This window comes from Castor canadensis, chromosome 14 (genome assembly GCF_047511655.1).
Source record: "Castor canadensis chromosome 14, mCasCan1.hap1v2, whole genome shotgun sequence".
In the NCBI taxonomy this organism is placed as follows: domain Eukaryota; kingdom Metazoa; phylum Chordata; class Mammalia; order Rodentia; family Castoridae; genus Castor; species Castor canadensis.
The window spans coordinates 31,228,629-31,300,717 of NC_133399.1; the positions used below are offsets into that span (position 1 = coordinate 31,228,629).

General features: G+C 35.9%; 1 protein-coding gene and 2 pseudogenes across 1 annotated transcript; 1 reads left to right on the forward strand and 2 right to left on the reverse strand.

Annotated features, from left to right (window-relative positions):
* Window positions 1-4,050: 4,050 nt before the first annotated feature.
* Window positions 4,051-4,766, forward strand: LOC109678405 (carnosine N-methyltransferase pseudogene; annotated as a pseudogene).
* A 25,809-nt stretch (window positions 4,767-30,575) lies between these two features.
* LOC109678403 (olfactory receptor 7E24-like) lies at window positions 30,576-31,506 on the reverse strand (annotated as a pseudogene).
* Window positions 31,507-69,346: 37,840 nt separating this feature from the next.
* On the reverse strand, window positions 69,347-70,273 carry LOC109678406 (olfactory receptor 7D4-like). Its single transcript, XM_020153970.1, has one exon. The coding sequence runs from the start codon at window positions 70,271-70,273 to the stop codon at window positions 69,347-69,349; it is 927 nt and encodes a 308-aa protein (XP_020009559.1).
* Window positions 70,274-72,089: the final 1,816 nt, after the last annotated feature.

Genomic DNA, 72,089 nt, shown 5'->3' on the forward strand with positions numbered 1-72,089 from the left:
GAAAAATGGAAGCTAAGTTTTTCTTTGATGACTCATACAAAAGATTTGAAGGCATTCATCTCTTTTCTTTGGTGTTCTTCATATTTCTTTATCCTAGAGTTCTCTGATAACCATTATACATTTTATAGAAGCAAAACATATTCTGTGATGTGACATTTTACTGTGATGTATAGTTGTCCTGCAACACATTGTTCTTTCTTCCAAACAATACTGTGATTTCTAACCTTTTTTGTGAGGTTTAAAATGCCTTTGTAATGTGTAGGTGACTTAGTAAGTAATAGCTGTCTTTATTTTTTTTTGGCTGTACTGGAGTTTGAATTCAGTGTCTCACACGTACTGGCCTGGTACTCTACAACTTTAGCCATACCTCCTCTCTTTTTGCTTTAGCTACTTTTTAAACAGATTCTCACTTCCATACAAGCTTTCCTGGACTGTGATCTGCATAGTTGTGCTTCCCACATAGCTGCCATGATAGGTGCATTACACCATGCCCAGTTTTGTCACTACTTGAGATGGAGTCTCACAATCTTTGTACAAAAGCTGGCCTTGAACTGCTATCCTACCAATCTCTACCTCTTGAGTTACCTAGGATTTCAGCCTTGAGCCACTAAACCCAGCCATTATTATTCTTAATATTATTTAGAAACTTCTTCTTTTTGATATTTGGATGTTTAACTCTGTCCACAGATATTATAGGCTGTGATTTTTAAACTGAAGTTCTTGAGTCAAACTTCCTGGAGTAGAGTTTGACCCTAGCATAATATGATCCTCGTGATCTTGAGAAAGTTAGTTAAATCCTCTGAGCTGCAGAGGATTTACCTCACCTCTGTAGTAAGGATAGTAAGTCTGAATACTTATTGAAAAGCAAAACCAGGTCACAGAGTGCAATGTTTCTACTGTAGTTTCTGTGACATATAGTGGGCTTTTCAAAATCATGTAGTTCTGTTCTTAACATCTCAATAAATGTGTCTTACATGGATATCATTTAGCAATATTAATTTGAAAGTAGAATGTCCATCATGATTGTAATTCTAATCATTATAAATATAATACTTGGGTTACAGCTTTTGACTGCTACACAGCTGTTTTCCTTAATGAATATCCTTATTGTCCTATTTTTTTTACAGAATATCTTCTTCCTAGAAGAAGAAAAAGCATGTGGACTATATGAATAAAAGGAAGGAAAAACACACAACCAATAAACTCACCTAGGCAAGTGTTCCTATATGTGCTCATGTGCCTGTGCCTCATACTGAAATTGTATTAAAATAAGCAAACTAAATGGATAGATCCTATTAAAAGGAGGAGAAGTATGTTCAATACTGGTCAGTACAATGATTGCTTATGGAATAGACAACAATTCAGGATACAAAAACAGGAATTACTATGAAGTACTTAGTCTATGAACCTGAGTAGAAGAGTCTACTCTGAAACAGAAATGTTTGAGTTCAGAAGGATAGGATGGATTATTGTTAATCAGTAAAGAAAGAAGAAACATTCTGATGAAGAAAACAGAATGGGTGGCAACCCTATCAGATGCTAAGCTGGTATAAGTGGAAAGTTGAGATGCTAGTGTGATGGATAGCAGAGGAAGAGGAGTAGTAGGGATTAAGTGTGTAAATAAATAATAAATAGAAATTCTCATAATCTGCATTTTTGTCACTTAAACACTGATAAATTTGTATTTGCTTTCTGTTCTGAAGTTGTGACAGTTTTGTATCATCATTTGTCTTTTCAGAAAATTAGGTGGAACCAGTTACATTGTCAGTACTGAAAAAACTACAAATGGTGGAAATACAATAAATACCAAGACTAAAATGTCTACAAGAGAAATATTTCAACTTTTACGACTGAGAATAGACACAGAAATGAACAGTCAAAACACTAAAATACATTGTGTCTATGTATGAAGGTGGCACAAGGCATCTTGCTGAAAGCTGTTAAAAAATTGGTGGGACACAGGAGGGAAAAAAGGGAGAATAACAGAGGGGATCCATCTGAGCAATGTCCAATATATGCATGTGTGAAAAGCCATGGTGTAACCTTTTATACAATTAATACACACTAATAAAATGCATATTTTCTAAAAGAACTGAACATTTCAATTAAATAAAATGTATTCACATCTCATTTTGAAGAACAATATTTGGTGAGTAACTAATGCCAACTATAGGAATAGAAGACCTTTTAAGGTGCAAGGCCCAAACAGTAGAGCACCTGCCTAGCAAGCAGGAAAACCTGCATTCAAACACCAGTACCACCAAAAAGAGAAGAGAGTTTAAGATAAAATTTTTTTTAAACACAATTCACCATAAACCTAACTCAATAAAGTAAAATCATGATAAAAAACCAATATGTAAAATGTGTTTGAGAAAAATTTGACAGCCATTTCTGAGGTTAGTTCCCAAGTCTGACATTGTCAGTAAATGAAGAAACTGAGGGAAATTTTTAATCCAATTAAAAATGGTTGTTTTAGGACCACATCCAATAGGATGTACTACATTAAAACCCTGCATTTATTGCCTAAAATTCACAAACATGCGAATACAGCCTTTTCTGATTTCAATCATTTAATGTTTCCCTAAACATTTAAAGGTATTGGCAACAATAGAATAAATAATTGTATTAATAGCACATATATTTTGGATCTTAAGACATTATGATGACTACAAAAATGTGCCAATGACTGAGAGCTATCAACAAATTGAAATGCCAGTAAAATAGCATATATAAATAACCCAATAGAATCTGGAAAAATATACTGTACCTCATGAATAATAGATATTTGATGAGTGGTCCCAAGTAGATAATCATATGCAGGGATTCTGAAACTAGTCTACATTTTATCAGAGAGAGAGAGAGAGAGGGAAGACAAAGTGAAACTTCTTCAGAAAATAATTCCTGAATATATTCCAGATTCTGAGGAGTGAAAGAAAACAAAATAGCTGGAAGAGACAAGTGCCAATGGGGCAAAAAATGCCCTTGAAATTACAGAACTCCACTTTTGTAGACTAAAGGTATATAGGATTTTCTTATTATCATCACTCTTGAGGTGAATCCCACACCCACATTTTGTCCTCTTTTCCTTCTTATTCTACCTGCCCTCACTGGGACAGAACAAATTTTTTCAATGGTTGTCAGGAAATGTTGACTTCTCTATGATCTGTTCCTGAAGAATCCTATATGGGTTTCATGAAGTCTGAGATAAGAGATGTATAGGAGATGTGCCTTATTAAGGATTCTACAGAATCTCTGAATTCTCAGAGCTCCTCATTAAACAAATTGGTCTATTTTCTTCCTACTTTCCAAATAATTTAGGTCCCATGGGGCACAAAGAAGACACTGTAGTGAAATTATTAAGTCAATTTTATACCTATGTTATAAGTGACAATGGGAGATATGTTCACTTCCCTTAAAAACATTATATTCCCTCATTTTACTTGGTTTGACTTAAAAGTCATAAGTTTCCACAAAGGAAAAGAGTAACATCTACAAGGATCCAATTCTAGCAACTCTTATAAACAGTCTTTGAATATTTTTAGGAATAATTTTGAATCAAAATTTTATAGAAGAAAAGAAGCCCATTATTTTTAATTTTCTTTAGCAATTTTATTTTTAAAATTCAGTTATTTGTGTGTTTATTTATTTGTCCAAATTGAGAAACAAAGTTGTACTTAAGTATTGCATGCAATGTGATGTTCAGAAGTATTTCACACATTGCAATGCTTAAATCTTTAAAAAAATTAATTAATTCAATGTATCACTGGTTATCACTTTATGGTAAAAATATTTTACATTTTCAGCTCAAAATTTTTTGGAACACAGGCAGGCAGGCATATCTAAGGCCTGGTAGAGCTGGGTGCTGATGGAGGCCCTAGGGCGGAGGGGGAAGCAGCCATGGCTGTGGCAGGAACATGAAGGTGTAAATGCAGTTCTCTGCAGGGTTTTTGGCTTGGTCAATGTGGTTTAGGTGGCAACATGTGTGGCATGGAGGAGGAGGAAAAGAGGCTGGAGCAGGAGCACTTCTCGAAGATCATTAATGCCTTCCACTAGTATGGCACCAGTATGCAAGCGTGAGTGAACTGAACACAAAGACAGTTGTAATAACTTCCAGATAATCAACAGAAACTACTTCCTCAGTTTCCTCTTCACTTGTACAAGATCTGGAAATGCATTGATCATAAAAAAGAAATACTATGGACTGTTGTAAATGATTGCATACATATGTTTGAAAATAATGAATATGGAAAAAATGGGAATGCAAAATTGTGCCAGCTTGTACATTTGACAGGGATAAGTTAAAATCCATATTGAAACAATTTGTGAGAGACTGGAGTGAAACTAGGAAAACAGAGAGGGATGCCTTCTACCAGAAAATTATTAAAGAATTTTTTTTAATTCAAAAGAGAGATGGGATCCTTCTAAAGTAAATATTCTGGTACCTGGTCCTAGACTAGTAAGATTGGCCTGGGGAATAGCTATGCTATGTTATGCTTGTCAAGGAAGTAAATGGAGATTTTGTGCTCTTCTCTTTCAACTTTGTACTCAACAGATGTTCTGAAATTGATTAATGTAAACTTTATCCTTGGATCCATCAGTTTACCGACAACTGGAGATCAGCTGATCAGATTTGACACATCTTTATCCCTGATGTTGATCCCCACAGACTCCCTCCTGGCTCTAACTTTTCTACCTTATATCCTAAAGACCCCAGAACTCCTAAACACCCTGAACAGCTACAGCAAGGTGGCAGTATACAAAATTAACTTACAAAAATCATCAGCTCTTATATACACTAACAAGAAACACATTGAGAAAGACTATATGAAAACAATTCCATTTACAATAGCCTCAAAAAATCAAATACATAAGAGTAAACTTAACAAAGAAGGTGAATGAGCTCTACAAGGAGAAGTACAAACCTCTGAAGAAAGAGACCAGGGAAGACTACAGAAGGTGGAAAGATCTTCTGAACTCAGGACTGGTAGAATCAACATAGTGAAAAGGGCTATACTACCAAAAGCAAGCTACATGTTCAGTGCAATTCCCACCAAAATCCCAATGATATTCACCACAGAGATTGAAAAATCTACCTTAAAGTTCATTTGGAAACACAAGAGACCACAAAGAGCCAAGGCAATACTCAGCAAAAAAAAAAAAAAAAAAAAAGGGCAATGCTGGAGGTATCACAATACCCAACTTCAAATTATATTACAAAGTAACAGCAATAAAGACAGCATGGCACTGGCACAAAAACATGTATGAAAACCAATGGAACAGAATAGAACACCCAGGTATTATTCCAAACAGCTATGCCTGCCTAATTTTTCACAAAGTCACCAAAGACATTAGATGGAGAAAAGACAGCCTCTTCAACAAATGTTGCTGGGAAAAGTGGTTATCTGACTGCATAAAACTGAAACTAGATCCATGTTTATCAACCTGTGCCAGTACCAACTCAAAGTCAATCAAACACCTTAATATGTGACCCAAAATTCTGAAGCTAGTAAGGAAAAGAGCAGGGAATACTCTGGAAGCAATAGATATAGGCCAGGACTGCCTCAATAGAACCCCAACAGCTCAGTAACTAAGAGAAAGAATATACAAATGAGACTACAAAAAATTAAAAATCTTCTGCACAACAAAAGATATGGCCTATAAATTAAAGAGATCACCCACAGAGTGGTAGAAAATATTTGCTGTTATACATCAGACAAAGCACTGATAACCAGAATATACAGGGAGCTCAAAAAACTAAACTCCCCCCAAATCAATGAACAAATAAAGAAATGGGCAACTGAACTAAACAGAATTTTTTCAAAAGAACAAATTTTAAATGGCCAAAAAAACACATGAAAAAATGCTGACAATCTCTGACCATAAAGGAAATGCAAATCAAAACCACACTATGATACCACTTTACCCCTGGTAGAATAGCTATCATCAAAAACACTACCAACAAAATGTTAGTGAGGATGTGGGGAAAAAGGAGACCTCATACAATTCTGGTAAGAATGCAAGCTAGTACAACCACTCTAGAAAACAATATGGAGGTTTCTTCAAAAACTAAACATAGATCTGCCATATGATCCAGTAATCCCACTCCTAGGGATATATCCAAATGAATATAACTCAGGATACTCCAGAGGCACCTACACAACCATATTTATTGCAGCACTATTCACAATAACCAAGTTATGGAAACAGCCAAGGTGCCCCACCACTGATGAATGAATTAAATAAATGTGGTATCTATACATAATGGAATTTTACTCACCCATGAAGAAGTATGAAATCTAATCATTTGCAGGTAAATAGATGGAACTGGAGATCACAATCTTTAGAAATGTTAGTGAGGCTGAGAAAGTCAAAAATCATATGTTCTCCCTCATATGTGGACTTCAGACCTAAGAGAAATGCAATAATATTATTAGACATAAGTCACACATTAAGGGGAGGACACATACAGGAGGAACAGGGAAAGGTAGGAAACCAAAAACTTGAAAGTGTTTTATGTGCCCACAGCAAAAGAGCTAATAAAGGTACAATAAAATGGCAGAGGTCACTATGAGAAGGTGACCAGGAAGTAGTGAAGAGGTCCGGTAGAAATGAATCAATTTGGGTTGTAATACACATATGCATGGAAGAAATGCTAGGGCATTGTTTGTATAGCTGTCCTTATCTCAACCTAGCAAAAACACTATGTCTTTCTTATTATTGCTTATGTTTTCACTTCAACAAAATTGAAGAGGGCAGAACAGGTTCTGCCTGGAGGCAAGTGGGGGGGGGAGGGAGGGGGTAGGAGGTATGGGGAGAAATGGCCCAAACAATGTTTACACATATGAATAAATGAATTAAGAAAAAAAAGAACAATGTACTTTCTCTTAAATGTTTTAGACTAGTAATGTCAGATTATGTCTACTGTTACTTTATTGCACTGATGAAAAGATTTTAGTGCATGTAATTTTAAAGGTAAAAGGATATACATTAAAATATCCAATAATAAAGGATAACCAGAAATGCAGTCAATAACCAGTAAAATTCACAACAGAGACATCCACATCAAAATCCATATTAAAGGCTATTGAATCTATTTGGTAAGAATATGGCTCAACGTCAAAGTTCTGAGTTTGAATCCTACTTTTTCTATTTGGTCCCAGTGTAACTTTCGAAACATGTTCTGTTTTGTGATGTGTGTGTGTTTGTGTGTTTGTGTGTGTCTGTATGTGTGCACATATGGTTCTCATTAGCGTCTCGATTTCCTCACCTCTGATGATAATAATTGTCACTAGGAAGATATATAATAACATAACACAATATAACATAATATAATGTAATATATAATATAACATGGAATATTAGCATCTAACAAATACATAACACACACTAAAATGTGAACGATGTTTTAATATGCATTTTAAGCATACTTTATCCATTCTTACAAATCCAATAATGGTATACAAACACATATATAAAGAACACAAATCCATATGCTGCCATAAGGGTAGTCTCTGGGAAATGCTAATAAGAGAATTCTCAGGTTCTTACATTACACATATAAAGAATCCAAGCATGACACAGAAATGTAGTAAAGTTTTTTAAAAGTGAATTCAAGTTATCATAGAGAAAGCAGTGATGTCCCTGACCAGGTGGGTTAGAAATGTGTGTCTTTGTTTATAAGGCCTTTTATAAATTCAAAGGACAAATCGCTGGAAGAAACTGGGCTGTCCATGTGGTACAGGATAGGGTGATTGACAGGTTTGATTCACTCTGTGCATGCACTTCAGCTAGCTCTTAGGTATTTAATTACATGCATGAGGTGCAATCAATATTCATGACTTAAGTAGAAGGCTTTTAGGTTACTGTGGGCAGGTAGGTATTGATTCAAGGCTTTTTTGGGAAAGCCAGGTCAAATGGTGCTGGGCAGGTCAAAGTCCCAAACGACTATTGTTAGCCTGCCTTACTTTAAGGGCACTCCACACACAACACAAATTCCTCCAACAAGGCACCATGTTCTAAAGTCTCCACCTCTTGCTAACAGTGTCACAAGACGTAGACCAAGTCTTCAACACTTGAGTTTTTTGGAGATATGTATAATGCAAACTATTCAATGAAAATTAATGATAAAGTGGGGGAAAGGAGGCAAGAAAGAGCAATAGGTGGTAATTTAATCACATATCTTATATGTGTGTATTGAAATACAACACTGATACCCCTTTGTACAATTAATATATACTTACAATGAATGAATGACTGAATGAATGATTCTCACAATGTACAAATATATCATTCTTGAATTCACCCCCTCCACTGCTCTTTCATCCTCCCTCTCCTGATTACTAGAACAGTTTCAACAGGTAACCTTTTTGCATTTACATACATTTCTATAAATTATTTGCATGATGTTTATCCTCCTATCATCTCCTACCTACCATCAGTGCCAATACCCCATCTCCAGGCAGAACCTATTCAGCCCTCATGTTCTCCAACTTTGTAGAAGAAAAAAAACATAAAATAAGAGAAATATGGCAGTTTTGCTAGTTTGAGAAAAAGATAGTTACACAGCGATATTACTCGTGTTGTTTCTATGCATATATCTATTACAGCCCCATTTTGTTCATCTCAACCATTCCTCTTCATTCCTCCCTAGTCCCCATCCCATTGTGGCCCTGGCCAGTTTAAGATTTCTAAATTTATCCCTGTACAGTGAGCACATCAACCACATCCAAGTGTTTTGTTTCCATACCTTGCCCTATTCTTCACATCATGGCTCCCATCAGTGTGACCCATATCCCATAATATTGCTGCATTTGTTTTAAGTCTATAATCTGCATATGAGGGAGACCATGAGACTTTTGGCCGTCTGAGCCTGACTAACTTCACTTAAGATGATGGTCTCTAGTTCCATATATTTACCTGTGAATGACTAAATTTCATTCCTTGTGACTGACAACAATGCCAATGTGTAAAAATACCACATTTTCTTGATCTGTTCATCAGCAATAGGGCACCTTGGCAGTATCCATAGCTTAGCTCTTGTGAATAGTGCTGCAATAAACATGTATGTGCAGGTACGTTTGTTGTTACCTGATTCATATTCCTTTGGATATATCCCTAGGAGTAGTGGTGCTGGATTGTATGACAGATCTAGTTTTAGTTTTTTAAAGATCATCCATATTAGTTTCTTTAGTAGTTGTACTAGCTTACATTCCCATCAGCAGTGCATCAGGATTCCTTTCTCCCCACATCCTCACCAACATTTATTGTTGGTGGTGCACTTCAGGTAGCTATTCTAAGTGCAGTGAGGTGGAATCTTAGTGTGGTTTTGATTTGCATTTCCTTTATGGCCATGGATGGTGAGCATTATTTCATGCATTTTATAGTCCATTTTTTAATGGGTCATTGAATTTTGGAGAGTTTAATGTTTTGAGCTCCCTGTATATTCTGGTTACCTGTCTCTTGTCTGAAGAATAAGTAGCAAAGATTTTGTCCCATTCTGTGGGTGGTCTCTTCAATTTAGAAACCATTTCTTTTGTTGTACAGAAGCTTTTTCATTTCATGTAGTCCCTTTTGTCAGTCCTGTCTATGGACTGCTTGAGTTCTACTGAAGAGATCCTTTTCTATGCCAACTGCTTCCAGTGTATTCCATGATCTTTTCTGTACTAGCATCAAGTCTTCAGGTCTTACATTAAGGTCCTTAATCTACTTGAATTGATACATGTAACAGAGCAACAGGCATGGATCTAGTTTCAGTTTTCTGAAGGCATATATCCAGTTTTCCAAGCAACATTTATTGAAGAGGCTGTTTTTTTCCATCATACATTTTTGGAAAATTTGTCAATATTAGGACACTCTATCTGGATACTATTCTGTTCCACTGGTTTTCATATCAGTACTTTGCAGATATCATGCTGTTTTTATTGCTATGGCTCTGGGGTATAGTTTGAAGTCTGATATTGTGAAACCTTCAGCATTACTCTTTTTGCTCAGTCCTGCCTTGGCTATTCCTGGTCTTTTGTGTTTCTGAATGAACTTTAGGGTTGATTTTTCAATCTTTGCAATGAATGTAATTGGGCTATGAGGGAAATTGCATTGAACATGTAGATTGTTTTTGGTAGAATAGCAATTTTTACTATGTTGATTCTTCCCATCCATGAATATGGGAGATCTTTCCATCTTCTGTTATATTCTTTGATTTCTTTCTTCAGTGCTTTGTAGTTTTCCTCATTGAGGTCATTTACCTCCTTTGCTAAGTTTATTCCTACACATTCAATTTTTTTTTAGGTTTTGTAAATGGAATTGTTGTCCTAAATCCATTTTAATATGCGACTGATTTCTGTAAGTTTATTTTGAATCCTGCTGTTGTGCTGAAATTTTTCATATTCTGTAGACGTTTTTTGGTGGAGCATTTCAGGTCTGTTAGGTATGAGATGATGTCATCTATGAATAGGGATACTTTAACTACTTCTTTACCTATTTGTATTCCTTTATTAGTTCTTGCCTTACTGCTCTGGCTAGAAATAGGAGTGGGGAGAGTGGGCACCATTGTCTCATTCCTGACATGAGGGAAAATGGTTTCAGGTTTTCATGGGTAAGTATGATCTTAGCTATAGGTTAGCCTTTATTATGTTGAAGTATATTCCTTCTATTCTAGTTTCATCAGAGCTTTTATCATGAAATGATGTTGAATATTATTGAAGGCTTTTTCTGCTTCTGTTGAAATGATCAAGTGGTTTTCCTCTTTGCTTCTGTTAATGTACTGTATTATATTTAATGATTTCTGTATTTCGACCATCCTAGCATCCCTGTGAAAAAGCCAACTTGGTGATGGTGTATAATATTTCCAATATGTTTTTAGATTAGATTTGCCATTATTTTATTGTTTTTTGTTTTTTGTTTTTATTGTTTTATTATTCATATGTGCATACAAACTTGGGTCACTACTCCCCCTGTCCCCATACCCCCTCCCTTACAACCCACTCTGCCCCCTTCTTCTCCCCCCTACCTCCTCAATACCCAGCAGAAACTACTTTGCCCTTATTTCTAATTTTGTTGTAGAGAGAGTATAAGCCATAATAGGAAGGAATGAGGGTTTTTGCTGGTTGAGATAAGGATAGCTGTACAGGGAATTGATCACATTAATTTCCTGTGCTTGTGTGTAACCTTCTAAGTTAATTCTTTTTGATCTAACCTTTTCCCTAGTTCCTGGTCCCCTTTTCCTATTGGTCTCAGTTGCTTTTAAGGTATCTGCTTTAGCTTTTCTGTGTTAAGGGCAACAAATGCTAGCTATTTTTTTAGGTGTCTTACCGATCCTCACTCCTCCTTCTGTGCTCTCGCTTTTATCATGTGCTCAAATTGCAATCCCCTTGTTGTGTTTGCCCTTGATCTAATGTCCACATATGAGGGAGAACATGATTTTTGGTCCTTTGGGGCAGGCTAACCTCACTCAGAATGATGTTCTCCAATTCATCCAATTACCAGTGAATGATAACATTTTGTTCTCCTTCATGGCTGCATAAAATTTCATTGTGTATAGATACCACATTTTCTTAATCCGTTCGTTGGTGGTGGGGCATCTTGGCTGTTTCCATAACTTGGCTATTGTGAATAGTGTCACAATAAACATGGGTGTGCAGATGCTTCTGGAGTAACCTGTGTCACAGTCTTTTGGGTATATCCCCAAGAGTGGTATTGCTGGATCAAATGATAGATCAATTTCTAGCTTTTTAAGTAGCCTCCAAATTTTTTTCCAGAGTGGTTGTACTAGTTTACATTCCCACCAACAGTGTAAGAGGGTTCCTTTTTCCCCGCATCCTCACCAACACCTGTTGTTGGTGGTGTTGCTAATGATGGCTATTCTAACAGTGAAGAGGTAGAATCTTAGTGTGGTTTTAATTTGCATTTCCTTTATTGCTAGAGATGGTGAGCATTTTTTCATGTGTTTTTTGGCCATTTGAATTTCTGCGTTTGAGAAAGTTCTGTTTAGTTCACTTCTCCATTTCTTTATTGCTTCATTAGTTTTGGGAGAGAATTTAGTTTTTTAAGTTCCCTATATATTCTGGTTATCAGTCTTTTGTCTGATGTGTAGCTGGCAAATATTTTCTCCCACTCTCTGGGTGTTCTCTTTAGTTTAGAGATCATTTGTTTTGATGAACAGAAGCTTTTTAGCTTTATGAGGTCCCATTTATCTATGCTGTCTCTTAATTGCTGTGCTGCTGGTGTTTCGTTGAGAAAGTTCTTACCTATACCTACTAAGTCCAGAATATTTCCTACTCTTTCCTGTATCAACGTTAGAGTTTGTGGTCTGATATTAAGATCCTTGATCAATGTTGAGTTAATCTTGGTATAGGGTGATATACATGGATCTAGTTTCAGTTTTTTGCAGACTGCTAACCAGTTTTCCCAGCAGCTTTTGTTAAAGAGGCTGCTATTTCTCCATCGTATATTTTTAGCTCCTTTGTCAAATACAAGTTGATTATAGTTTTTTGGCTTCATATCTGGATCTTCTATTCTGTTCCACTGGTCTTCATGTCTGTTTTTGTGCCAGTACCATGCTGTTTTTATTGTTATTGCTTTGTAATATAGTTTGAAGTCAGGTATTGCGATACCTCCAGCAATGTTCTTTTGACTGGGTATTGCCTTTGCTATTCGTGGCCTCTTGTGCTTCCATATAAATTTCATGGTAGATTTTTTGATTTCTTTAATGAACGTCATTGGAATTTTGATGGGAATTGCATTAAACATGTAGATTACTTTTGGGAGTATCAACATTTTTACTATGTTGATTCTACCAATCCAGAGCATGGGAGATCTCTCCACTCTCTATAGTCTTCCTCAATCTCTTTCTTCAGAAGTGTATAGTTTTCCTTGTAGAGGTCTTTCACATCTTTTGTTAGGTTTACACCTAGGTATTTGATTTTTTTTTGAGGGTATTGTAAATGGAATTGTTTTCATACATTCTTTTTCAGTTTGCTCATTGTTAAGTGTATAGAAATTCTAATGAGTTTTTTATGTTGATTTTATATCCTGCTACCGTGGTATAGCTAGTGATGATGTCTAGAAGCTTCTGAGTAGAGTTTTTTGGGTCTTTCAGGTATAGGATCATGTCGTCTGCAAATAGGGATATTTTGACAGTTTCTTTACCTATGTGTATTCCTTTTATTCCTTCTTCTTGCCCAGTTGCTCTGGCTAGGAATTCCAGTACTATGTTGAATAGGAGTGGAGATAGTGGGCATCCTTGTCTGGTTCCTGATTTTAGAGGGAATGGTTTCAGTTTTTCTCTGTTAAGTATAATGCTGGCTGTAGGTTTGTCATATATATCTTTAATAATGTTGAGGAACTTTCCTTCTATTCCTAGTTTTCTTAGAGCTTTTATCATGAAATGATGTTGGATCTTATCAAAGGCTTTTTCTGCATCAATTGAGATGATCAAGTGGTTTTTGTCATGCTTCTGTTAATGTGGTTTATTATGTTTATTGATTTTCATATGTTGAACCACCCCTGCATCCCTGGGATGAAGCCTACTTGGTCGTGGTGAATAATCTTTTTGATGTGTTGCTGAATTCAGTTTGCCATTATTTTGTTGAGGATTTTTGCATCAATGTTCATTAAAGAGATTGGCCTATAGTTCTCCTTTTTGGAGGTGTCTTTGCCTGGTTTTGGGATAAGTGTAATAATGGCTCATAAAATGTGTTTGGCAGTTTTCCTTCCCTTTCTATTTAGTGGAACAGTTTAAGGAGGGTTGGTATCAGTTCTTCTTTAAAGGTCTGATAGAATTCAGCAGAGAATCCATCAGGTCCTGGACTTTTCTTTTTGGGGAGACTCTTGATTGCTGCTTCAATTTCATTTTGTGTTATAGGTCTATTCAGGTGATTAATTTCCTCTTGGTTCAGTTTTGGATGATCATATGTATCTAGAAATCTGTCCATTTCTTTCAGATTTTCAAATTCATTTGAATATAGGTCTTGAAGTAGTCTCTGATGATTTCCTGGACTTCCATGGTGTTTGTTGTTATCTCCCCTTCTGCATTCCTGATTCTACTAATTTGAGTTTTTTCTCTCTTCATTTTAGTCAGGTTTGCCAAGGGTCTTTATTTTTTCAAAGACCCAATTTTTTGTTTCATTAATTCTTTGTAATTTTTTTTGGATTCTATTTCATTGATTTCAGCTCTCATTTTTATTATTTCTCACCTTCTATTTGTTTTGGGATTTGCTGGTTCTTGTTTTTCTGGGAGTTTGAGATATATCATTAGGTCATTGATTTGGGATCTTTCAGTCTTTTAAATATATGCACTCATGGCTATAAACTTTCCTGTCAGGACTGCCTTTGCTGTGTCACATATGTTCCGGTAGGGTGTGTTTTCATTTTCATTGACTTCCAGGAACTTTTTAATTTCCTCTTTTATTTCATCAATGATCCATTGTTAATTAAGTAATGAGTTATTTAGTTTCCAGCTGTTTGCTTGTTTTCTGTCTTTACTTTTGTTGTTGAGTTCTACTTTTACTGCATTGTGATCAGATAGTATGCACAGTATAATTTCTATTTTCTTATATTTGCTGAGACTTGCTTTTTGCCCTAGGATATGATCTAATTTGGAGAAGGTTCCATGGGCTGCTGAGACAAATGTATATTTTGTAGAAGTTGTATGAAATGTTCTGTAGACATCAACTAGGTCCATTTGATCTATTGTATATTTTAGATCTAGGATTTCTTTACTGATTTTTTGTTTGGATGATCTATCTATTGATGATAATGGGGTGCTAAGTCTCCCACAACCACTGTGTTGGCATTAATATATGCTTTTAGGTCTTTTTGGGTATGTTTGATGAAATTGGGTACATTGACAATGGGTGCATACATGTTGATGATTATTATTTCCTTTTGGTCTATTTCCCCTTTTATTGGTATGGAATGTCCTTCTATATCTCATTTGATCAATGTAGGTTTGAAGTCTACTTTGTCAGTGTAAGTATTGCTACTCCTGCCTGTTTTCTGGGGCCATTGTCTTGGTAAATCTTCTTCTAGCCTTTCATCCTATGCCTATGCTTATTTCTGTCAGTGAGATGGGTCTCCTGTAAGCAAGAAATTGTTGGATCTTCCCTTTTAATCCATTTCCTCAAACGGTGCCTTTTGATGGGTGAATTAATTCCATTAATATTAAGTGTTAGTACTGATAAGCATGTGGTGATTCCTGTCATTTAGTTGTCTTAGTTGTTTGAAGGTTTGATTGTGTGTACCTAAATTGAAGTTACTCTCTACTGTCTTGCTTTTTCTTATCCTGTGGTTTGGTGCTGCCTGTTTTTTCATGGTTAAGTTGGGTTTCACTTTCTGTGTGCAGAATCCCTTGAAGAATCTTTGGTAGTGGTGGCTTTGTGGTCACATATTGTTTTAGTTTCTGCTTATAATGGAAGGCTTTTATTGCTCCATCTATTTTGAATGATAGTTTTGCTGGGTAGAGTATCCTGGGGTTGAAGTTATTTTCATTCAGTGCCCAGAAGATCTCACCCCATGCTCTTCTTGCTTTTAATGTTTCTGTTGAGAAGTCTGCTGTGATTTTGATGGGTTTACCTTTGTATGTTACTTGTTTTTTCTCTCTTACAGCCTTCAATATTCTTTCCCTAGTTTCTGAACTTGTTGTTTTAATGATGATATGTCATGGGGTAGTTCTATTTTGATCTGGTCTGTTTGGTGTCCTGGAGGCCTCTTGCATCTGTATGGGAAAATCTTACTCTAGATTTGGGAAATTTTCCATTATTATTTTGTTGAATATATTATGCATTCCTATCACTTGCACCTCTTCTCCTTCTTCAATGCCCATGATTCTCAAGTTTGGTTTTTTGATGGAGTCAGTGAGTTCTTGCATTTTCTTTTCACAGGTCTTGAGTTGTTTAATTAATAGTTCTTTAATTACCATTTCATCTTCAAGTTCTGAGATTCTGTCTTCTGTTTGTTCTATTCTGCTGGATTGGCCTTCCGTTTTGTTTTGCAGGTCTGTTTCATTCTTTTTTGTGGTGTTTTCCATATCCTGTGTGGATTTTTCTTTTATGTTGTGTATTTTTATCCTGAGTTCATTTATCTGTTTATTCATCGTGTTCTCTGTTTTACTTCGTTGTTTATACAGTGCTTCTATGCTTTCCTTTATTTCTTCTGTTGCTTTTTCAAGTTCTCTATTTTTTTGTCTTGGAATTTCTTGAGTGTCTCCTATACATTTTGGTTGACCCTATCCAATATTATCTCTATAAAATTCTCATTGAGTACCTGCAGTATGACTTCTGTTAAATTATTCTTGTGGGCTTCATTGGGTCCTTTGGCATAGTTTATATTCATTTTGTTGGAGTCTGGATCTGAGTATCTGTTTTCTTCTTTCCCCTCTGGTTCCTGTACCAATTTTTCGTTGGGGGGGAACTGGTTTCCCTGTTTTTTTCTGTATTCCCAGCATTGTCCTTTGTGTTGTTACTGTCCCTGTACTGTGTGCGATTAAGTATTTTCTATCTTGTAATAATAACAATGGTGATATTTAGAATGGAAGGGTGAGCAGAGATGGAAAGCAAGAAGATAAAGAAAAGGGAAAAACAAATAAACAGACAAGTAGGAGAAAACAGAACAAGATATCAGACAAGAAAGTTTCAAAGGTATAAACAGGGAGCATTAGTGTACTAATCGACAGTAAGCTGAACAGGCATTAGAGAGACAGAGAGAAGATTGAAAATAAAAAATAAAAAAAGGATAAGAATAAAATTAAAAATAAGTAAATGAAAGAAATATATATATATATATATAAAATAGAAAATTAAAAAAAAAACCAAGAAACCAAAAAACAAAAAAACCTCCAAGTTCAAATGCAATGAAGTTTCAGTCTTAATAATTTGGGTGTCCATCACAGTCTCCAGTCCTGGAGATGGTGCCTCAGATGTTGTTCTGTAGTTGTCTCATCAAAGGGACACATAACATAGAACAAAACTACACACACACACACACACACACACACACACAAACCCCACCAAACTCCCACGTTCAAATGCAGTACATTTTCAGTACGTTGTTCAGTATGCAGGTGCAATTCGGTTGTTCTCTCATCAAAGGTAGGGATAAAAAGAGAAAAAAGAATAAAAGAGTCTGGAGACAGTTCTGAGAATGGTATCTGTGGCTGTCTGCTGCTGTCATCCTGCTGTTGCTGGAGGCATTATTTATGCAGATCTCTGGGGTGAACTTAGCACTCACCTGGCCCTGCAGGCTTTGTTTACTCAGAGTTCTCCTGTGAGTGAGCCTCTGCTACAAGCTTTCCCCTTTCTAAGCACACTGGGGAAGGTGACTCTACACCTGCATTCTCAGGCCTGTGTGTTTGTTTACAGTTCGTGTGGGAAGTGGGTCTTTCCCCTTCTCCTGTGGAGTTTTCCTCCCACCACCACTTTTACAAGCTTTCCTGCTCCTGATTACTGGGAGGTGCTACTGCTCCTGCCAGCTACCATGTTGTTTACAGTTCATGTGGGAAGTGGGTCTTTCCTCCTCTCTTGTGGAGTTTTCCTCCCTCTGCCACTCTCACAAGCTTTCCCATTCCCAGTTGCTGGGCACACTCCCCCCTCCCTCCAGAGCCTCTCCAGCCCACCTGGCTTGTTTATTTACAGTCCCGGGAAGGATTCCTTTCCCCCAATCTTTGGTGCTCAGTATGCCACACCCTCTTTTCCATGTGTCTTTATTGTTCTTATTGCTTATTACTCAGTTTTTCTTTTTTCCCACAGGTGGAGGTTGGTCTGTCCAAGGGGCTATGCTGCTCTGGCCCAGGCTTGTCGGTGGGAGTACCATGGTACCGTGAAACTCACATTGTCCACGTCTTCCCAAGCCATCTGGGTGTGGGCGACTGGCGGCCTGTGGACCCTCCTTGTTTCTCTGTTTAATGTAAAGTGGAGATTCTCTGTGCTGGCTGGAGGTGTGGAGGGGTCAACGTTTTGCCTCTTCTCAGTGATTTTGCCTGCAAAGTGTGTCTCCAGCATCTCTCCAAGATTTCACTATAGGAGGCTCACTTTCTGCTTCTGCCCTCTAGCCACCATCTTGGAATCCTCCTATTTTATTGATTTTTGAATCAATGCTCATAAAGGAGATCGGCCTGTAGTTTTCCTTTTGTATGTGACCTTCACCAGTTTTGTGGTGAGTATATTCCTCACTTTTTAAAATGAATTAGTCAGTGTTCCTTCTCTTTCTGTCTTTACTTCATATGTCTAAACTATAGCAGTGCCAAATAGAAAAATGCTTAGACATGATACATGAAAAGGAATAAAATCTATTAGAACTAAAAAATTAATGGGACCAAAGAGGCATGATTTACAATTCTACATCATTGATTTCACAGTAGATTATATTAAAGAGACAAAAACATGTGGCCTAGCTCCTGATGTTGGCCTGTATTGGAGAGGACCTTCCAAAGTACATTCTTGTTCTCCCCATTCCTCAAACTGTAGACAAAGGGGTTCAGCATGGGTGAACCCATGTTGTACATCACTGAGGCTACCATAACATTCCTATTAGCATGTGAGACAAGTGAACTGAAGTATGCTCCCAAGGCTGTTCCATAAAATACACATACAACTGACAAGTGAAAACCACAGTAGAGAAAGCTTTGTATTTCCCACATGATAATGGGACCTCAGAATAAAGGAAATTATTAGTATATAAGAATAAAGAATCCTGAGACTGGAACACCACCAAAGATTGCACCATAAGATAGATTAATATGTTATTAGTAGAGATATAGTCACAGGCAATTTTAAGGAGTTGAGGTGGGTCACAGTAGAAATTAGAGATTTCAGTAACTGGGCAGAAAGTACCTTGTGATACTATTAAGCAGTGCAGCTGGGAGTCCAAAGGACTGATGGAAAACAAAACCAGGACCAATAAGCCACACAGGCAGGGGTTCATGGTGACTGGGTATTGTAAAGGGTAACAAATGGCCACCAAGCAATCATAGGACATTTCAGAGAACAGTAGACTGTCCAAACATTGAAAAAGGAAAAAAACTCAGAGCAACTGAGTTAGGCAGCCTGCATAAGTGATGCATTTGTTATGTTTCTGGATGTTCGCCAGCCCATTGGGGATTGTACAACTGCTGAATCCAATGTCAGTCAAGGACAGGTTGTAGCAAAAGCAGTACATGGGGTTGTGCAGGTGTGAGTCAGAGCTGATAGCCAAGATGATGAGCAGATTGCTGATCACTGAGACCAAATACATAACCACAAATAGCACAAAGAAGAGGTGCTGCTGTTCTGTATCATCAGAGAATCTCAAGTATTGCAATTCCAAGATTCTGTTAAATTTTTGGGTTCCATGTACCAAAACACCTTTAGAAAAAAGAAGAGAAAGTTAAAATAAATGAAGCAGCCTAGAGGCAACCATCTCTGTACCTTTATTTTGGATTCAAGCACCTCAAATGAGTTATCATACTTGAGCATTTCAATGGTTTGAACAGGGTTTAAATATGTCCTGAAAAGGTTTTTGTGTTGGGGGCTTTATCTTCTTTCTGATGGTGTAAATTGTTTACAAAATGGAGTCTATGTCTGAGGTATAACTCAGTGGAAGGTAACTTGTCTAACATGCCTGAGGCCCTGGATTCTGTCCACAGGACTTTAAGCAGGAAGGAAGGGAAGGAGAAAGAGAGGAAGGAAGACTGTGGTTGGTTGTCTCTCTAGATGGATCCCTCTGTGCTTCAGATAGCATCTTGTAGAACATCAATGAAGGCAAACTCCTTTATAAATGAGATGGTAGGGATACTATCAGCAGTCTGTGTGTGAGCCCCAACCACTACTGCCTCCATGCTGCCACAGGCCCTAGCAACACGATCTGGGACTTGGAGGGTGAGTTCACTGTAGATGAACTGAAGCAAGAAGTCAGCACTACCAGCAAGGCAGGGCCACCCCAAATGCACCTCTGTGGCTTGATCTGGTGATGATCAAACTCATAGCTATGCAGGCAACCTGGTGAGAATGTGGCAGATTATGATTGGCACTATTGATCCACTTGGTTCATCCTCCTGAGTTGCTGATGTGAGAGGCATGGGTTACTTCACTTGGCATGAATCACGATTGAAGTTACAAGTTTATTGATGAACTTCAATCACAAGAATGGCTTAATGTACTTTTTTTTTACTATGACTCTCTTTTGCTTTCCCTCCTAGCTCAAGTTCCATAGAAAAGTTCCACTTTTACAAAAACATTCAATATATAAATGTATATATGATTCTATTTGTTTTTGTATACATTTACCTTTGGGAGAAATCTCTTGCAATTGATTTAAGTGGGGCAGGGAATGGTTAAGATGGCAAGGTAATAGGGGTAATGTAAGGAATATACGTTCTAATTCTATTTAGAATTGTCAGAATGAACATCCCTGTACAATGAATGAAAATGAAAAAATGGAATGTTTAATGATCATTCATTCTATTACACCACAGAAAAAAAAGAAAAACAATCATACCACAGGGATCTTCTTCCTGGAGTGACTGAAAATCATATACTATATGTGTGACCATGTACCCCCACCCAGAACAAAACTGAAAAGTAAATAAATAAATAAAATGTGGTGAGATCCTGCAACAAGATTTATTTCCATTTCTCATTTTGTCACTCTTTTAAACTTTTATGGCTATCATCATGATTTTTATTCTTGAATGTTATAAATTCTATTAAGTGGAAAATGACAGGTCCCATGGAACATCTGTGCTGTATATAGGAAGTAGTTCTAGGAACACAGCTGAAAGGAATAAAAACAGCTCATAAAGGCCCTCAAACGTCACTAGCATATTGCATACACTCTGTTTCTTCAAACCAAGGAAAATCCTACTCAATATTTTGCTTAACTTTTTTGTTTCTTTCTTTCTTTTTTTGTTAAATTCATAATTAGTAACCATGTGCTGGCCTGAAACTCATTATATAGCTCAAGCTGCTCTCAGCTTGCCATCCACCTTCTCAGCTACCAAATTAATACAATAACAGGCATAACCCAGCACACTCAGTTACCTCATACATGGTGTGCCTTATAGCTTCCAGTGATCCAAGCAAGGTACAAGATCTGGGAATCAAAAATTAAATAAACAAATTATTTACCTGCAGGCATTGAGAAAATACATCTAAGCTGAGTGTGGAAGTGCAGGCCACAATTCCAGCACTTGGAAAGGTGTTTCAGGAGGATCAGGTGTTCAAAGACAGCCAAGGTTACATAACAGAACTGAAAATTAAAAACAAAGAGTTCTTTTTATCAGGTGTTGGGGTACATGGCTAGAATTCCAGTACTAAAGAAGATGAGGAAAGATGATTGTGAGTTCAAGGCCAATCTGGGTTACATAATGAGACTGTCTCAAAACACAAAGTGAAGAAAAAATTAGCAACAAAAGAATCTAATTCAGTAAGGACAAAAATAATGTTGTCTGAGATGGGAATGCAGCTAGAGGTAGAGGTCTTGACTAGATACAGATGTAAGTTTGTTCTCCATCACTTCAAATAATAACAATCTTGATAATCATCACAATAAAATTAAATGGACTTTCAGTAACCTGGGGAAATGTAAAGCTTCAGATGATAGGATATTTTAGTTGAAGGATATGGTACCTAGTCATTTTAATATTATAAGGACAATAATGCCTAAAATTTACCTTCTCCCCCTGTAGATATCTATCACCTGTTCAGTCATATATTCCACTTCATGATTTTCAGTTTATCTGTGATAGAGTTTTATCAACTGGAGACAATTCAGGTGGCAACACAAGGCTCCATCATACTAAGAACTTTCCCAGTGTCACACAGGTAAATAAGAACACATAAGAATCAGAATTAAAATTTCAGTCTCTAAGGTCCAGGCAGGAACATGTTTACTGCTTTTCCTCATTTCATAAGATTGAAGTGGAATAGTAAATATTTATTTCAAATATGCTAAGGCATTTCCTTGACAATTTTTCTGTTCACAGGATAGCAATAGAACTCAGCACCATGCATTTATGTCCTCCTTAGATGTAGAGAAGGGATAAATTACAAGGATGGAGGTTCAGTAGGCAGCAGAGGCAAAATCTTGCAACATGGGCCAGAGTCACATGTGCCTGGAATTATCATGTGTCAACACCTTCTATTACAACTCCCATAATTTCAATTTTTTTTGCTGTAGCTGATGCAGTAAGACCACCTACTGCTCTGTACTGTGATCTGTTAGAAACATAAAGAGAAGAGCACACTGGTCAGGAGCCACTATCTGGGGTAAAATGAAAGAGAAATGTGAAGTTCAGTTGGCAGGAGAGAAAACAGGTGCCCTGTGTATAGAGTCTCACTGTCGAGATTCAAACCTCTATTTATCCCATTATATGTCAGGATATAGGAAAAATTACATTGAAATTCTCACATCATTATCATCATCACCATAACATTCATGAATACTTAGGAGACAGGTTAAAAGCAACAATTTCCTGCTAGTGTGGAAGAGATGCCTACAAAACCTTGAGGCAGTCTGCGAAGAAAACTAATAGTACATCAACCTAACAAAAAACATCAGTGTCATACACCTCTGAGCTAAAACTTTGCATTCTTGCTTCCTCCTATATGACTTCCCAACTGTCCTGTTCTTCATCATGATGCAGTTGCTTCCTCAAGTCCCTCCTGCATCCTGTGTCCCTCTTAGCCTTACTGGATGCAGTGTATCATTGCTGGGACATGACCAATGGTGAGTGAGCTGCTTTCCTTCTCCTGCTTCATAGACGATGATGGCCCCACATTCTGTCCCCAGAACTGGCAGGAACAAAGAATCAGAAATGAGCCTCCTCATGCAATTAATTCATCTTGGAAACAGAGATACAGATAAATTCCACCTGGCTGGATCTGGCAAACTGTTGCAGGAATGGTACAGAAAGCATGACTGACCAGCGAGAATAAGACTCAAACCTAGGTGGCTGGAGGAAAGGAAGGCTTATTATGCAAGTGGGCAGCATCTGGATATCTCCAAAACGGTTTAGGTTTTTATACTGAAAAAAGCAGCAGCAAGCAAACAGGGAGTGCAAAAGCAGACTTAGCAGTTAGCTGTTCAAGGTTACAATATATCATGTCAGCACAGCTGTGGATGAAGGCCATCAGCAGTTTCTAATGAGATAGCTGGATGCAGGGGCCCCAGCTAAGGGGAAGGGCTTTACTCATCTTTGATATTTTTTTCCCAGCTTTGATCTTTCTCTGGGTTTCCTTATCATTCTCTCCTCTTCTCCATCATAATCCCTATGACCGTTTTGGGTAAGTCATTTAGGGGAAGTCTTTAGTACTGTCTCACTAGCTGTAATTATTATCATTATTATTAATTTATTCACATGTGCATACATTGTTTGAGTCACTTCTCCCCCCACCCCCCTCTCCAATCCTCCTCCCATCAATTCCAGGCAGAACCTGCTCTACCCTTATCTCTAATTTTGTTGAAGAGAAGACATAAGCATAATAAGGAAGACAAAATGTTTTTGCTAGTTGAGTTAAGGATAGCTATACAGAGAGATTCCTAGTATTTCTTTCACTAATTGTAATTTAACAACATTTATTCAGTTGTGAATGAACCTGGCAAGGAGGTTTATCATATAAGGCCCTAGGAGCAGTGGTAAAAGTTACACAGTGAGTGGGCTTGTTAAGGGGGTTAGCAATGGGGCCCAGTTTTATCCTGTGAAAGACTGTCTAGAATCTCCTCAAAGGAGTAGAGGGGTTCCCCCTCCTCTTCTAGCAAATACGTATCACCAGGTTACTTTGGGAAAGTTGGCATGAGGCATTGCCATTTGAAAAGGGAACTCAGGATAGAAACAACCAAAAACAATATCACATCCTGTTAGTAGGAGAGAAAGATTGTCAGAAAGAGCCTCTTGATTTAGGCTCTGTCCTGCAGGGGCAGTTACTGTTATTGTTACTGACAAAAACAAGGTTATAATACCAAAAGAGAAATAAGTAAGGGATGGCAGAACTTAAACATCACCATAGAAAATTGTCCATGAGAAACAACCATCTATTAACTGTATGTCCAGTTGACTCCTCAAGCTTTTGTTGTATGTAAACTAGTCAGCTTCCGGCTTGTGACTATGGCAAGGTTGAAGGTCTCCTCCTCAAGGTCAGTTTGAGTAGATGCTGGAATCCTGGTTTGGGGCAGAGTCCCTATTTGAGGTTGTGTTGGGTGCAGCACTGGCAAGCCTTGTTGGCCAACTGAGTTAGAGTCATCAATTGAGGAATGATCATATATGTTTGTAACAGTTCATGTAGATTGGTTTTTTGCAAATGTGTGATGTTCTGTCATCACTCTGGTTTTCTATGGAGGTCATTGGACGCAGTTTTAAAGGACTCTCTCTCCAGCCCCTCCTTCTTGGATTTTTCTGTCATGGTGACCAGGGCCAAGAACTCTTGGGGACTATTTCCTTTACCCAGGTTCTCCTGGGTGGACAACTTCTTAATGAGCTCTTGGTAGCAGCCTGAAGTGCAGCATACAGAGGCCTCTGGTCTTCGTCCATTGTCAGGTCCTCTGCATGGATCTCTTCTATCATGGTACCCAAGCCATTATCTGAAGAGTCTCCAGACTCATACATCATAGGCTGTACTCCCTGGCTCCTCTTTTTGTATTTTGGGGTCACCCTATGGCCTCTGGCTCTGTGGTTGTCTCCCTTCCTGGCTTTTTGTCCTGGCCCCTGGACCTGGCTTTTTGTGTTTTCACAGGATTGGCTGAACATTTTATTTAGCAGCAGTTTCCTCAGCTGCTTTAGGAACTGTGTGTCCTGTGTTCCGGTCTTACACAGAATCCTCCATATTCCATCCTTGCTGAAGATCTCCCTGGGGATGTCTGCTAAATCCACGTCCTACACAAACTCTACTACAGTGGCCTTGGCCTTCTTTTGCTCATGACACTCACCACCAGAATCCTGAATTAACCCAGTGGCAGCAAGGTTGGCTGTAGGATGACTTCAATGTCCACTGGTTTTAGTTCCTGCAGGATCCCATTGCCCAGCTCACTGAGCAGGGGCAATGAACCAGGCTGGAAGAGCTCCACAGAGAAAGCATCCAGGCAGTTGCCAGTGAGGCTGAGGCTCTGTAGGCTCAGACCCGATCCTAATATGTTGTACCACAGCTTGAGGTTGTGCAGCTACAGCAGAAAGCAATATGTCTCTGGAGTCATGACTCAAGAGGTAGAGTGATTGCCTAGAAAGAGAAAGGCTTGAGTTCAAGCCCCAGCTCCCTGAAAAAGGAAGGCAATATCTGAACTGGATATCAATAACTACAATGTATTTTTCATGTAATTTGTAGAGAACTGGTTCTTCTATTCAAAGAATCTGATACAATTTCCTCTTTCTCAGTTATGATGTATGTCTCTAGGGAGAACTTCCAACTCTTCCTGCTTTAGCCCTGTGTTGGGGTTAGGGTTTATGTTCTAGAGATGTATGACTTTCATTATTTTGAATGATGTTGCAGGTATTCATTTTCTGTCATATTGATGTGTGTTGCTTCTTTAAGCAACTACTTTGTCTTTATCTGAAAGGTTGACAGTGTGCTTTAATAATTAAGTTAATCTCACAGATTTCTGACTCATAAATGCATATCAGGTGGGCTTGGGATGTAACTCAGTGATAGAATGTCTTCCTAACATGTGAAAGACACTAAGTTAGGTTCTAAGAATGGAAAGAAGAGAAAGAAAAAGGAATCTCATCTGACAAAATGTAGACAAAGATTTCAATAGTTATCTCAAGGCTTTCATATATGGGAATCTGATTCCAAACTATCTCACAATGCTATTGGATGGATTCAGTCCCTTGAGGTAATAAAATTCCTTTGCTGAGTATTTCACCCTGTGAATCTTAGAGGAATATTCTAATAGCTTTTAGAATTATGCTCACTGGAAGGGAGTGACTAGGTTCAGTACACACTCAGTGATATCAGAATATTCCCAAACATGGAGACAGTAGGCAAGAATCATAGGAGGATCCTTAAAGTAGTTTATCACACAGTCTGAGCTCTCTCAAAGTCCACAAGGACTTTTGGCTCTAAGAACAAATTCTAAGAAATGTCCTATTCAGCACTTTAATCACTTCACAGCACTATCTGATTACCAAACCTCCCTGGAGAGGAATTAGCACATGAAATAATTGGCCCTGTTTTTAGATCTTCTTAGACTCCAACTTTCTGTTCTTGACCTTCTCACCAGAAATCCCACTTGTTTCTCTTCTACCAACACATTTCCTCCATCAGTGTCAGGGCAAGTCAAAATCATTGTATGCCAGGACTCAAGTAAGTGTCCTCCTCAGACAGAAGAGTCCATTTCTCTTCAAGTGTACTTTTCTTAGATTCTTTTTTATTAGCATATAATATTGATACAGGTGATGCATTGTGATATCTATGTATGTGTTTACAACATATCTTAATTAGATTCACCCCTCCATCATTCTCCCCCTTTTCCTCTTCTTTGAACAATTTCAAGTTTTTATTACTCTATTTTTGTATATAAATACAAAATATATCTAGCATGTTCACCCTCATTCACACTTTCTACTACTACTCATTCCAGTAAAAGACCTATTTTACTTTGCTGTCCTTTATTTTTTTTTCAGTTTTTATGGTAATCCAAGGGAGTTTTGCCTGGGCATTTTAGACAAGTATATATTGTGCTTTAATCAGATTAACTGTCCCCATCACTTACTCATTCTCAAACACCCTGCTTCCCCACATTCTTTAGAATGTTAATGTTCAAACTCAAGATTTTATAGTACATGTCTTCAGCTAATGGAGTGAAATAAAGTGGTTTCTATATGAATTCTGTATTATTTCATCTGTGTATCTTACTTTAAATCCCTTCTCATTGAAGTTATCTTAGGAGTACAGAGATAGAGCTCTCATTCACTGCCATGAAGGAAACTTGGATACCAATTGACTTAGACAAGGATGATGAATGATAATATTTGTGTGCAACATGGCAGAGATTTTTTGGCATATGAAACAACAAAAAGACAGGAGTATAGATAAAGATTACAAAAGTAAAGCCAATTTTTCTAACATTTCAGAATGCTGAGGCAGTAGGGAAAATGTCATACTGGAAAGAAGCCATTTGGGTGGGGAAGAGGAATGAGATAGTAGGTCACTGGCAAACTGAGTTTAGAAAACCTGGCATAGCAAAATCTAAGATAGATATACTTGTGAGTGAGTTGTTTTGTGCTTTCTGCAGTTTCTCCACCCTTTGTGATCATCCTCTTTTTGTTGGAATTTGGGGTCACAGCACTGGGGTTTGGATCTAAGGACAAACATTTGCAAAGCAGGTTCTCTACCTCTTGAGCCATGTCTCCATCTTTTTCACTATGGATATTTTAGACACAGGGTCTTGCTTTTTGCCCAGTTCAGCCTGGACCATAACAGATGCAGAACACCATGCTCAGCTTTTGCTGTTCATACAGGTTCTCAACAACCATTTTATCCAAATTCACTTCAAACTGCTATTCTCCAGATCTTGATATCTCAAATAGCTAGGATTATAGGTGTAAGCTACAGATGCCCAGCTCTGTAGTGAGTATACTTGAAGAAATCAGAAAGATCAACATCATCTCCTATTTGCTTAATTGATAGTCAAATGTAAAATTTCTTATACCCTTGATATTTGTAAGTTGTTTAAGCACACCCATTTCCTGCAACCTGTAATTTTGCACAAAATGTTCAGCAGACATGAGTCTATACAATTTAACATTCATGTTAATGGAAATAAACTACACAGTTTTTCTATTAGGAGTTTTTTAGGACATTCTATGGAAGGGCTAGTAGACAAAAAACATAGGTATGTAGATTATTTTTTATATTTCTGCTATAGCTGTGAATAATTTATTAAATATCATGCAAAAGTGAAGAAGATTCAGGGGTCTGCCATTCATATTGCTTATAAGAGTTAATGTTTCAATATGTAATTATTCATCTTGATGACATTGCAGTGGCAATCTGTATTCATCACACACTTTTCAATTTTGAGTTTTGTTATTTTTCCCAAACTAGCAATATGTTCTACAAGATTCTCTTTAGTAACTGAGCACTGACAGTGAGGAGCAGCTTCCAGTCATCCATTTGAATACAGAGTAAAATATCAATATTCTTTAGTTTACTAGTGAACTGTGTTGGCAACCCATGATGTTCAGTAGATTAGACACATTAAATATATTTTTGAGTAACAATATTCCCTCAGGTTGAGTTCACCATGATATAAGGCTATTGTAAGTCAAAGATCATCTGTTAGACAAAGATGTTAAGTTTGTGCTCTGAACTTGTTCAAGGTCTGATTTACTAAGGTTAATTTTCAATGTCTTCTCTCAGACATGTAGTTTAATGCCAATGCTGAGTATTAAAGTTCATTGTCAAAGAAATTGGTCAGTGGTTTAGCTTAAGTCATTCAAGACTGAGTAAATCAAAGTAGTTATTGGCCATCTTTTCAAAGAGCCAAGATTACTGCCGTAGAACCTATATGCACAGGATTTGTGCTTGGTTGCAAGATAGAGATCAGAGAAAGACTGATTTTGAAAGCATAAAGGAAGTGTGGTTACACAGTGAAATCCTAATGAGACTTTTATTCCATAAAAGGAAGAGGTACCCTTACTGGAGGTTATGGCCCTTAGCAGTCCTTGCAAAATTAAAAAGAAGATAATGCAAAAATTGTAAATAATAAATTTGGAAACTTTATCTGTAGGGAAGTTATAGCCACACAGTAACTAGAAATAGAATATCACTAACATAAACCTCATGATACCTCAACCAATAAGTACCAGTACAACCCTCTTTGTTATATGAGAATACTTAGAAATCTTCCTGTTGCAGAATCTAATGAAAAAAAAACCATATTTCTCATGTTACCATTCAGCACACTATGAATCATGAGAAAAAAAATACAGGTAAACATAAAATGATATTTTAGCATAAGTAATTGGATAAATAGCTTTCAAAAGATGAAAGGCATAATCAAAAAAATACAGTAGTGTAAAATCATAACTGCAAGAAGTAGCATCACCACCATTGATTTAGTGGCATATGTAAAATTGAACTTATTAGAGGATAGTTAGCTTCACTGTCCATGATTGGAAGAACTGAAAAAAAAGTCTAATGGAAAAGATTACCCTCCACTGACTCAAAAGCACCAATCACTGTATGTAAGGATATTTGGAGAAGAACAAGAATTAATTAAGCACCATAAATGACCAGGTATAAAATGAGAAGGGAGAAGATGAATGGAGAACTACAACTAGGAATATAAAGAAAAGTCACATTGCCATATGCTAGAACCTATTGCTAGCTCTTTCACAAAATCTGCTGCTTTATGAGCTCTGAACACACTAAGATCTTCAGCACTTGATTATGAACCAAAATAACTTGAGATGTAGTAGACTTCTTTGAATGAAAAATGTAACAAGAATCAACATTTTTCTTGTGATGCTCTGAGTTCAATCCTGAGTATGATTTTTAAAAATCAAACTTCACAATGACCTCATGGCAGACCCACCTAAAGTACTTTTAATACATTCATGCTCCTGAAAAATCCCTGATGAACTAACACTGAATCTCTGGTATGGGGATCTGGCATGGGGATTCTTAAAACTCCCTGGATGATTCAAACATGAGGCCACTTTTGGAGAACAGTGACATTCAATGTTTCACATTACCTGCATTGATACATTTGATTATTGCACAAATTTTATGGATAGAACATATGGACTGTGAGAATTCAATGCATATTTCAAGGAGATGTGTGAATGTTTCCAGGATGACTTGGTCATCAATGACAGACACAGAAGAGATGGTAGGCATCACAGGATTTAATCATGGCATGGTTTTGATAGATGTGGAATCCCAGAATTTCTCCATATTTCTTTAAAGATTTTCCTCATTAGAATTCCACAAATGTGAAAAAATGTCTGAGATAATCAAATTAAAATGTGAAAAAGTTTTATTTCCATCAGTGGTGTTAGAAGTTTAAATCCATAGACACTTTGCCTAGTTATTTGGGTCCTGTAATGGCAGTGCACATCAATAACAGGGAATGTATGGAGCAGAAAGCCTGTGCACCTCATGATGGCTAAAAATCAAAGAGGGAGATACCTAGTTCTAGCAATTCCCTTTCACGGAACTCCAACAATAACCTAAATCCTCCAACAGGGCCCCAATTTCTAAGGGATAAACTACTTCCTAATAGTGCCACTGAACATAGACCAAGCCTTAAACATATGGGTGTTGTGGATATTGACTGTCCAAATTATATAAAGACACATGTCAAAATTGTTTTAAAACAAAGGAGATGGATAAGAAACAGTAACCGAGGAAGTGAACTTCATCAAAATACATTGGGTTCTTGCATGGAAATACCACAATAACACATTTGTGTAAAATTAATATATGCAACTAAAATGGTCTAAACTATACCATATCTAAATACAGCAATATTCATATATACAATATAAAATGGAATAAAATATATGAGAGCTAATTAATTACATGGACAAGTGGGAAATATTTCAAATTCTAGATCTTTGGTTTTCCAATTTTACTGCAAACACCAAAAAAAAAAATACAGCCAAGTTAATGATGTTAGGCTGCTCTGCTGAAAACACTCCAAAGGGCCTTCTTGATGTCCCTGTTCCTCAAACTGTAGACAAAGGGGTTCAGCACGGGTGTGACCATGGTGTACATCACTGAAGCCACCATAACTTTCCCAGGGGCATGTGAGACAACCGAGCTGAAGTATGCTCCAAGGGCTGTGCCATAAAATACACACACAAGTGACAGGTGAGAGCCACAGGTAGAGAAGGCTTTGTATTTCCAACTGATTGACGGTACGCTCAGAACAGAGGATATAATTCTTATATAAGAGTAAAGAATCCCTGACACTGGAACACCTCCAAAGATAGCACCAATAAGATAGATCACTATGTTATTTGTTGAGATATAATCACATGAAATCTTAAGGAATTGAGGACGATCACAGAAGAAATTAGGGATTTCTACATCGGTACAGAAGGTAAGTTGTGATACCATTAAGCAGTGTACCAGGGAGTCCAAAACACTAATAGAAAATGATATTAGTATTAACAGGCCACACTTACAGGGGCTCATGATGATGGGGTAGTGTCAAGGCTGAAAAATGGCCACCAGTTGGTCATAGGACATTACAGACAAGAGTAGACAGTCCAAACATCCAAAAAGGAAAAAAAAAGGACACCTGAGTTAAGCAGCCTATATAGGTGATGGATTTTCTGTGTGTCTGGAGGTTCATCAGCATTTTGGGAATTGTAGTACTACTGAAGCGAATATCAGCCAAAGACAGGTTAAAGAGAAAGAAGTACATGGGGGTATGGAGGTGTGAATCTGAGCTGATTGGCAGGATGATGAGCAGGTTCCCAAGCACTGTGATCACATACACTGCCAAGAATAGCCCAAAAAAGAGGGGCTGCAGTTCTGAATCATCAGAGAATCCCAGAAGTTGAAATTCCAAGATGCCTGTTAAATTCTGTGGCTTCATGTAGCTAGGACAACTTTTGTTGGAATAAATGCAACAACATAGAAGCAAACAGCTAAGTGTTTCAATTTTGGACTCAAGCACCTCAAATAAAGTATCAGACTTGAATATTGCAATGGTTTGGATGACATTTAACTATGTCCTCCAAAGAGTCATTCGGGTGTTCTACAGTCAGTTCAAAAGAATGGATAGTTTTAGTAATCGAATCCTGGCTGAGGTGCAGCTCAGTGGAAAATCAGTAGATAAACAATTCCCTCTGTTCTGTCCTCAGTATTTCAAGCAAGAAAATAAACACAGAGACAGGGATTGGAAGGAAGGAAAAAGGAAAGGAAGGGAGGGAAGGAGGGGGGGAGAAAGGAAGAAAATTGTCTAGTGGCAAGTCAATAAGTCAGTGAAGGTGGGCCTTTTGAAAAGATTGTGGAACCACTACCTCTATGTCTTCCTCTTCCAAGATGTCATTTCTTTCCTACTGCCATCTATCATGTGACCCTCATTGGAGCCAGTGATATACTGTTTCAAGTTGAGGACTTCAAAGTTGAGAGCTAAGTAAACTTCTTTTCTAAATAGAATTTGTCTGAATCTGGTATTTCATTATAGTAACAATGAACAGAATTTTGTGAGGATCATGTGCTTTTCAACATATCTCAGTTGTGTCAAACTGTTCTCATTCTTTCTTCATGGGATTCAATGCCATTTACTTGTTTCTGCATCGATCCATTCTAAAACGTCTAAGTCAAGGAATAGTAGAGGAACAAAGATGGTTTGAGATAGTAAATTCATAAACACAGTAAAATATATGCTCTCTACTATTGAAGGAAACATGAAATTATATTTCTTTTTCATCTCTTCTGAAGAAAAAAAATCATTCTTATTTAAGAACAAGAATCAAGAAATTTCCTGGACTTGCACTATGAATTCCTACCTTAAAAGAGCTGCAGTAGTTGGATTCTGAATTTGTGGCAAATATTGATAATCAAATATAATTCTTATATTCTAAATATTTCACAAATTTTCACCATGTTTTGTATGGCAGACCATCTTTATGAAGAGTAGTTCTTACTAAAATGTGTGGGAAATCCAGTAAATGTCTTTTCATAAGCAACAGAAACATATATTTAATAATCATGGGTTCCAAACTTGGATAAATATGTACATTTTAGTTAAATGCCAAAAAATCATAGAATACCACTCATCCTGAAGTTAGTACTAACTTACAAGGCACCAATGTTTAAGTAACAATTAGCTTTTAATGGTTCACTCCACTTATTTTTCTTTTTTACACTTTTTTCTTTTTTTTTTTTTTTTTTTTTTGCTTTTTGGTCATGCTGGAGATGGAACCCTGGGACTTGGGAGTGTTAGGCAAGCACTCAATCACTCAGCTCTGTCCCCAACCCTGCAGTGATATTTTCGATAGATGCTACAGAATCTCAAGGAAACATTGGAGGGTGAGTTCATGTTTTGCTTTTCTACTGTTGTTGTTTGCAGTGAATGGTAAAAACTACCTAAATGCATCATTTATCCCAAACATTTGTGGAGGGTTGGTTTTACATCAAGTGCAACCCTCTTGTGTACACTTGAATAATGCAGATTTAGTGTCTCCAAAGCCAGTGCCAGTTCTGCAATCTTCATTTGACCTTTCCTATGAGAGCTTCAGATCTTTTAAAACAATCCTTTCTTATTGGAGAATTACATTACCAGGAAGTCAGTTACTTAGGCATTTCAAAATCACCATTTTTCTTGTAAAGGAAAATATAATGTCATATTTTTATTTTCATAATACATATTTTCATTAATATGTAATAGTAATCATTATAATTTTTAAAGTTCACTTGAGTTAGAGAAGAATGCAAAAGAAAGAAACAGAATAACGCTGCAAACACATGAGTAGTTTTCTCATTTTTAAAATGGGTATGTTGATTGAAGTTACTGAAGAGTAACAGAATATGTCACCCAAAAATATGTCCCTTGACATAAAGAATAATTATATTAAACACAGTTAAGAAGAAACAGATTTAAAAACATTTCTATGATCCCACTATTTGTCTTAATGCAGACACAAACTTTTAAAGGTTTGGTTCTCATATTTCTATCTGGATTACTGGAAGACTAAATGCCTGTAAATAAATCTGGACATTTTTCTTTCAAATGATTCATCAGGGAGATCTATACTGTGAACCATGTTTTGACCAGTCTTTAAGGACTCAGTCCTCAGTCTCCACATAGATTATTCTTCCCTGCATTTGCCACCACTGCTAAAAGCCTAAAGATGTTTGCTATAGTCACTTTTAATTTTTTCATTTTTTATTAAAACGTTTTCTTTTTCTCCTGGTATTTTTGAGAGAGGGTCTCACAGTGGAGCTGACCTAAAATTCATAATCTTCCTACCAAGTGATGGCATTACAAGTGTGAACCACCAAGCTGGTTGCAATCCTAAATTTCAATTTGACTTAATTGTTACTGAGTGTTTCTGTGAAAATGTGTGAAGAAAAAACCCTATTTTTTGCAGTATTAGTGTATGAACTCAGAGTCTCACATTTGTCAAGTCCCTCAGAACCAAAATTAAATGATCTTCTACTACTTTTGTATATGGATTTTATTTTTGTGAATCTAATTTTCATAGTCCCATCTGAAAACCCTATATGGATTAGAGGAAAATTTTTCCATTGGTACCTAATCATATAGGGGTGCTATAACAGATTAAATGAAATAATAACAACAAAGAGATTACACAGTGGTTGTCAACATTAGCTTATCATTATAGCCACCTGCTAATCTTTTTGAACTTGCTGATGTACTGCACACATCCTACAACCAATTAAGTTAGAACTGTTACATGTAACTTGTAAAGACATACTAACATAGAGTCAGGGTAGAGAAACACATTCAAGAATTTTGAATTGAATGCTCTATGATTGTATTAACATTAATATCCACTAATACATGAAATGTATGATTAGGTAATAATACGTCCTCTACAACTTTTTTGAGGCAGAGTCTTAAAATGAATCCCAAGCTGGCCTCAAAATTGTGATACTCCTGACTTAGCCACCTGAGTGTTCAGATTACAGATATGTGCTGGCATGCCAATGTCAGAATCCCTACTTAATGTGTATAAATATTTTGCATCATTTTGTTGTCACTACATGATCCCTTTCCCCTGAAACTTAGCTTCTCAAAGACAAACACTCTAAAGAATTTAGTGGGAGGGGGAGTTTTGGTAATCTTTTCAACCATTAGAATTAATTAATATCCATGAAGAATTTTTATACAAAAATTACCAAATATTTCATCTGAAAATATTATTGCCTGAGAAGCCTTATTTGCACATATTGTATTCTACACCTTTCTGTGAATTATATATGACTCTTGTAAACACTTTGAATGATGCACAGTATTACCTAAAGAATAACTTTTATTCTATTTTTTCAATTTATGACAATGCTTCTAAGAAAATTTTTCTTCCACTCTAGTATTCACAAGTAAGAATCTCTATAAGGTATATTCATGAGACACGGTTTTCAGATTTTAAAAGTGATACATTGCATTCTATTATTAATTATATACATCTATTTCCCCAAAGAAAACACTTACATAATCAAAATTTGAAGATATTTTCAAAGTATACAATCAATAATATCCCTGAGTTCTGCCAAACAATGGGCTTTCCATAAGGTCTTTGTGAAATTTCCCATGTATAGAGAATGGGAAATTCCCAGCATAGAGAATACAGCAATATTCTCAGAGACAACCATAGAATTGACAATACTCATGGAAAGAATACGTATGGGACATAGTCGAGGTTTCACACTTACCACATATTTTCACAGATGTTTTCAGATTGTGTTTTTCTATGTAGCACAGGTTAGCCATGAATTTGGAAACCTGTCACATCAGCTTCCCAAGTACAGTGATCACAGGCATGGACTACTAACACAACTTGCATTTGCCATGTTTTGAAAAGCTGAATCACTATTGTGATGAGGTCTTGCTATGTTGTCAAGTCTGGTCTTACTTCTTGGGCCCAGTTGGTCATCCATCTTCAGTGTCTCCTGAGTAGCTAACAACAGAGAAATGTGTCAACTCACCCCCCCATCACAGTAGAATTTACAGGTGTGTTGATGAAATACAATAAAAATATATGAAAATCTTTCATTCCATTACATCACAGAGAAATAGAAAATCATCATGTTGCAGACCTACTTTATATCGAGTAAAAATTCTAAAATGTCTGAAAGACCATGCAATATGATGTATTCCCTTTTACTTTCTGCCTCTCTTTTAAAAAATTTTGAATATTACCACAATTTTTATACATGAAAATTGTAGGTTGGACTTGCATCACAAGAAAAAGGGAGAGCACATACAGGAGATACAGGAATAGGTAGAAAACACAAAATATGAAAGTGTTTGATGTCCTCACTCCAGAAGAGCTAATAAAGAAACCTTAAAATGACAGGTTGTCATGAGCAGGGGATCAGGGACCAACGTAAAGATCAGTTAGAGTTGAATCAACATGGGTCATAATACATGGATACATGAAAGCAATAGTAGGAATCTTTCTGTGTAGCTATCCTTAACACAACTATCAAAAATGCTTTGTCTTTTGGGTATATCCCCAAGAGTGGTATTACTGGATCAAATGGTAGATCTATGTCTAGCTTTTTAAGTAGCCTCCATATTTTTTTCCAGAGTGGTTGTACTAGTCTACATTCCCACCAACAGTTGGAACAACACCTGTTGTTGGTGGTGTTGCTGATGATGGCTATTCTAACAGTGGTGAGGTGGAATCTTAGCGTGGTTTTAATTTGCATTTCCTTTATTGCTAGAGATGGTGAGCATTTTTTCATGTCTTTTCTGGCCATTTGAATTTCTTCTTTTGAGAAAGTTCTGTTTAGTTCACTTGCCCATTTCTTTATTGGTTCATTAGTTTTGGGAGAATTTAGTTTTTTAAGTTCCCTATATATTCTGGTTATCAGTCCTTTGTCTGATGTATAGTTGGCAAATATTTTCTCCCACTCTGTGGGTGTTCTCTTCAGTTTAGAGACCATTTCTTTTGATGAACAGAAGCTTTTTAGCTTTATGAGGTCCCATTTATCTATGCTATCTCTTAGTTGCTGTGCTGCTGGGGTTTCATTGAGAAAGATCTTACCTATACCTACTAACTCCAGAGTATTTCCTACTCTTTCCTGTATCAACTTAAGAGTTTGGGGTCTGATATTAAGATCCTTCATACATTTTGAGTTAATCTTGGTATAGGGTGATATACATGGATCTAGTTTCAGTTTTTTGCAAACTGCTAACCAGTTTTCCCAGCAGTTTTTGTTGAAGAGGCTGCTATTTCTCCATACCCAAAAGACTGTGACACAGGTTACTCCAGAGGCACCTGTACACCCATGTTTATTGCGGCACTATTCACAATAGCCAAGTTATGGAAACAGCCAAGATGCCCCACCACTGACGAATGGATTAAGAAAATGTGGTATCTATACACAGTGGAATTTTCTGCAGCCATGAAGAGGAACGAAATGTTATCATTCTCTGGTAAATGGATGGAATTGGAGAGCATCATTCTGAGTGAGGTTAGCCTGGCACAAAAGACCAAAAATCATATGTTTTCCCTCATATGTGGACATTAGATCAAGGGTAAACACAACAAGGGGATTGGACTATGAGCACATGGTAAAAGCGAGAGCACACAAGGAAGGGGTGAGGATAGGTAAGACAACTAAAAAACTAGCTAGCATTTGTTGCCCTTAATGCAGAGAAACTACAGCAGATACCTTAAAAGCAACTGAGGCCAATAGGAAAAGGGGAACAGGTACTAGAGAAAAGGTTAGATCAAAAAGAATTAACCTAGAAGGTAACACCCACGCACAGGAAATCAATGTGAGTCTATGCCCTGTATAGCTATCCTTATCTCAACCAGCAAAAACCCTTGTCCCTTCCTGTTATTGCTTATACTCTCTCTACAACAAAATTAGAAATAAGGGCAAAATAGTTTCTACTGGGTATTGGGGGGGGAGCGGGAGGGGGTGGAGTGGGTGGTAAGGGAGGGGGTGGGGGCAGGGGTGGAGAAATGAACCAAGCCTTGTATACACATATGAATAATAAAAGAAAAAGGAAAAAAAATGCTTTGTCTTCCTTATTATGCATATGTCTTTTCTTCAACAAAATCAGTGATAAGGGCAGAACAGGACCTGCCTGAATCTGAGGTGGGGGTAAATGGAGGAGCGAGCTGGGTGGAGAAATGATCCAAACAATGTATGCACATGTGAATAAATGAACAAAAAATAAATAAACATAGAAAGGACAATGGTGAGTTCCATGAGAAATCTGTGCTATAGGTACTAGTTGGTTTGAGCTACAGAGGTAGAAAGAGTGAAAGCATAGTTGAGAAAATCTCAGTATATGAATGCCATATTTCATACAATCTCTTTCTTTGAATCAAGAAAGTCTCTAGTCAATATTTTGGTTGGTGTTTGTTCTTTTTTCCTTTTTTTCTGAGATAATCCCAATCTGTAACCCCAATCCGTAGGCTGCCCTTAACTCATTATGTACCCATCCTGGACTCAAACGTGTCATCTTTCTACCTTAGCTACTGAGCGCTGGGGTAATGATATATGCCACCACACTGGGCTCTTCCTAAATATCTCATAAATGTTCATGTTCTTTAGCCTCCATTAAACCAAGCAAGGTATAGGATCTTGGACATCAGAAATAAGTGAAAGCCAATTATTGACCTCCAGGTATTAAGAAAACATCTATGCTTTGTGCTGATGGCTCACAGCTGTAATCCTCGCTACTCAGGAGGCAGAGATCAGGAGGACTGAAGTTCTTAGCCAGCCTGGGTGAAAGACCCATCACAAAAAGTATTAGCAGAGTAGCTCAAGGTGAAGGCCCTGAGTTCATGCTCCAGTACCACAAGAAAAGAAAATAAATATAGACTTGGTGTAGTGTGTTATGCCTACAATCCCAGTTTTTCAAATGCCAAATAAGGAGGTTTACATTTTCAAGACCAGCCTGCACTACATAGCAAGACATAGTGTCAAAAAAAGGAAAAGGAAAAAACCTCTACTTCTGCCTGGGTGTGGTGGTGTATGAGTATAATCCTAGCATTTGGAGGCTCAGGAAATGGGTTGGGAGTTCCAGGTAGCCCACACTGCACAATTAGGCCCTGCCACAAAAAAAAGCAACAACAAAATAATCTATTTCTATAAAAACAAAAATAATACAATCTGGGCTAGGGGTGTAGCTCAGTGGTACACCTCTTGCCTAGCATGGAAGCAAATGAAGGCTTGATGACCAACAATTCAAATATTAATAAAAGTCATAATAATCAAAATAATAAAATTAAATGGACTTTGTGCAATCTGGGCAAACTTAATGCTTCTGATGCAGAATATTTTAGTTGAAGGATATGGTTCATAGTCTTGTTAACATACTGACAGTAATTCCTAAAATTTACTTTCTAATCCAAAATAAATCTACCACATGTTAAATCATATGTTCAATACAACAATATTTAATTCTTCCTCAAGGCAACTGTGTCAACCAGAGACAATCCAGATTCAGACTCTAACAGGTTAAAAGTGCTTGTAGGATCACACAAGTATCATAGAACACACACATTCAAAATTAAACTATTGCTCTCAGGTCCAAGCAAAGAAACACACTGTTTTCCTATACTTAGGAGGGTTTAATCAAAGCACTATGTGTGGATTAGAAATTTCTGAAGCTGCTTCTTTGACTGTTTTGTTCCCAGACTAAGAACAGAATCCAACACCATAAGTTTTTGTCCATCTGAGTTACAGATAAGGTATAAAGTAAATGAGTGAAAGAGTCAGTGGTCAGCAGAGGCAAATTCAAGGATTTTGATTCCCCATTATAATTTCAACTACTTTTCCTGTAGCTGACACAATAGGAGCATGTATTGTTCTCTGCTGTGATCTAGCAGAAATGTAAAGAGAACAGAACAGTAATCAGGAAACACTGTGTACAGGAAAAAGTGCAATTGGGTTAGTAGGAAAGAACACAGGTAGGTTCAGTAAGGATGGGATCTCACTGCATAGATTCAAACCTAAATTCATTCCACTACAAGCCAACACATAGGAAAAATTACATTAAATGCTCTGCTTTTATCCACATATGTAATACAATGGTAATGCATGCTATTGCCTTTTTCTTTTTGACAGAGGAGAGAGTTTAGTTGTACAGACAAAAGATAACACATTGCATTAAAATAACTAAGGTTAGAGACTGGCACTTGGAGGCCAAATTAAAAGCTCTAATTCCTGGTTCTATATTGTTACTGTCATCAAAACCTTCATGATCCTTTTAATGCTTAGGGGAAATGTTAAGACACCTATTTCCTGCTCTGGTAGGAGAGATGTCTACGTAACTCAAAAGCCTTATGTGAAGAAAATTAGCTAATTTTCTCCTGCTTATTCCAGGAGAATTCTCATACCTTCACCATAGTTAAGATCATAAACATTCATAGGCCTCTGAGCTAAAACACTGCATACCAGCACTCTCATTTCTAGCTTCCTCTAATATCCTGCTACTCCAGTTGATAAAGAAGAAATGTTCCACAGTCTTTCCTGAATCCAGCCTCTTCATTTGCACTTACTGGGCTGCACTGCTTCTTTGCTGGGACATAACCAAAGGGAACTTATCTGTTGTTCTCCCCCACTTCATGTGTGATGGTGGTACAGTTTCTACACCAGTACTGGCAGGAAGACAAAGACAGACACGAGCCAATTCATGCAGTTGATGAACATTGGAAGAAGGGATACAGATAGAGGGTCCACTATGCTGGAGCTGGTGAACTATATAGTAGGGAGACAGAGTATTTATCATTCTGACCTTGCATCTCAATACACAGAACTAATAATTAGTCAAATTTGTTAGTGTTATCCAAATCTCTATGGGATTCTTAGTCATAATTAAGAAAGAAAATGAGCAAAGTCAATATTTCAGGGAGGGCCTGATCCTTCCTCTCCCAGGAGGAGGTTCTATTGTACTCTTCTGACTTCCAAGATGTAGAGATCTTATGAAATCAGAGAACTTTTTTCAATTAAAGCGAACAACATGCAATGTACTTACATGTGAGTCCTCTGAATAGTTCATGAAATTTATAGAGAATTGGGTCTTCTATATGAACACTCTGATTCAATTTCCAAGAGCACCTGCCTTGCAATGATGAGGCCCTGAGTTCAAAGCTAAGAACTGCCAAAAAACAATTTTGACTGGCAAAATATAGGCCATGTCTGCAGTGGTCTTCAGGCCTGAGTCGTAGGTGATCGAATTACAAGCTAACTTATAGGAATATTGGTAGGAACCAGTTCCATAGGAGCATAAGATTCTGTCACTATGCTTGATAAAAGGCTTCTCCATCAGGTGACTGACAATATGACAGATGGCTTCCATCATAGCAATAAGGTAGGGAACAGGAGAGGGCTGAAAATAAGAAATCTGAGTATTCTACCATGTCAATGTTGGAAAAGACATTCCAATAGAATGTCTAGAATTTTCCTAAATTCTACTCATTTGAAGGAAGTCACCAGATTCAACACACACAGCAAGATTGTGATATACCAGACATGAACACAGGAGGTAATAATCACAGGATGATCTTTTAAGCTGTTCAAAATTCTGCTCAGTTCTCAATCTCCATCCCAACATTTTCATCTAAGATAAACAAGATTTAAGAGTTGTCCCTCTTCTTAGAATAGCAAAGTAAGAGAAAGAAAGAAAAGGGATAAAAAAGAAAGGAATTCAAACTATTGCTGTTTGCAAATGGTACCATGGTATAATTAAAAAATGCTAAAGAACCAACTAAAGGATTCTCAGATCTGATGTACACTTTCAACAAAGAATAAAAATACAAAATCAACATATGAAATTCAATACATTTTCTATATAACAATGAATTAATTGAAAAAGAAGTCAGGAACAGGCACCAGTGACTCATACACGTAATTCTGGTTACTTGGGAGACTGAGGTCAGGAGGGTCAGGAAAATAGTTCGTGAGACTTCTATCTCCAAAATAATCATAGCAAAGCATGGTTCCATTGGTAGAGTGTATGTTTTTCAAGTGCTAAGACCTGAGTTCAAACCCCATCCAAACAAAAACAAAGTTCAAGAAAGCAATCCATTTATAATACCCTCAAAAATAGCTTGGTATAAATCTAATCAAAGATGTTAAAGTTCTTTACAGTGAAAACTATAAAACACTGGAGAAAAAGAGATTGTACAAGACATTAGAAGATGGGAAGACCTCCCATTGTCACTGATTGGTGGAATAACTTTATTTAAATGGCCATATTATCAAAATTCATTTAAAAATTCAATGCAATCTCCTCCAAAACTTCAGTGACCATCTTCACAAATACAGAAATATCAGTCCTAAAATACATATGGGATCAAAATAGCTCTGGAATAGCCTAAGAAATCTTGAGCAAAAGGAGTGAAGGATTCACAAAACATTAACTCAAGCCATATTACAGAGCTATAGTAAAAAAACGGTATTGCTACAAAAAATGTACACCAGTGGAATAGAAGACCCATAAATAAACCCAGAAAACTACAGTAAAAAGATTGCCAAATCCATACAATGGAGAAAAGACAGCATCTAAAAAATTATTCTGAGAAAAGTGGACAGCCATATGTAAATGACTAAAGATAGATGACTGTCTCTCACTTTGTACAAACATCACTTGGAAATTGATTGACGACTTTATGTAAGTTATGCAAACTTTGAAAATGCTGTTTGAAGAATAGGGGAAATGATTTAAAATGCAAATTTGATAATGTATTCTGAATAGGACTCAACTTGCTTATAGAATAAGTTAATGAATTCACAAATGGGACTGTATCAAATTTTTAAATTTCCAAACACCAAAAGAAAAAATCAGAATGCAGAAATAGCGAACAGAATGTGAGAGAATCATTGTAGGATATTCACCTGGCACAAGATTAATACATACAGTATAAATAACTCAAAAAAATAAACACAAAGCAAGTAATTTAATCCATAAATGGGCAATAGAACTGAAAATTTTTCAAATGAAAAGTACAAATCACCAATACACATATTAAAATTGTTCTATAAGCCCAGCCAGCAATTAAATGAAAGTCAAAATTATAATGAGATTCCACCTTATCACAGTAAGAATGGCTATTATAAGGAAAACAAATAAAAGGAGATTCCACGATAGAATATTGAAGAAAGAAAACAGAAATCCTGAGCTCCACAATTTCAGAAACATTCTAGAAAGGGTAACTATATTTGTGTAATTCTGATTCTTTTAGCTAACTAAATTATTGCCAACACATAGGGTTCAACCACTGAACATTAAATATACTTTAAATTGCACATTAACAGCTGGGGAAGATCCAGCTCATCACCAGCACCATTGCTGGACAAACTACCTCTAAAAAAGTCACTGGCTGTTTTTACCTCTTTTAAAAAAAATTTCAGAAGACGAAGAGGAATGTGGATCAAACTGAATTGAACTCTGAGACATACCAGACCTATTTCACACAAACACAACCCAGTTACACCCTGCTGGCAGGGACCAAACTGTAGTGGGATAAATCTGCAACCCCAACCACCACACACCACTTGCCCTCCAGGGAACATAATCCAGCACAGCTGGTGGGCTGATTGCACAATCCCCCTGAACAAAATTGAACACCATAGAAATAGAACATAATTCACCACTCCCTGAAGGGAGAAGGGCAGAACAAGGCACTGACCACTCAGAATGGGGCATGAAGTATGAGTGAGGAGACAAACACCCAAAGTGGGAACAGGGCAAGGTGCCAACCTCCAAGAGTGAAAGTGTATTGGATCTATTAGCTTATAACCTGTAACTGTGGGTGGGGCACAACACTGAGTTGCCCTATCTTGGAGGAGGAGCTGGCTAGCCAGAACCAAAGCTGTTGTGGAGCAACTCAACTGCTGCCTGGTGTAAACAGAAATATATCTGACCACCTTGGTGAAGCTGGTAGTGAGCAACTACAGAGCTCAATAGCAACCTGCCCTGTGGGCAGAAGGCACCAATGACTGCCCACAACCCAACATGCTGCTGAGACAACTTCAGAGATGCTGCATGCACCAGACAGCTGATGAGACCAAGGAAACAGAGAGCTCAAAACCCTGAGTCAACTCCCCCTTAAACTGTTCGACATAGTGCAGCAGCAGCCTTTGACTCACACCAACCTTGGGAAAGCACCAAGAAAAAGTGCCAATAACTGGACTTGATGCCAAAGGAATAAGTCCAGAGCTTTCAACAAACTGATTATTTTCTCTTTTCTTTTTTCCCCTTTTTAAATTTAGTATTTTAAATTTCATTACTGCTACTTTCCTATCTCTATTCTTATTCTCTTCACTTTATTTCCTTTCCTTCGGCTACAATCTACTATTATTTAGCTCCCACTTCTTTTCTGTCCAAATATCAACCTGCTTAGCCCTCTCATGCCCTACTTTCTCTTCTCTCCCCAAGCGATTATTTCTGCCCTTTCTTTCCTCTCTCTCCTGTCTTCACCCTCCCCTCCTCTCATCCCACTACCTGTCACCCACTGGACCTACCTCCTCCACATTCACCACTTGCTGACTAGTCAACAGTACCAACCCAACATATTACTCCTATATGTCCATCACTCTGCAATACCTGACATAAGCACTCTACACCCTAATAACTGTACTACACCCTAAAACACACAAGGGCCTAATATTCTGTAGCCACCACACCTCACACCACTGTTCCCCTTACCCCATTTCCCTATTTATGATGCCCCCAGCATTATTTACCTAAGTATCTAAATCTACCCAAACAAACGTTACTCCCTAGTTCAACTGCTTATAGGTGATATCAACAAGGGGCTCTCCATATATTATGTAAATAATTTGGTATTAAATCTGTGAATTTGATATTGTAAATTAAACCTCCAGATCAGGGAACCGAAAAAGCACATCAACCTAGCTAGCAACTATGCCAGTCACAGCACAGTAACTAATTCAAGGGAAAGATAACAGATTATTATAACTTTTCAACTATCAAACATAGGAGCACAGCACAGGATAGAATAGTGTGAAGAAGGCAGAAAAATACAACTCCTCACAGGACTAACAGTTCAATAGAGGATTTAGCAGAAAAAGAAGGAAGTGAATACCTAGTAGCTGACCTTACTAGAATGATGATAAGTACATCTAATTATCTCAATGATACCCATAAAGTAATGCTCAAAAAGGAGCTCACAGAGATTCTCATGGTGGAACTCTGAGAGAAGCTGACAGAGAATATACAAAACCAACTCAAAGAATATTAAGACAGCACAAATTTAAAAACTAACAACACAAAGAAACAAATAAATTCACTCTAGAGAGGACTTCAACAAATTCCCAAAGGAGACTACAAAAAAGTGATATTTGGAATACAGAAGACAGCACAAGAAAGAAAAAGATGAGTTGAACAAAGATATGGAAAACCTATGAAAAAAGAACCACACAGAAAAACTGCAAATAAAAAGTTTCTTAAGTCAAAAAGTAGTAGAAAGCCACTCCAGCAGACTAGAACAAATGAAGACAGAATTTCAAAATTAAAAGAAGAAATACCTGTCAAAGAATAAACAGAACAATTCATAGACAAAAGACTGAAGAGCTGTGAGAGAAACATGTAAGAACTCAGCTAATCCATTAAAAGACTAAACCTGGAAATCATGGGCATTGAAGAAGGAGAAAAGGGGCCATCCAAAGGTATATACAATATATTCAGCAAAATAACAGGAGAAAATTTCCCAAATATCTAGAAAGAAATGACAATTCAGGTACAAGAAGCCTTCAGGATACCAAAAAGATTGACCAAAATAGAAATTCTCCAGGACATCTTATCATTAAAACAACTAGAAAAAAGTGAAAGGAAAGAATAAAGAAGGTTGTAAGAGAGAAAAATCAAATAACATATAAAGGTAGACCCACAAAAATAACAGCTACTTTCTCAACAGAAAGCTTAAAAGCAAGAAATTCATGGAGTGAGGTATTTCAAGCACTGAAGGAAAATAATTTCAGACCTAGGATAGTCTACCCAGCAAAGCTTTCACTCAAAATTGATGGTGAAATAGAAATCTTCCATGATAACCAGAAACTAAAACAATGTAGGACCACCATACCAGCACTACAGAACATTCTGAAAGGAATTCTAGACCCAAAAGATGAAGAAAACATAATCCCAAAAGGACAGGAAGTATTAAACTTCCTGAGAAGAACAGACAGGCACTCAGAGAGATGTGCTGAATCTGCTGCACACACTCACATCCTTAAACAACAAACACAAATAAATGGCAGGAATTACTGCATGCCTCTTAATAGTAACACTGAATGTTAGTGGACTCAACTCCACCATCAAAAGGTGGATTAAAAAAGAAGACCTGACAATCTGTTGTTTACAAGAAACCAACTTTATTAACAGAAACAAACACTGTCTTAGAGTCAAAGGGCAGAGGGCAATTGTCTGTGAAAACAGTCAGAAGTAGCAGTGCTTATATCAGGTAAAGTGGACATCAGACTTAAATTAATCAGAGGAGACAAAGAATGTCACTTCATACTAATAAAAAAAGCAATACATCAAGAGAAAAATAACAATTACCATTGTATATTTGCCCAATGCCTATGAACATACAGTAATGGAATTAAAATCACAGACTGACTCCAACACAGAAGTAGTGGTGACTTTAACACTCTTCCATCAACAACATCCAGATAAAAAAATCAACAAAGAAATTTTAGAATTGAGTGATACCAAAGTTCTAATGGACCTGACAGATGTCTACAGAGTATTTCATCATGCAACAGCACAATATACATTCTTTTCAGTAGCCCATGCAAATTTCTCCAAAATAGACCCTATCTTAGGGCATAAAGAAACTCTCAACAAATATAAGAAATTTTAAATAACCCCTGTATGCTGTCTTACCACAATACAATGAAACTAGAACTCAACAACAAAAGAAGCAGCAAAGACAAGGAGGGAAATAAAAAAAAAATTTCCTGGAATTTCATGAAAATGAAAACACAACCTATCGGAACCTATGAGACACAGAAAATACAGTTCTAAGATGAAAGTTTATAGCCAAGAGTGTGTATTTTAAAAACACAAGAAGGTCTCAAACAAATAATATAATGTTGCATCTCAAACACCTAGAGAAACAACAACAAACTAAGCCAAAAGAAGCAGATGGAAAGAAATAATAAAAGTATGGGTTGAAATCAATGACATAGAGACCAAAAAACCATACAAAGAATCAATAAAACAAAAAGCTTGTTCTTTGTAAAAATAAACAAGATTGACAAATCCCCAGTAAATCTGACTATAAGCAGCAAGGAAAATAACCAAATTAATAAAACCAGAAACAAAAAGGAGGAGATAATAAGAAAGGCCAAGGAAATCCAGGGAATCATCAGAGACTACTTTGAGAATCTGTATTCCATTAAATTGGAAAATCTTGAAAAAATGGACAAATTTGTACATACTTTTGACTACCCAAAACTAAACCAAGAGGATATTACCCACCTAAACATGTCTATTACATGTAATGAAATTGAAGAAACAGTACAGGAAGTCCAGACCTGACAAATACTCTACTGAATTCTACCAGACCTTTAAAGAAGAACTAGTACCAATATTTCTTAAACATTTGTGCTAAATACAAAGGGAAGAAAAGCTGGCAAACTCATTTGATGAAGCCAGTATTACACTCATACCAAAACCAGACAATGACAAAACAACAAAAACAGAGAACTGCTGACCAGTTTTTCTAAAAACATAGATGCAAAAAATCTCCATAAGCTGGGCACTAGCCACACGATTATGCAATCCTAGCTACTCAGAAGGCAGAGATCAGGAAGATCATGGTTCAAAGCCAGGGCAGGCAAGTAGTTTCTGTGACCCTAACTCGAAAATACTCATCACAAAATGGGCTGTCAGAGTAGCTCAAGGTGAAGACCCTGAATTCATGCCCCAGTACCACCAAAAAAAAACCTCAATATAATAATGCAAAGCTGAATTCAACAATGTGTAAGAAAAGATGATACACGCTGACCAAGTCAGCTTCTTCCCACAAATACACAGATGATTCAACACATGCAAACCATTAACTGTAATACATCGTAGTAACAGAAGCAAAGAGGAAAACCACTTGATCATCTCAATAGATTCAGAAAATGCCTTTGATAAAATTCAACATGCTTTCATGACAAAAACTCTGATCAAACTAAGAATAGAAAGAATATACCTCAACATAATAAAGGTTATATATGGCAAACTTTTAGCCAACATCATACTTAATAGGAAAAACCTGAAAACATTTCCCCTAAAGTCAGGAATGAGAAAAGGGTGCCCACTCTCTTCACTCCTATCCAACATAATCTTTCAATTCTTAGCCAAAGCTATAAGACAGGAATACAAAGTAAAACGAATACAAATAGGTAAGGAAGAAGTCAATGTATCCCTTTGTACAAATGGCAAGTTCCTATACCTGAAAGACTCAAAAACCTCCACCCAAAAAAGCTGTTAGACATCATAAACAGCTTCATGAATGTAGCAGGATACAAAATCAATTTACAAAAATCAACAGCCCTTCTATGCACCAACAATGAACAGATTGAGAAAGAATACAGGAAAATAATTCCACTTACAATAACCTCAAAAACAATAATAAAATCACTAGGGATAAACTTAATGAAGGACATAAATGACTTTTACAAGGAAAACTGCAAACAATTGAAAACTGGCTACATTACCAAAAGCAATCTACATGTTCAACACAATTCCCATCAAAATCCTAAGGATATTCATCACAGAGATTGAGAAATCACCCTAAGGTTCATTTGCAAGCACAAAAGGCTAAGAACAGTCAAGGCAATACTGAGCAAAAAGAGCAGTACTGGAGATATCACAATATCCAACTTCAAACCATGCTACAGAGCCATGGTAATAAAAACAGCATGGTACTGACACAAAAAGAGATATAAATACCAGTGGAACAGAAGTCCCATATATGAATCCATGTTGCTATGCCCACCTTATTTTTGACAAAGTTACCAAAAACATATGATGGAGAAAAGACTGCCTCTACAATAAATGTTGTTCAGAAAGCTGGATATCTGCTTGCAGAAAAATGAAACTAGGTCCCTGTCTTTCACTTCATACAAGTATCCACTCAAACTGGATTAAGGACTTTGATGTTAGAGCTGAAACCTTGAGACTAGTACAGGAAAGAACAGGGAATAACCGAGAACCAATAGGTACAGCCAATGAATTACTCAGCAGAAATCAATTGGCTCAGCAACTAAGAGAATGTATCAACAAATGGGACTATATGACATTATAAAAGCTTCCACACAATAAAAAAATGGTTTCTAAATGGAACAGTCCCACAGAACAGGAGAAAATCCTTACCAGCTACATATCAGTCAAGGGACTGATACCAAAATATACAGGGAGCTCAAAAAACTAAATTCAGAAAAAAGCAATGACCCAGTTAAGAAATGGGCAAATGAACTGAACAGAGCCTTTTCAAAGGAAGAATCTCATGGAGAAAATCACCTTAAGTGAAGTTAGCCAAGCTCAGAAAGCCAAAACCACATGTTCTCCCACATATGTGCATTGTAAACCTAAAACAAATGCAGCAATATTAAGGGACTTGGCTCAAAATAAAGAAAGGCTTCACATGGGAGGGATACAAGGGAAGGAAACCAAAAACTTTAATGTGTTTGATGTGCTCATGTCGTAGGAATAATATAGAAATCTTAATCTGACAGGGGCCACCATAGAAAGTGCACCGGGAAGAGTGTAAAGGACTAGTAAAGATCAACAAATTGGGGTCGTAATACATATATGCATAGAAACAATGAAAGGACACTACATGTGTAGCCATGTTTCTCTTTTTATCTTTAATTACTTTCTTCTACAAAATCAGAAAACAGGAGGGCAGAACACTTTCTGCCCAGGGGGTTGGGAGATAGAATTGTGGGAGGCAGAAGGTGGTGGGGAGGAGGAAGTGGGAGGATAACTGTGGTGTAAATAATATATACACATATAAGTAAATGAAAAAATGATATCTATTCAAACTGTTCCAGGAATGAGGGGGGGGGATTGAAAGAGAGCAGTAGAGTTGGTGAATTCAAGTATGACATATTTGATACATTGTAAGAACCATGGTAAATTTTTTAATGTACCCGCACCTGGCACAACAATATCAATATATTAATAAAAAGACAAAGGAAAAAGCTCAAATGGCTAAAAAAAAAAGAAAAAATGCTCACCATCCCATGTCTTAAAGGAAATGCAAATCAAATCCACATTAAGATTGCACCTGACCAGTTTTAGAATGGTTACCATCAAGAACACAAACAACAATAAATTTTTGCAAGAATTGTGGGAAAAAGGAACTCTCACACACTGCAAATGGGAATATAGTCTAGTACAAACACTATGGAAAAGAGTATGAAGTCTCCTTATAAAACGAAAAACAGATCTGTCATGCCATCCAACAACATCACTCCTAGGGATATATCCAAATGAGTTTGAGTAAGGATACAAAAAAAGCAACCACATATCCATGTTTATTGCAACACTATTTACAATAGTAAGCTATGGAAACAGCCAGATGGCCCACTAGTTATGAATGGATTAAGAAAATGTGGTAATTATACACAATGGAACTTTACTCAACCACAAAGAAGAAAAAAATTTTGTCATTTACAAGTAAATGGTTGGAACTGTCAACTTAAATGAAGTTATCCAGACACAGAAGACCAAAAGCCACAAGTTCTCTCTCACACGTAGAATATAGTACTAAACCAAATAAATCAATGTTATGAAAAACTAGACACAATAAAGGCAGGTCATGCTTAGGGGGGTTAGGTTAAAAGAAGGAAACTAAGAACTTGAATATGTGTGATAAACTCCATATATAAGAATGAATATAGAAGACTTAAACCAGCTGAAAGCACCACAAAAAGGGACTAAAATAGGATGTAGATAATTAGTGGATAAAAAACAGTTGGGGAAATAACACATATATTAATAGAAATATTGGAAGCAAACTCTCTGTGTAGCTGTCCTTATTTCAAACTAGCAAAAAGATGTAATTTAAAAAATATTTTTCTTTTCCGAAAAATCAGAGAACAGGAGGGTGCAACAGGTCCTGCCCAGGGGGGTGGGTTTCCACCAGTGGGAGGGTGAAGGTGGTGGGGAAAGGGGGTAGAAGAGTGAATATGTTGTAAAAAGTGTATACACATGTATATAAATGTAAAAATGATACCTGTTGAACCTGTTCCATGAATCAGGGGAGGGGGATAAAGCGTAGAGTAGGAAGGAGTGAATTCAAGTATGACACAGTTGATACATTTTAAGAACCTTTGTAAATGCCACTATGTATCCCCACCCAGCACAATAATAAAGGAAAAAAGAAACCAAATGATAATAAATGCTGGTAAGCATGAATAGGGAAACACTTATACATTGCTAGTCAGAATACGAACTAAACTAACAACTATAGAAATCAGAATGGAGATATCTCAAAATTTAGATATAGAATTACTACATTATTCAGCTATGTGATATTGGGGTATATACCCAAAACAACCAAAGCCTGCTAATTACAGAAATGCCTTTAAACTTATACTGAAGAAGGAGAGGTGTATGTGGGCATGTCTCAAGTGGTAAAGCACCTGCCTATCAAGGGTGAAGAGGCAATGAGTTTAAACACAACTACTAAAGTAAAAGAACAAAAAGAGAGAGAGATCATGAAAAATATAAGGGACTAAAAAATGAAATAGAGATCAAAGAAACTATTCAAAGAATCAACCAACCAAAAATTTGTTTCTTTGGAAAAATAAAAAAATATTGATAAATCCTCAGTGGATCTGATAAAGGAGAAAGGAAAAGTCCAAATTAATAAAATTAAATTTAAAGAAGAAATGATACCAACACTTCTCAAACTTTTCCATGAAATAGAAAAGGAAAGAACACAAAACTATGAAGTACTTTACACTTATCCCCAGACCAGACAAGGACACAATCAAAAAAGAGAATAATATGCAAATTTCTTTCAATGAACAAAAATGAAAATATCCAATAAAATGCTGGCAAACAGAATTCAACAACAGTCTGAAAAATCATACATCATGATCAAGTTGATTTTATTACAGAAGTATGGGGATAATTCAAAATATGAAAAGGAATAAATATAATCAAGCCCATAAAGAGAAAGAGCAAAAATCACATGATCATCTCAATAGATGCAGAAAAATTCTTTGCAAAATTCAACATTGAGAAGGTTCAAATTTTTTGTTTGCAGGTAAATGCATGGAACTGCAGAACATCGTGTTAAGTGAAATAAGCCAAGTTAAGAAAGACAAAGGTCACATTTTTTCTCATATGTGGAAGATAGATCCAAATGCGAATACAAGAGTTATCATATATACATATACATACACATACACATATACATATATATATATACACAAAAAACACATCTCCAAAAGTGAGACTCTTAGAACAGACTAAGGGAGAAGGAAAAGAAGAAATGAATGATAGAAAGTGAATAATACTGAACTATATCACAACTATGTAGGAATAAAACACATTGAAATTTACTGAAAACTAGTGAACAATTAAGCAAGGGTAGAGGAAAAGGATAAGGAAGAGTAATAGAGGGTTTGACTTATTAAAGTTCAATATATTTACAAACAAAATATTAAGGCAAAATCCCATTGAACAATGAACAGACCCTAAAATAATGAAGGATAGGAATGTAAAAGCAGGTAATGTTATGGCGAGGGTAATAGTGGGAAGAGGAGTATGAATGAAGAGAGTAAAGGGGGGTGAACGTGGTTGGTATTTTCTATGCATGCATGAGTATGGAGCATTGAAACCTTTTCAAGTCAATTCAAGATGGGGATTCGTGAAGAAGGAGATTAATATAGGGGATGAATAAAACTGTCATACCATATATAAAACTGTTAACACCTGTATAATGATCATATATACAAAAAATTTATTTTGGAACCAATGAATATGCCCATCAATGATGAATGAATATAGATAATGTGGTCTGTATACACAGTGAAATTTTACTCAACCATAAAGAGAATGAAATAATATCATTTTCTAGAAATAGTTGAAGTGATGATCATCATGGTAAATTAATTCAGTCTCATAAAGATCCATATCACTTGGTGTCTTTCATTTCTGAAAGTTAAGGGAAATAAAAAACAATGTCATGAAATAAAAGGTTGACTAATGGGTAGGTGGAAGAAATAGCATAAAGGGGGAAGGTGAAAGGAAATAAGAATGAGTAGTAGATGGTGGGAACTTGATCAAAATACATTTTATGCATGTGGGGAAATATCATAAGGAAACACCTCACTTTGTTTAATAAATATTCAATATGTCAATAAAAAATTGAAAGAGATGGCCTTCTGTTTTCTGGCAATCTCTCACCCTACACAGCACCTTCTGCAAACAATCTTCACTGGAGGGGAAATGGCATATGGTATAATCTATTCAGTTGTGGGTATGTCTCCTGGACATGCTATCAGAAGTTTCTCTGGAGCAGATTTCCTCCAATAATGTCAGGACAAGCCAAGACCATTGAATGCTGGAATTCAACAAATGTGCCTGGAGGCTTCTGAATCCTGTTCATCCATAAGAGTTCATTTCTCATCAAAAATACTGTAAATATAATCTTTACACTTTCAACACTTCACATCTTTAATAAAATATGCCTTTTACAGTGGGATAAAAAAGAGTTGGGGGTGTAATGTGTTCTATTGAATCTGTACATATTTTTGCAGCACTTTTGACTTGGAGTTCTCTGTAGGAAGAACTCACAGATTGATTTCTCATTCACAAATGGAGAAAACTAGGATACCAATGGATTGATAATGGAAGAACGAAAGCTGAAAATATATCTGTGCATAAATAACAGAGAGAAATTTAGGCATATGAAACAACCAAATGACAATAATACAGAAAAAGATTAGAAAGGGAGAGGTGAGATTTGTCACATTTTAAAATGATAGGACAGTATGACATTTTGTAATGCTTGGGAAATGTAACAAAACCATTCATGATGGGAAGAGGGGATCCTATAGTATGCTACTGCCAGGATGAGATTAGACAAGATGGCATTGGAAACCCCAAGATAGATATGTTTGTGAGTGATATGTTTTTACTTTCTCCAATACCTCCTCCCATGGTGAGCATTCTTGAAGATATCAGAAAGAAAAATATCTTTTGCTATTTCCTTTTAGATGTTCTATATGAAATTTCTAATGTTTTTATCTCTTTGACATTTGTAGAATTTATAACACCACTCATTATTCTGTGACTTTTAGTTTTGCATATTCTATTAAGGGGACACAAATCCAATTTATTGAACATTCAAATTAATAAAAGCAAACTGAATATTAGTAGTTTTTAGGACATTCTTTACATCATTTAGTGGTCCAAGAAGAAAGAGAAATAAAGCTTGAGTGCCAGTGGTTCTTGTCTGTAATCCTAGTAATTTGGGAGGCTGAGATCAGGAGGATTGCTGTCTGAGGCCAACCTGTGAAAATAGTTTGTGAGACCCCCATCCTCAAAATCACCAGAGCAAAATGGACTGGTGATGTGGCTCATGTGGTAAAGTGACTGGTTTGCAAGCACTAAGCCCTGAATTCAAACCTCATTCCCACCAAGAAAAGAAAAAAGGGAGAAATAAAGAGAGACAATAGGAGTATTGATTAAACGTTTTCACATTTCTAGTAATATGGTGAATAATGTATTCAACATTGCACAAAAATAAATGTGTGACTTGGCTCTGCCTTGTGTTGTGCTAGATGTTAAGTATACAGATGGTTCCTAACTCCTGATGTTTCAACCTAAGAACTGTTGACTTGACTAATTTACAGTTGTAATATGCATTCAGCAGAAACTACACTTTGAATTGTATTCTTTTTCTGAGCTAGCAATATTCACACAACCCTCTCATTAGATGATGAGAAAGGGCTGTGAGAAGCAGCTCCCAGTCAGCCATCTGATCACAGGTTAAACTATCAATACCTACAGTGTTTTGTGTTGTTAAGCCTCGATGCTCAGTAGGTTAGGTATATTAATTGCAGCTTTAGTCTCAACATATGTTGATATTTTTGTTAAGATATATTTATTTTACATGGGGGATTCATTGTGACAATTCTGTATAGGCTTTTATTGTACTTTGGTTAGATAGTCTCCATAATCTCTCCCTTCCACTCCTCTCCCACTGCACTTAAGGCAATTGCAAAAGATTTCATTATTTTAACTTGTGTAAGTATATGAAGACCATAAACCACATTCCTTCACCTTAATCTCCTTTGTTCATTCACCCTCCTCGCACAAGTACTCCCCCACATACTGTACCTATTTTATATTCATGCCTTTTATTGATTTTGTGAAGATATATCTTTACTGCAAATCAAGAAACTTTTAAATAGACAAAGATATTGAATCCTAGCCCTTAAATGCTCAATGTTTCCTTTATTAAGATCAACAGTATTTTGCAGCAGTCTCTAATTATTGTCAGTAACATTTTCATGGTCAAGTTCACCTTGCCATAATTAGCCAATCATTTCCTGACACCAATTAGTCAATGGTGTTCTAGCTGCAGTTATGAATGTATGTTACCATATCTTTTTGATTAAAACATTCAACTGTCAACAATTACTTATCCAATTAGCTATATGATAATATATCTGCACTTAAGTACACAGGTTAAAGCAGAATTAAGTACCAAATTTCACTGAAGGTGAAATTGTAGATCATTTACCTTAGTTGGTTACTAAGTAAATTGCACTAGTTATAGGAAATCTTTTCAGAGCCAAAACTGATACCTCAGCACCTATGTGAAGCACCTCCAAAGGACAGGTAGACATGTTCTTAGGTATATGTGTTTCTATTATAAAACACAGGAGCCCCAATAAAGATTAATCATGACAAAAGGCAAGGAACTGTGGGTAAATGATGAGATCCTAATGGGGTTGTTAAACGGATCTCGGTGCAGTGGTTCATGCCTGCAATCCCCCCAATTTGGGAGGCAGAGATAGCAGGATTGTAATTTGAGGCTAGCCCAGGAAGAAAAAGTTCTCAATGAATAATCCATGTGTGGTGGCAACTGACTATATTTCCAGGTATGTGGGACACAGAAGTATGAGTATCTTGAGTTAAGGCCAGTCCCAAGCAAAAGTGAGACCCTATTTGAAAAATCACTAAAGAAAAACTAGGACAGGAGCATATCTCAAGTGGTAGAGAGTTTGCTCAAAAAGTGCAAAGGTCAGAGTTCAAACCATAAATAAACTAGTAAATAAACAAATAAATGGAAAAAGAAGGAAAGGAGGAGAAACAAAGAAAAAGAAATTTAGAGAAAGAGCTCCCATTATGAAAGACATGACTGTTGTTCTTGGGCAATGAAAGGGTGATGCTAAATTTGTCTGTAATAAATTGGGTGGGTGACTTAATAACCTACAGGTTCAACTATAGACACACAGTAACTGAAAATAGGATACAACCAACTTAAACTTAAATCATACCCTCTCTACTAAGGAGTACCACTACAACCTCCTTTTCTGGCTGAGAACGTTTTGCCATCTTCCACTTGCAGACTTATCACAAATTATCTTCATAATTCATGTTCATACATTTATGAGAGTATTGATCTAGAAACAAGAAAACAATACACTATGTATGCTAATAAAGGTATTTTTAAGTTACTAGATAAGTAATTATCAAAAAATGAACATTACACACAACAAAACATATATGGTAACATAGATTCAAAACAACAGCAACCACACCACTGATGAAGATGTGTAAAGAACTGATTGGCCTTACTAGGGTATGGTAACCATTATTGTCCACTATTTTTTGTTATGTTTAGGAATCATTAATAGCAAAAAGTAGTTGCATTGTGACAATTTCATAGGGGTATACAGTGTGCTTTGAAGTACTTCACCATTTCTATTATATTCTCTTATCCTATCTACCTCCTTCCCACACCATTTAAAACAATATTTGTTGGGTTTCATCATGTAATTTTCATACACATACATTCAATATACTTCTTATCTCCCTCCCCCTCCCACTGACTGCAACTTCCCATACTCCCCAGTTTACATTCATGTCCATTTTCATTACATTATTATCATTTTAGACCTTATTTCCACATGTAAGAAAAACTGTGGGATTTTTGTCTTTTTGATCTTTGCTTATTTTGCTCAAAAGATGATCTCCAGTTCCATTCACTTTGCCTAAAATGACATTTTATGCCTCTTTATGGTTGAACATACTCTATTGATATATTTTTTTCTTTATCCATTCATCTGTTGATTAACCTAGATTCCTTACCTTGGATAGTATAGATAGTGCTGCAATAAGCATGGGTTTTCAGAAATATCTCTTGAATATTAACAATTCATTGTGGGCTCCAAAATTGTGAGCCAGGTAAATCTGTTTTTAAATAAAGATTGCCTGCCTCAAGTATATTTCCATATAGTCATGCAAACAGACCCTGTACCTTCCAAGATTTTTTCAGTTGTGACCAACTCTTAGAGCTCTTTCTTATTGGATTCTGTGCCATTTACATGTTTCTACATATATCCACATTAGAAAGTCTAGGCTAAGAAATATTAGAGGAACAAGGACATTCTGATATAGAAAATCAAAAAACACAGTAAATTATCAGCCTTCTATGTTTGATAGAACATATGGAATAAGAAATTTGCATCTGTCCTGGAGAAAAAAAATAATCATTCTAATTTAAGAATAAATATCAGGAAATTCCCTCAATTTGTATTATGAGTACATACCCTAAAAGAACTAAAACCACACTTAACTGGATTTTCAATTTAATTCTAATATTGGTAATCAAATAAAATTCTTATTTGTGAATGTTCTATGGCTTTTCATAATTTTAGGTAGAGTAGCCCATCTTCTGTGGAGATTAGTGTCCACCAAAAGATGCTGGAAATCAGGTGAGTGTCTTTTAAAATACACTTGAAATATATATTTTGTCTTCATGAGTTTCACATTTGGATGAAAAAGTATGTTTTTTTAAATGCAAAAAGCAGAGTATCACTGATTGTGTAAGTCATACTAATTTACCAGACACCAATGAGTAAGTGATATTAAACTTTTAATTGTCACTATATTTTTCACTGCAATTTTTCTTTTTTGCTCATGAAGGGAATTGAACAAAGTTCTTTGTGTATGATAGGAAAACAGCTGGGTATGTTGCTGATATTAGCTGATAATTATAGTGACTTGATATTTTTAAATTTGTCAATGTACATATCACTAAAACCAATTAAAAACAATCTTTATAAAGAAGTTATCAGAATATACTAATGTACAGACAGCGTAGAGAAAAATCCAGAACTGAGTGGATGCTACATGAATGTGACCTATTATTACTACCATAAATATCCACTACTATATGAAAAGTCTAAATATTTAATAATAAATCCTTACTGCAGAAGTTTGTAGGTTCTTTTGAGATTGGGTCTTGTGATGTCTCCCAGGCTTGCCTCAAGCTTGCAATCCTCCTGCCTTATCTCCTATAGTGAAGATTACAGGTGTTTACTGCATACCAATCTCAGAACTCATGTTTATTTTAGATAAATTTTGAGGATCCTTTTGTTACCTCTGTATGATCCTCATTTCCTCGCACTTTATTGCCCCAAGGCAAACACTGTAATAAATTTCGTGGGAGTGATTCTCTTTCAATTTTTCCATACTATTAGAATTGATTTAGGCTCAGGAGGAATTTTAGTTTAAATTTCCAAAATGTTATCATAATTTATATAGCATTGCCTAAGAAACTTTATTTATACATACTGTGTTTTACATCTTCCTGTGAGGTACATATGACTCTTCCAAACACTTAAAATGATGCATACTGTTACCTAGAGAAGGACTTTTATTTTATGATTTTACTTTATTATAACACTCAAGAAAAAATTTGTGCCACTCCACTGTTCAGAAGTTAGAATTTCTATAAGGAATATTCATGATGGACAGTGTTTTCAGATATAAAAATTGATACATTACATTGTTTCCCCAACAGAAAATTCTTACATAATCGAGATATGATGTTATTATCGAGGTATAGAATGGGCTTTCCATGAGAGACCTTCACGGAAATTATCATCTGGCATGAAAATAAAGCAATATCCTAGTGATAGACAGTGCTATGTCCAACCATTTTCATGCAAAAATATTTTTGGCACATAATAGATGTTTGACACTCACTAAACATTGTCATAGTATTTTAAGAGCTGTTCTTTTCAACATAAGTGAAGATTTGTCTCAAACTTAAGATCCTCCTGCCTCAGCCTCCCATATTCTGGAATTACAGGAATGAACTTCCTTCCACACGTGACATTTCTCCTGTTTATTATGACAATTCAAATCAATATTTTTTTAGATGAGGTCTCACCATATTGCCCATTTTGCCCTTGAACCCTGAGTTCAAATGCTTCTCTTTCTTCAGCCTCCTGATTTGCTGACACTACAGGCATATGTCCCCTTACCTTGTCTGAATCACTATTACAGTTGCAGATTGATTGATGAAATGCAATACAAAGAATGGTTTAATGACCTTTAATTCTATCACAGAGAGATAGAAACTCATCGTGCCACAGCAAACTTTATCATGGTATAAGTGAAAATTAGAAAGGGGTATAAGACAATACAACAACATTCATTCTTTTCTTTTTAAATCTCTCCTGTATAAATTGTGTCAGTACATCCATAATTTTTTCCTTGAAAATTGTAGGTTCCATTAAATGGAAAATGATGGATCTTTTAGAAAGTCTGCCACAGGTACACACAAGCATTGTTTACATCTGTATAGTTCTAGTTACTATGATGGAATGCATGAAAGCCCAGGTGGAAAAGACTCCAATATACAGACAACATATTGCATACACTTTGTATCTGTGAAAGAGAAAGGGTCTACTCAATATTATGGATGGTTTTTGTTGTTTGTTTCTTTATTGTGAGAGGATCTTACTATGTAGCTCAGGTTGGTGTGGAATTCATAATATACCTGCCTTGGCCTCCTTTATGCTGGGAATACAGACATACCCTACCATGGCCAGCATGTACTCAAAATCTCACAGAGCATATTTTTCTAGTTATATTTATTGTCTACAGATACATACAGGCTCTGATAAATCCAAAATAAATGAAAACTGATTGTGTCTTTGGAGGCAGTAATAAACTGCTTCTGGCCTACACTTGTCATTCTAATACTTTGGAGGCTGAAGAAGCAGGATCATGAGTTTAAGCCCAGCCTGAGCTGCTTAGTGACATCCTATTTGAAAATTAAGGAAAGAAACTCACCAAAAGAGGTAGGGGGAAAAGGGTATGAGATGGTAATTGTAGTAATTAATCTTATAAAAGTAAAATAGATTCAAGGATGAAATGCCATTGGAACTATGGCTATATACATAAAATAATGTACAGGAATGTAAAAACGGTCCTGTTAAGGAGTAAGTACCACAGAGACAAAGAGTGTGAACAGAGAGGATAAGGAAGAGTGAATATGGTCAATATACTTTATATTCTTCTATGTAAGTAGAACAACAAAATCTGTTGAAATCATTTAAAAATAAAACAACAAAACATGTTGAAATCATTTTAAATAAAGGAAAGGGGGATGAGGGAGAATTACAATGACAGTGAACCTAAACAAGGTATTTAGTGATGTGATAGTTTTTTCTAGGTGTCCTAACTTCTTTCTTTCTAAAAATGTGATTATTTCATAAATTCTTTAATTTTATTTTTGATTTATCATATGTTAATATTATGAGGGAAAGTCACTTTCATAATTCCATACATGCAAACAGTGTATCTTGAGGCAGGTATTAATTGTGGAAAGAAGGTCTCATTGTGATGTTTTCATATAAGCATCTAATGTATTTTGACCATATTCAGCCCCTCTGCAACTCTCTTATCCTTCCTCCCACTATGCCCACTTTAAATCCATTTTAACAGTTTTCCTTATATTTTCAAATATACATATAAAGTACTTCAACCCTAATCCTCTCCCATCATATTTTTTTTCTCTATTCCCACTCACACAAGGTCCCTCCCCCAAATAATTCCACATTTATGTTCATATCCTCTATTTTTTCTAAAATTGTCATTCCTGTAGAATTAAGGAAAGTGTATAGGTGGGTGAATATCATGGAAATATTATGTACTCATTTATGTAAATGAAAAAATAAAACCTGTTAAAACAATGTACCCTAGTACAATAATAATTTTACGATGAGATTATAGCTACTTATGTGATTATTGTTAATTTTGAGATAGTAAAATGCCTTTGAATTCAGTGGGTATTTCATTATGAAAATTGTCATTATCTTTAATTTTATGGAAAATATATTTTATGATATACTGACATATAAATTTCCCAGGGTGTAGGATAGAACTCTATTTAAATATGTGATACTTGTTTGATTTTATGGCTGTCAAAGCTGAAAAACTAATTGTTGTATGTTGAATTTTACCCCACTTCACAAGTTCATATTTTTAAGCCATAACTTGCAATGTGACTGAATTTCAGGCACGCACTTCAAGGGGTATTTAAGTTTAGGTGAGGTCATATAAGTTAAATGTATATATAAACAATATATGATCATATATACAGAGAGAGAGAAAGAGGGAGAGAGAGAGAGAGAGAGAAATTGCATTTATAAGTCTGCCTGAGGCAATATGGTAAATGGTAGTGGAGAAGAAAAATGTTAAGGGAATGAAAGTATTGAAATAACCCATCAATAATATAATGTACTGTACTATAAGCTTTGACTATTGGGGAAGCATGATGATAGAGAGAGAAAAAGTAATGAGGGTGTTTAATTTGATTAAAGCATGATATATAAAGGCATGAAGAACGAAGATGAAATTCTCTTGGATCATCAATATGCATTTAAAAATATGAAGGGCAAGAGGATAAAATAGGACTTTTTTGGGACTGGTTACAAGAGGGAGGGGATATGGGCATAAGGAAAGGGTGAATATGGTGGATTTATTTTGTATTCATATATGAAAATAAAAGAAATAAACCTGCTGAAATTATTTTAAGAAGGGTAGTGGAAATGGAAAATAATGGAAGCGGCAAATCTGAGATATACTGTAAGCACATATGTAAATATTACAATGTAACCCCTGTACAAATATTATATGTTAATAAAATTTTAAAAAAGGAAAATGTGATACTTGTGTCAAATGTTCCAGAGTAGAGTTTTGATCATTGTCTTTCATATGTTGCCAAAGTTATTAATATTCTATTTTCTAGTAGGTCCTTATTTTTGTAGCAAGAGCAGTAAGTATATGAAACATGATACATGATAAGATTGAAGAGGGAAATCAAATGAGATGATATAATTTTTCTACTCTCATTCTTGAAACACAGCACACATTTCATACATGTGAACTCCTGTGTTTCCTTAGTTATTTATTTTTATTTATTTATTACATCACTGCTATTAAAGTCAAATATAATGCACATAAGAGTGTTTGCTCATGTGTGGGTATGCACTGTATTAAAATCTGTAGTTAATGGCCAAAATATGCAAACTGATTTAATTTAAAGTATTCAAAAATTATGTGAAGTCATTACCCCTACAGAAAGTAAAAAGAAAATTCAATAATTAAAAATGGAGTGAGTGTAAGAGGAGATAGGATAAATTCCATTCAAAATGCAAGGACTTGACTTCAACAGAATAAAGAAAATAAGAATTTGTCATTCTCATTATTTTAGCAGTAAATCACAATGCCCACTTTCTCTTTTCCTTTTTTTACTCCATAGACCTTCACAGGAACACACCAACTCTTGTTATGGCTAACACTGAAGACTTCTGTTCTCCACAGTCTGTTCCAAGAACAAAACATGTGTTTTCAGAGACAGTAATCAGAGAATTGCAAGACAAAGGCATTGGGAACATTATGAAATATTCCACTGCCTCAAGGTTTAAATTCTCAGAGATTCTCATTAAACAAATTGTTCATTTTCTTTCTAGTCTTTAATTCACCCCCCCCTTGAGGAACAAAGAAGACAGTAGAGTAAATATTTATCAGCCAATATAAAGTCTTTGTAGGCAGATGCTGAAGGAGTTAGATTTATTTCCTTTAAGAAAATCTTTCTCCTTGATTTGACTTAAAATTCATAAAGCAATCCCTGAATAATGGTTATTTTCTAGAAAGAATATATACTGTAATCATCCCTCTTGAGCATGATTTCTTTATCAGTCTTTGGATAGGTTAGAAATTATTTCAGATCCACTATAGTAGGCAGGAAAATTTTTTTCTTTATTAATTTACATTAAATGTTACAGCTTTTTCAAATGTGTTTGTTATTTATTTACAGGGACTCTTAATTGATTCATATGTATTGTATACCATCTGATGTGTAGAAATATTTTACATTGTATAATATATAAATCTAAAAATCTAACACCTTGTGATGAATTAAGTCAGGTTCAGAAAGATAAAGGTTGCACATTTTCTCTCATATGTGGAATACAAAACCAAAAAATAAACATATACTAAAAACCAAAAGTGATCATTCATAAACTTACATGTATAACTTATTTGTAATAGTGGAACTACTCTATGGAACACAGAGCAGGAGGGAAAATAAAAGATAATGAAATCAATAATATTGAAATACATTCCATCTGTGCAGGTAGAGGATTTAACAATATGTATTTTAAGCTGTTGACTAATGGGGGAGAGAAGGAAGGGAGAGTAATGGAAGAGGTTGTACTGATCAAAGTAAAGTATTGTCACAGCAGAGATACATCAAGAAATCCCTCTGAGCATTGACTTTGGAATTAATAATGAAAGATAGGACTGTATATAGGTACTGCATGCAGAGAGGGATACTTGTGGGAAGGGGAAGGGTGAATCAAATAGAAGAAGGTGAACCAATACACTTGATGGGCTTCATATACATATATAAAATAGAACAATGAAACCTCTTGCAATTGCTTTAACTGGGTAGAGGTAGTCCAGTGATGGGGGGAGAAGGAGGGAGTCACATAATCAAAATACATTTTAAGCCTGTTCAGAAGTGACAAAATGCATCCCCCTGTCCAATGAATATATATTCTAATAAAAAAGAAAAAAATCATATCATCTGCAAAAAGAGATTGTTTGACATCTTTTTTTCTCTATGTTTATTGTTTCTAAATTTTCTTGTTGCCTTATTTTCCAGTTTAGAATCCAAGGTCTCACAATGTGGACCAAAATGGCAGCTTTGGCATCATGCAGCATTTGGCCTCACAGACAAGGATTATTGAGCAACTATTCTCACATCAATCTTTCTGACAAACTGCTGAAGAAGTAAGAATAGGTAACATAGTAGAAGATTTGATACCATCAGTATTCCACAAGCTCCTCAGTAGGTGCCTTTGTGGGCATGGACAAATGGATGCAGACCACACAAACTCTCAACGTTGTGGAAGATATAAGGTCAATGGATACTGTAGGTAATGGAGATTTTTAGACCCCAAACCCCCACAACACAAAAGATAAAGTCCTGAGGAGTAACATCCCTTCAACTAGTCACAGCTTCTTCATGGAAATATTGGCATCACAGAATTAAACTTCATGACTGGGGAGAGTGCCAGAAATTACAGAACACACTACAATAGGCTCTGTTCCTGGAACTGAAGGATAAAGAAAAACAGACAGTTGTTAGGGTCCTGGGAGATAGAGCATATCATACTTTAATGGGAAGTGACTGGAAACTGTGGGGTCAATGGGCCCAGATTCCTGTAATCATAACTTAATTCTGTCTTTCTGTGCTTGGGAAACATCCCAGGACTCAGAGCATCCACCCTCCTGCTGAGCTCATACTCCCTATGAAGCAATCATAAATAGAATAACTAGTTCAAATGCTAAAAGCAAAAATATCTCAAGGGAGTGAAAACAAGAAAATATTGTTTGGGGTTTTATTGTCTTTGTCCTTTTGACTTTTTCATATTTTTTGGATATTTTTATTTTCACTCACTTGCTTCTTTTTAGTTGCTTTTTCTCCCTTCCTTTTTTACAGTCACTATGAGCTATAAGCCTCACCTTTCAATACTTTCTCCCTCTCTGTCTTCCATCACCTTTACCCATTTCTCTTTATTTCTCTCAAAAATTAGAGTACTTGTGTAATTTTTCTTCTCCTTATATTCTTTCCTCCAAAATCCTTTATTGCTCTTCAATAGACAATTATATTTGCACATGGCTTTTTTGTCGCTTGCTTCTTTTTTCTATCTCCCCTTGCTCCTTTCTTCTCAGTCCACCTTTGTATAGATATTTTCTGTTTTTCATTATAATTTCCCATTACTGATCTGCTAAGCTTATTCAATTTTCCTTCCAGCCCCACAACACTATAAACATTTACTATTTATTAGCATTAGCTCTCTTGGCTTCTAGCTCTGAAGATTATAAACTAAGGTAAATACAAGCTCACAAACTGCTACGCTTCTGCCTTTATTCATGTAAAGACAGTGTAGCAATTACATTCTTGTTTTTTTATTAGGGATGGATGTACTCCTGTATTGAGTGTCTATCAAATGTGTTTCTTCTACAACTAAGATTCCTCTCTGAGTGGAGTATGGGTCTAGACCAGTATCATGAACACCATGGTCAAGTGTTACTGCTGAGATACAGTCCACTGATGAAAAGCACTCTGCAAATCAATCACTATCTCGGCTTGCATGAACAGTATGAAAATTCCAACAGAAGGTACACAGATTTAAATCTCCTACCAAAAACTTGGTCTCAGATATATCAGTCTCAAGATAGAAAAACAAGTAATAGGAAAAAAAACAATAATTCTCTACAAAAAGCCAATGATTCCATAGTAAAGGACTTGATAGATAGTGAAGCAGTTGAAATTTTAAGAATTTAAAGCAATGATAAGAGTATGTACAAAGGTAAAGAGGACACCTGAAGGAATTCAAAGAGAAGTCAAATAAACAGATGAGGGATAGAAGGATGACAATGTAAGTTATGAAGACAGCTGGTTCACCATACACAAATCAATAAATGTTAACAGAGCAATAAAACAGATTCAAAGACAAAATCACATAATCATTTCAGCAGATACAAGAAAAAGTCTTTCACATAATTTATTTCCTTCCATGATAATAGCTAGGAACAAAGGAAACCTACCTTAACATTGTAAATGTCCCATATGATAATCTTGTAGACAACACTATACTTAATAGAGGAAAACGGAAATCATTCCTCTGAAGACAGAAACAAAGTACAGATGTCCAATCTCCCCACTCTTATTGTAGATATTACTGGAATTCCTACCAGAGCAATAAGGCAAGAAGATGAAATAAAAAGGATTCAAATGTGGTGGGAAGAAGTCAAGATACTCCAATTTGCAAATGATGTAATCCTTTGCTTAAAAAACCTTAAACTCCTAAATATAATACACACTTTTGGCAATGTAGCATTTTACCAAAATGGCCATAGAAAAATCAATAGCTTTTCTATACACCAACAATGAACAGACTCAGAATGTAACCAAGGTAACAATCCCATTCACTACAGCCTCAAAAGTATCTGGGAATCAGCTAATTGTATTAGGTGATATACCTCCTACAGAAAAAAAAAACCATAAAACTGTGTAAAATGAAATCAAAGAATACATAAGAACATAGAACAACCTCTCATGTACACAGATTAGCAGAATTAGTATTGTGAAAATTGCTAAACTTTTGAAAACAATCAATGGATTAAATGAAATCCCCATCAAAGTCACAATATCATTCCCAATATTGTTCTTTACAAAAAATGAAAAAAGTCAACCCTTAACTCTATATGGAAAAATAAAACATTCTGTATACAAACAAATACTGAGCAAAAAGCAATTATGAGAGTATTACAAAACTAGTTTTCAAATTATACTACAGAGCCATAATAACAAAACATTATGGTATTGGCACAAAAGCAGACCTGTAGATTAAGGAAACATAAGAGAAGTCTCAGAAATAAACCCACATAGTTACAGCCATCTGGCTTTTGACAAAGGAGCTAAAAGCATACATTGGAGAAAGGACAGCCTTGGCAACAAATTGTCTAGGGAAAACTCGATATTCACACACAGAAGATTGAAAAATAGAACTTAATCTCTCACCCTGTACACAAATTAATTCAAAATCCATCAAAAATCTTAATGTAAGACCTCTACCTTTGAAACTACCATAGGAAAACTTTAAGCAAGGGAAAAACACTGAACATATATGCATGAGCAAATATTTCCTGAATAGCACTGAAATTGTTCAGGAAATGAGAGCAAGGATTTACAAATTGGATTACATCAAATTAAAACATTTCTGCATAGGAAAAGATACAAGTACCAGAGTCAAGAGATACAAAGTCTTTGCCAGCTAAATATTGGATAAAAGATTAATATACAGAATATACACAGGGCTCAAAAACTTAATCAAGAAAAGAACAAATAATCCAATTAATAAAAGGTAAAATCAATTGAACAGTTTTCAAAGATGTATAAATGGCTAATTAATACATAAGGAAATGTTCATCATTTTTAGCTATAAGGGAAATGCAAATCAAAACCCCACTGAGATTCTATTTCACTCCAAACAGAATGGCTATCACCAAGAAAACAAGCAACACTAAATGCTGTTGTAGGGAAAAAAGAAACTTCATATACAATTGTAGACAATGTAAACAAGTGCAACCACTGTGGAAATCAATATAGAGGTTCAACAAAAAAACTGCAAAGAGACCTGTATTATGACCCTGCATTACCATATTTGGGCATGTCTTTGGGGAGTTATAAATCATGATATATGGTAGACACCTGAAGGTAACTTAAACACCCAAAAACAAATGACTGGAAAGAAAATGTGATATACAAAATGAAGTATTATTAAATCATAAAAAATGCAATAAAGTTGTTTGCAAAAAATGATGGAACTGAACAACATTCTGTTAAATGAGATAAGGCAAGATAGAAAAACAAAGATCCCATCATAATTTTGCTCATATGGAATATCTAGACCTAAAATGCTAAAAAAATTTAAAAATCAATAATAATTATGGGGAATGAGTCTAAAAGGCTGACTGTTGTTTAGAAATAAGGTGAATGAGGAGAGGAAAGTTGAGAGTACGAAGAGGTGAAGAGGGTCAAAGTACGCTACATATATATGGAGACAGCATAATGATTCTCATTATTAACACTGTTCACGAGGCTATAACAAAGGGAGTAAAATTGTTCAAAGTATAATGTGAGTGTCTATGAAAGGATTCCTTGTTTGTTTATCAGTGTACTTTACCAAAATATAAAAAATATTTCAAAAATATATCAAAAACTACTATGGAGTTTGAAGAGAAAGGGAATAGTGTGAGGGTTAGTGGAAATGAGGGAGCAATAGAGGTATGAGTATGACCAAAATGCATTTTATTCATATATTCTTACAAAACATCTCACTATATATAATTAATATGTGCCAATTAAAGCAGACATGAAAAGAGAAGAGAGATTATGTGGGAGGATAGGGGACCAGCTAGTGGATGAGGGAGAAAATAGAGAGTAATGTGGGGATTAATACAATAAACTACGTTATGTACATATACAAAAGTATCAGTATGAAGCACATTATTTGCACAATTAATATCGATAAAGATAATAAAATCAGAATAAAAGAATTTAAATGTACAATTTTCTTCCTAAGCAGCTATGCCAGTACTATATATAGTTCACAAATAATTGAAAACATCTAGTCACTCATTGTTTGTCAATTTTGATAAATTCAGAGAAATGCATTATTTGAAAATATGCACTTACATATACAACTATGGTTATGAGAGCACAAGTCAGTATAAGGGCTGTCAGAGCACCATCAGTCATGTGACTGCCATCACGTATAAAGTCTGTAATCTACCAAACTTTTCTTCATAATGCATGACTACACTAAAACAAATGCCCATGCATATCCATTTCTGTACTGTTCAGCATTTCTAGAAGTTGGAAATTAAACAAATGTCCACCAATGGATGAATGGATAAACAATTGCTTATACTTAAAGTGAAATATTGTTCATTGATAGAAAGATGAAAAATATTAAATGAGTTAACTAATGAAACAGAAAAGTAAGGAGTTCAAAAATGAAAAAGGTTAAGGAATGATAAGGGGCATGGCTCCAGTGATAGAATGCTGTACTAGCAAGCACAAGGGCCTGAGTTCAAACCCAGTGCTACAAATAAAAAAATAAAGAAGAGACAAGATAAAGGTAAAAGGAAGAAGAGATGAAGGAAAAATCACAGAGAACAAAGTGTTTTCCCTTCAGGAATTATGTGAAGAAAGGAAAATATACTAAAGAATATTTTAGGGTAAGGTGTATATGTAAACAACTAGCAGAGTCCTGATTCAAAAACTTCATTCTGAAGATTTTCATTACATTTCTTCCAAGGAAATAAAAAAAAGATTCAATTAATGTGAAGAACATTAACAATCAAATAAATTTTGAGAAAACCAAGGCAGCACTTGAAGTAAGTTCTTTGTATCATGTGAAGGCCTTTCAGAAAAAACTTACCCAACTAGAAATATTATACTATATGTACAATATATATGCATATTATATATATATATATATATATATATATATATATATATAATATACATATACGAAGAAACATAAAAAAGGAACTACTGAGGTAGATTTTGTGGAGAAATGAATGCAAATCTATATAAAAGCAAAGTATGAAGAAAGAAAATTAATTATAATCCTCTGCTCAGCAGTTTTCCCAGAGCATCCTTCACATCCTTGTTCCTCAGGCTATACATGAAACAGTTCAACATTGGAGTGACCACAGTGTACATCCCAACAGCAAGTGTGCTCCCCTGGGAAGAATGTGTCATAGCAGAACTGAGATAAACTACAACTGCTGTTCTATAGAACAAGGTAACCACACCAAGGTGATACCCACAGGTAGATAATGCTTTATATTTTCTCACAATGGAGGACATCCTCATTAAAGTGGAGACAATCTGAACGTAAGGGAAAAGGATCCCAACTATGGGAAGCACACCCAGAAGGGCAGTCATCAGATACATAAAGATGTTGTTGATGAAGGTATTGGATCTGGCCACCTTGAAAAGTGGAGCCAGTTGACAGCAGAAATGTGAAATTTCAGTGTTTATGGAGAAACTCAGGTGTTTCATCAGTAGAATATGAATCAGGAAGACACAGAGTATGATAATCCAAGACAGCAGGACCAGGAAGCCACAGGGCCAGGTGTTCATAATGACAGTGTAGTTCAGAGGGTAGCAGATGGCCACAAAGCGATCATAGGCCATCAAAGTCAGTAAAATCTTACCTGTTCCTGCGAACATATTTGAAAAGTATACCTGAGTAAGGCACTCTCTGTAAGAGATGTCTTTGTTATGTGTTTGGATGTTCACCAGCATCTTTGGGACTGTAGTTGAAATAAAACAGATATCAACAAATGACAGTTTGCAAAGAAAGAAGTACATAGGTGTGTGGAGATGGGTGTCAGAGCTAGTGGTCAGGATGATGAGCATATTCCCAAGTGTGGTGGCCAGATACCTGGAGAACAGCCCAAAGAGAAAGAGCTGTAATTCAGGATCATCTGAGAGGCCAAAGAGGAGGAACTGCGACTCCCCTGTATGGTTCTCTGTTTTCATGGAGATGGTATTTTTCCTGAGGAGTAAGGAAAAAGCAACATTCAATCAACAGTCAATGGAAACTTCAATTATTTATCACTTTATAATATCAATCCTTAGATGAGCATCTTTCATCCTGTATTGATTCTTGCCAATAAGAGTGGTTTATTCATCCAAATAGGAACACATTTTTTCCCTGTACAACCATTCTTTAAGCTAACAGAAATCTCCAATTTCTCTTTAGCTAGTTTTAATTCTCCTTCTCCTTTGGAAATCAATGGATAGAAACTTTGTTATGACCCATTTGAAATACTTAAAACTATTTCAAACAATTGTCATGGCAATCTCACTACTTCTGTGAACTATAGCTCTATTAAAGTGATAAAATAAGGATATTTAATTCAGCAAATCTTCATCTATGACTTGACAATTCCTAATGATGTTTTAATTCTCTTATTTTATTTCTCTTATTTGTAGCTTTTTTTTTCTTTGTATAATGTGGTTATTAGCATCAGGTTAATCAAGTTGAAAAACTTTGTACTCAGTGGGGGACCAGTAATTGATAATTGTAAATATTATCATTAATAGTGATATTTAAAATTTCCTTTATGATATTTTGGATATATAAACATTCTAATGCATATTTTAGATCTGTAGTTTGAAAATGAGACTGTCAAGTTAGACTCTCTAGAATAGGGTTTTACTCTACAAACAAAACATGTCTGCAACTTGAGAATGTTATTTAATCTCTCTTAACTACAAGTGCCTCACCTTTACAACAGAGTAGTATATTCAATGTGTCATAGAATTTAAGAGCAAATTTACATGACATTGTGTATTTTTCTATTGTGGTTCCCACATAATACAATGGAATCCTCACCATTATAAACATATATTTTAACATCTCAATAAATCCATCTTAGTATTATTATTTAGCACTATTCCTCTTTAAATTGGACAGCCAACATAAACTGCATACTTATGAATGTAAACACAAAAGGTTTTTTTCCTCTATTGACTGCTGTAGAGCATTTCTAGCCAGGGAGCATCCCTTATGGTTCCTTTTTTTTTTCAATAAAGCCTGCTGGTTGAATTCTCCTTAGAAAAGGAAAAAGCATGTTACTACATAAATAGGAGAAGAAAAAAGGATACCACAATTAAAATAATATACAAGGCACATGTGAGAATGTGTGCTCATGTATTCATGCCCTTGAGAGAGGTTATATTTCAAATCATGACACTTGATGGTTAAAAAAGAAAATTGATGAATTTGATTAAAATATACAAATATATATTCAAATACATATTCTAGAGATATATATGGAAAAAATTAATTTTAAAGACAAGTGTTTATTTTCCATGACAAGTAAATTGAGTATTACAAATGTGTGGAAAGTTAACATCAATACAAAATAGGAAAAAGTTGCTGAGGGCCAATTTAGTTTGTGAATGTGGTAAAGGAGTCAACTTTCAAAGAGAAATATTTGACATAAGACAAGAAGGATGAGTCATTGTTATTCAGAATAAATTATCAATGACAAAATACTCCAAAGAATATGGTTGTCCATGGTGAACATCATATTAGAGGCAGTTTGAGAGATCAGTGTGATCCAAACTACAGAATGAGGAGCACAAGGAACAGAGTCTGTGATTTCCACCATACAGCTTCTTTTATACTTCCTTGATATTCCTCTCCCATTGGTAAATTCATGTATATTTGTGCATTTCATTTTCTGGCATGCTGCCTATCACATGGCAGGTACTGATCAAACACAAATGTTAGATGCATAATAGATATTGAAGTCAAGATATCTACTATAACACAAAATAGAAATCT

Bases quoted from the DNA above. Each gene is read 5' to 3' on its own strand.
- LOC109678406 (XM_020153970.1), bottom strand. From the start codon at position 70,273: ATGAAAACAGAGAACCATACAGGGGAGTCGCAGTTCCTCCTCTTTGGC.